The sequence below is a fragment of the Erinaceus europaeus genome, chromosome 15, assembly GCF_950295315.1.
Source record: "Erinaceus europaeus chromosome 15, mEriEur2.1, whole genome shotgun sequence".
Lineage (NCBI taxonomy): Eukaryota > Metazoa > Chordata > Mammalia > Eulipotyphla > Erinaceidae > Erinaceus > Erinaceus europaeus.
Window position 1 is genome coordinate 19,420,570 of NC_080176.1, and position 68,406 is coordinate 19,488,975.

The following is a 68,406-nucleotide window of genomic DNA, read 5'->3' on the forward strand; positions in this document are numbered from 1 at the left end:
TTCTAAACAGTGAAGTCCTCGCCACGCGGGGAAGGGAGGATGGGGGGGGCACTGTATACCCCTGGACCGCTCTTTCTCCCTGACCTGCATTGGTACCTACCGGTGACATAAATTCTCCCCTTTTCATTACCTAGCAAAGGAGTAGGACTACATTTCCCGGCAGGTCAATGGGAAAGTGGTGGCGAGGCAAGGGGAAAAGGATTCGGTTTCCGGCTGTTCTCAGTTTGGTGTGTCTGCGGTGATGCACATTTCACCAGCCCATGTCCTTTCTCTGATCTAAATTGGGGACTACACCTCCCAGCAGGCACTGCGGCAGAGCGAGAAAAAGGCCCACCATCTTTGTTGTAGTTCTTTACCCAGTTTCCGCAATGAGTAAACCAGGCACCTGGACTACAAATCCCAGGCAGCCATCGTCCCTTTCCTTGCCGCCATCTTGGTTTAGTAGTCCCCGCCCCTTTTCCCTTCCATTGTCTCGACCGAAGATAATAGGAGCCGGGAAGACTGCAACTCCCGTCGGGCTCTGCGCCACCGGGAAGGAGGGGGATTTTGATGTTACAGGCGGGTGAGATAGCCAAGGAGTTAGAATGAGGCGACGGGGAGCGCCTAGGTAGCCTGCCATCTTTATGGTAGTCTCCTTACCATCCTGGTTCCCCTATCCTTAAGGAACATGAGGAGGCTAGGAAACTACTGTTCCCATCGCACCTCATAAAATCGACTACTAGTCAGGTGTACGCCCCTCTTCCGCCATCTTGCTTGTAGTCCTCATTCCTTTTCACCTTTCCATTGTTCCTGGCAAGTAGAAATGGCAGCGGGAAGGCAGCAGATGGACTGCGACTCCCGTCAGGTACCACACACGCGGAGGGTTGTCAATAGGAGGGTGCGTGAGTGCCTGGGAAGGAGGCCAGGTCTCGGGAGAAGGCCGTCTTGCTTGTAGTCATCCTCCCCACTCCTCTGTGTCCAGCTACAGGGAGCCTCAGGGCAAAGAGACTATAACTCCCGGCAGTCCCGGCTCCCGACTGGGCACGCCCTTCGCCATCTTGTTTGTAGTCCCACCTGGGCCCAGCGTCCCGTTGGCCCCACAGTAGCGCCCTTATCCTCAGAACTACGATTCCCATGGTACACTGCGCGTGACTGTCCTGGAAGAGGGAGGTGGTGGGCAAGAGGAGGCAGGGGGCGGGGTTCCTCTGGGAGAAGGAGGGAGTAAGGAGGAGGAGGAGGGAAGGGAAGGAGGAGGGAGGGGTGGGGGAAGAGAGGAGGAAGGAGGAAGGAGCTCAGGAGGGATGAGAGAAGCGACGGGAGCCCCGGGCCGAAGCAGCGCAGGGCTGGGGGACCAGGGGGGCTGAGGCACCCCTATTGCCCCCTCCCCTCTCCCTGCCCCCCTCCATCCTTTCCTTCCACCCTCCTGCTTGAGGAAGGGGTCTTATTCAAATTTTATTTAAATCCCTATCTTTTGGAGGGTCTCGCGCTGGGGGAAGGGGCGAGGGCGGGGGTGCGCGCAGACTGGGGGGCGGGGCCGGAGCAGCTTCCTTCACCCCCCTCTGTTCGTCCCGCAGGCTTAGGGCAGGGGGCTGCAGTCCAGGGGCGGACCCAGGGGAGGGGGGCAGGTTACAGGGACCCCCCCCTCCCCGGGAATCGGCGGTGGGCGGGGCTTGAACCCCGGAAACGGTGGGGGGCCAGGGTCTGGTCCTGGACCCCTGGGCAGTGGGGGCCGGGAAGGGGCCAATTTAAGGTCCAGGGGGGCGCAGGGGGGAGCCTGGGTGGGGAGGGGGGAGGGGACCTGGGACCCCGGACTGAGTGGGGCCCGGGTTGAAGCTGAGCACCCTGCGCCCAAGGAGCCCCCGTTGGCCTGGGGGGGCTGAGGGATTGAGCCCCCCAGAGCAGGACCTCCCCCTGGAAGGGCCGCGCCGCAGCCCGTGGGAGGGCCTCGCCCCCGGCGCCCCCTATCTCCTCGCTCCGCCATCCCGGCCTCCACCGGAGGGAGGGGCCGAGCGCCCTCGGGGGGCCGTGGACCCCGGCGTTCTGAGCGTTCCGCGCCCCGCGCCGCCCGGCCCCCCCGCCGCCGATGGCCGCCGACCCGCCGGGAGCTGCCGAGAAGGGAGAGATGGCTCCCGGGACACGTGTGAGGTGGGTTCGTGCGGCTCCTCCTCACCCCGACCTGGGCAGCTCCCACTCCCATTCATCCTCCGCCGGCGCGCGCCCTTCCCCGCCCTTCCCCGCCCCCAGCCTCACCCTCTCGCTCCCCGCTCGCTCTCATCCTGTTACCTCTCACCCCTGGGGGACCAGCCTTCCTTCCGAGCCCCTGCTTCCCCCTGCAGACCCCCACCCCCGCCTGCCGTCGCCGCCCTCCGGGCCCCTCCCCTGGCGCGCCGGAGGGCCCCTGCCCCCTTTGGATGGGTCTGGAAGTCCCTGCAAAGGGGGAAGCTGGGGTAAGACTGTCCTAGGAAGAGACCCCTCCAGGCCCGCTGGGTCCGTGTGGGATCTTGGAGGATCTGGTTTCCATGGGAAGGGGAGCCCCAGGGAGTCGAGACAATTAGGGATGGAAGGCAGCCTGGGAAGCTGGGGGGGGGGGGGAAGGGGGCGGGCAAGCCCATCTTGAGTTCTGTCAGGCTGTCTTCTAGAATGCCCCGGGATCTGGGAGGTTGTTCAGGCTAACCTGGGGGGCGGGAAGGGTGACCTCGAGCAGAGGAGAAACAGAATAGCATCTAGGTGTGTGTGTGTGTGGGGGTTCCTCAAGTCTGTGAACTTGGGCAGCAGAAGGAATCTTGGAGGGGGGGGGGCGTGATCCCACAGCATCTGGTGGCGCTATGGCGGTTTTAGGGGGGAAGAGATGGGTGGTAGTGATGTGAATGAGAGGTGAGAGAAGGAGCTCAGAAAGATCTGGGAGCTCCCACCCAGAGTTCCCTGTGCATCTTTGAGATAGATCTGGTAGGAGCCTGTAGACCTTTTGGGGCACTGGGAAGAGCTGAGGTGTCACTAAGGTAACTTCACTGACAAGGAGCCCCTGACTTTCCAAGATGCTTTGGAGTGGGGATACTGGAGGGGTGAGAGCCCTGTCCCTTGGGATCATCCCTGGGGCTTGGGAAGGAGGCGCTGGGGAGATCTTAGAGGAAGCAAGTGGGTTTGGGAAGCCAGATCAGCTGCTTCAAGAGTCACCCCCCTCACCCCCTCACGGAAGGGTGACCTCCTGTCCCTTGTCCCCCTGAGGGAGGAGGGCAGTTTCTGGCTGCCCCAGGGTGGATTGGGCTGCCAAGACTTTCTCAGGCCAGGCCCCTGGGGGCCCACCTGACCTTGCCACCCTTCTCCCCTCACAGCCCTCGGCGTTGCTGACGCCCCCAATGTCGTCGAGCAGCCGGGGGCCGGGGGCCGGAGCGCGCCGACGCCGAACCCGCTGCCGCCGCTGCCGGGCCTGTGTACGAACTGAGTGCGGGGACTGTCACTTCTGCCGAGACATGAAGAAGTTCGGGGGGCCTGGGCGCATGAAGCAGTCATGCCTGCTCCGGCAGTGCACAGCTGTGAGTTCTGTCTCCCGCCCACTACGTTGGCCACCTCTGGGGTTCTGGGTCCCCCTGCCCTGGCTAGACCAGCGCCTTCCTAGGGAGGCCAAGTGGCTGCCTCCCAAGCCGCCCTGCGGTCAGCTCATACGTCCAGTCTTGGGGTGAGGGGTAGGGACAGCCAGTGGAAGCCAAGCTGCTTCCCACCTTCAGGCTTTCTCTATAGAAGAGGAGGCTCAGAAAAACCACAGCCCCCCCCCCTTCCAGAGGTGTCTGCATTGGGGACCCCCTAGAACTGGCCTCTTTGAGTAGGTCTCACTCTTCGTTGGCCTCTTCCTCACTTGTCAGAGTGGTCTCGGACTTGAGGCTGGGCTTCCCCTTTGCATGACCTTGAGCAAAGAACTATGAACATCAGGGAATCTCGTCCCTAAAAATGTTCCTGAGGTCCTGACAACTAAACAGTAGCAGAGTCACCAGCATGTCTGCTACGGTGCTCAGCACACAGTAGGTGTCTTGAGTTTCTTCTCAGCCTTAGCCTTCCTCATTGCCCTTGGAGCTTCTTCCCAGGATTACAGAAGGCTCTCCAGCTGCCTCCTGGGACTTGCCCCCTCCCACACTACCTATTCCCGGCTCCCTCCAGTCCTGCTTTCCCTACTGGGCTCTCCCTACCCCCATTTCCATTACCCCTTTCTTCTCTCTGCCTTTGTCCCCCTAACTCTTGCCTCATTTCCCTGCCCTTTCACTCCCTCTTTGACTCTGCACCCCAGAGGCACATTGGTTGAGACCAGTCAGCGAGTATCAGCACTCCCAGGGGTGGGCCCAGAGTAAATGGGGGGAGGGAGGCAAGCTGCTCCTGCCTCCCCTCCCATCCTGCCCTCTCTGGGTGTTATTGTCACATCTGTTTATAGTCTTTCTCCTTCCCCCAAACCAGCTAGGGTTTCAGGGTCACCCCTGCAGTAGGTCTAAGCTAGCTGTAACTATGTATCAAAATCATCTCTGAGCCATCAGCTCCTCCCCCAAGGCTGGGAGCCCTCCAACCTGCTTTCCATTTTAGAGGTGGTAAAACAGAGATGGGAAGCTGAACCCTTTGCCCTCAGTGCTGTGCTGCCCACAAGGAACCCATTCAGGATGTGGCCCACGGGGCCCATGGGATCTGCCCCTCATCCAGATGCGGGCCAGGGTCCCCAGCAGGGAGGGGCCTTCCCCCAGCTGTTGGTGTTGGGGGGGGTCCCTGACTCCCTTTTACCCCCTAACAGCCCGTGCTCCCACACACAGCCGTGTGCCTCTTGTGTGGGGAGGCTGGGAAGGAGGACACAGTGGAGGGAGAGGAAGAGAAATTTGCTTTGAGCCTCATGGAGTGTACAATTTGCAATGAGATCGTCCACCCCGGTTGCCTGAAGGTGATGGCCATGGAGGTCCTGGGCTGGGGGGGGGGGCCATGTCGGGGAGCACCAAGGCAGGGGACCCTGGAACCCCCCTCCAAACATCCCCGTCCTGTCGTCCTGTCACAGATGGGGAAGGCTGAGGGGGTCATCAACGCGGAGATCCCCAACTGCTGGGAGTGCCCTCGCTGCACACAGGAAGGCCGCACCAGCAAGGTAGGCGTACAGCCTGGACCCTGGTGCTTGGGGAACGGGCTGGTGGGGATGCCCTGGGCCTCACCCAGGGCATCCCCACTCTTTTGTCTCCCCAGGATTCAGGTGAGGGGCCAGGACGCCGTAGGGCTGACAATGGCGAGGAGGGCGCCAGCCTGGGGAGCGGATGGAAGCTGACGGAGGAGCCTCCGCTTCTTCCACCCCAGCCCAGGCGGAAGGGCCCCCTACCTGCTGGGACCCCCTCAGAGGACATGCCTGGGCCCCCCAAAAGAAAGGAGAGGGAGGCAGGGAATGAGCCCCCCACCCCAAGGAAAAAGGTGAGCCTGGGGAGCATGCTCACTGGGGGCAGCCTCAGGGATGCTGGGAGTTGTGGTTCCACTGGGTACAAGGGTAGTCTGGGCCTGAAAGGGAGTGCTCCCTGAGTGTACACCCCCCTCCACCCTCCCTCAGGCTTATTGGGGGGTGCAGCCCAAGGGCTGTTGGGGGTAGGCTGGAGCATGCTCAGGCAGAGGGCAGGTGCAGGTGAGCAGCCGTAGGCGCAGGGCTGAGTAGCTCTGGGAGCCCTGAGCGCTTTAGGGAGGAGGGAGAGAGCATGCTCGAGTTAGCTGCTCCCAAGGAGGGAGGAGGGGCTGAGAAGGGCCTGAGGGGAAAGAAAGAGAAGCTGGGAGCATGCTCAGTGAGCCAAAACACTGGTTGCAAGGTGAGCATGCTCAGAGTATGCCAGGGGATGGGGGCTTCTGGGACTTGTAGTCTAAGCAGGGTATGGCTCTCAGTGGCCCGGACACCGAGGGGCTAATGGGGTCTCCCTTCTCTTCCTTTGTCTCCCTCTTGCCCCGGCAGGTGAAAGGAGGCCGAGAGAGGCACCTGAAGAAGGTGGGTGGAGACGCCTGCCTCCTCCGAGGATCGGACCCAGGCGGCCCCGGCCTTCTGCCCCCCAGGGTTCTGAATCCAAGCCAGGCTTTCTCGTCCTGCCACCCTGAGCTCCCTCCCGAGAACTGGGAGGTGTGCCGGGGACCTCCTCCCTCCCCCTCCACCCCTCCTCGCCCCACCCTCCACCTGGGTGTCTGAGCTCTGGGCCTGCCTGCTCGCCCTGTCCTGCCCCAGCCCCACTGGACCACAAATGTTCCCAACCCCTGGGAGAAGTACAGGGGGAGAGTGGGAGGTTGCTTCGCCTTTGCAAATGAGGGGGATGCAACTGACCTCACATACTTGCCTAACTGCCTATTCCCACATAGCCTTGACCTCAGTTTCCTCATCCTTGGAATGGAGGTGCTAATACTCCACACCTCCCACAAAACTGCCTGGCATTCATGAATGTAAATAAACTCTGGCAGCCACAAGGGCCTACCTAAATCCAAGGAGAGCAGGGCCCAGAGAAGTGAAGAAGCTTGTCCTCGGTCAGACAGTGAAGCCAGACCTCCATTAAGTGCTGACATACTGAATGCAAGGGTCGGCCCAGCGGTCTTTGAGTGTTGCCTTAACCATGCGCCAGCCTGGAACCATGGGCAAACCCTGTCACACACCTCAGTCTCTATGTTTGGAAAGAGTGGCCCAAGTCACCATTAAAGAAAAAAAAAAATGACTAAATGAGAGAGGAGAGAAAGAACCAGAGCATCACTGGCACATGCGATGCCAGGGATGGAACTCCCGACCTCAGGCCTGAGTCTGAGCGTCCACGGCCCCTTCCAGGCCCATGTAGGTGACCATTTCATTGGAGCCCCCCTCCCATCTTGGTCTTGGTTAGTCACTTGCACTCCATCACCGGAATTTGAGGTGGCAGTCTTTTGTCCTCGATGGTGAGGCCTAAGGCCACAGAGTTGACATCTAGGCCAGTCCCTAATGCTTTTAATAGATTTCTGATTATTCTCTCTACTTCCTCTTTTGGAAACCCCCAAGCTATGGAGCCCTCAAAAGGGTTTTATGTGACAGACTCCCACAGAGGGGCATGACTTGGTTGAGGCCTCGCCTTGGAGGAGGGCAGAGCCAGGGCTAGAACCCGGGAAGTCCCCTGGGCTGCTCATCCCTGGGGTCTCCTGGGTGCAGGGGCAGGGGTGGGGAGGCTCCACCAAGCATTGGATCAGCTCCCCACCTGTGTCTCTGCAGAAACCAAAGCCGCCTTTGGCCTCAGCTGAGGGCCCCGCAGCACCCGCGCCGTCCCCGCAGAGGGAGAAGCTGGAGCGGTTCAAGCGGATGTGCCAGCTGCTGGAGCGGGTCCCTGATACCTCCTCGTCCTCCTCGGACTCGGACTCGGATTCCGACTCTTCCGGCACATCCCTGAGTGAGGACGAGGCGCCCGGGGAGGCCCGCAACGGGCGGCGGCCAGCCCGGGGCAGCTCGGGCGAGAAAGAGAACCGCGGGGGGCGGCGGGCCGTGCGCCCGGGTAGTGGGGGGCCCCTCCTCAGCTGGCCCCTGGGCCCCGCTCCGCCGCCCCGGCCCCCACAGCTGGAGCGCCACGTGGTGCGGCCGCCCCCTCGAAGCCCCGAGCCTGACACGCTGCCTTTGGCGGCCGGATCCGACCACCCCCTGCCCCGTGCCGCCTGGCTCCGAGTCTTCCAGCACCTCGGGCCCCGGGAGCTGTGTGTCTGCATGCGAGTCTGCCGGACATGGAGCCGCTGGTGAGTGACCCACACGGCCTGCGGTCCATCGTAACTATGTTATTTTAGTGAGAGAGAGACCAGAGCACTGCTCTGACTTAGGGTGATGCTGGAGATTGAACCTGGGACCTCAGAGCCTCAGGCATGAGAGTCTTTTGCAGAACCAGTATGCTGTCTTCCCCAGCTCTGCATTTTCTCGTTTGCTGTAAAACTTGATTTATCAAGGAGAGAGAGAACACCCAAGAGAGCATCATTCTGGCACATTCGATGCTGGGGTTGAACTCACGGCATAATGCTTCAGAGTCCCGTGCTGTATCCACTGTGCCACCTCCCGGCCACAATGCTTGCTTTCTGTCCGTGAACCCTTTTAGTTAGCCCTCATGGCACCTGTGTGAGGCCTGTGCTGTGATTCCCCTTACACAAAAACCTGAGCGTAAGGTCATGCATGGGGTGAGGAAACAGTAGAAGCAGGAATTTGAACCCAGGCTCTTTGGCACCAGAATCTTTCCCCCTGGGACTATTATTTATATGCATATTTGTTTTGCTTGTTTGTTTTAGATTTTGTTCACTTAATGAAAAAGATAGAAGGAACCAGGCATCGTTCTGGTCCATTAGCTGCCGGGGATTGAACTCAGGACCTCATGCTTGAGAGTCCAGTGCTTTTTATTTTTATTGTTTTCTATTATTGGATAGAGACAGAAATTGATAGGAGAGAGGGAGAGAGAGAGAGAGAGAGAGAGAGAGAGACACCTGCAGGCCTGCTTCAGCACTTGTGAAGCTTTGCCCCTGCAGGTAGGGACCAGGGGCTTGAACCTGCGTCCTGTGTACTGTAATGTGTGTGCTTAACCAAGTGTGCCACTGCCTGGCCTCTGAGAGTCCAGCGCTTTATCTACTGTGTGTGCCACCTCGGACCACTAACTGAGTGTTTAGTGTGGCCTCATATAGTGCTGATTGCTGGGTAGTGTCATTTCAGCTCCTTTTCTCACTCTTTCTTCCTGGATTTTTTTCCCCACTTGCAAGCCAGTGTCTCACACGTGCATTTTCACTGCCTCACTTTGCCTTCTCATCCAGAGAGACAGAGAGAGAGAAATACCACAGCACCTGAGCACCTCCCCTGTTGTGCTGGGGTTTGAACCTGGACCATTATACACAAAGCAGGGCATGAGCCCTACCCTCCTTGGACCCAGGACAGGTTGCTGATTGGTCACTGACATATAAGAAAACTATTGAGAAGTGACTCCTGCCCTCTGAAGGGAGCCCAGCTTGGGCCTCCTGACCCTTCTGATAATTTCTTCATGCCCTGGGGCTCTCACCAACACCTGCTTCCCAATCCTTGTATGTGAAGAAACACCCATTGTCCACCCAGACCCCTGGTCTTCCTCTCTTATCCTCCCCCAGTCAATCCAGGCCCATTCCCAGTAACCCCTGTGTACTCCGCAGCCCCCAAAGTACAGAGGCCTCCTGCCCACGGCCAAGTCTTCTCTCATTTGCTGGAGTTCCCCTTCCCACCAGTTGTGGGAAAAGCAGTTGCTACTGTGTCTATTTTATCTGCCTGTTCTCAGCATGGGAGGAGAGACAGCGAGGTACTAGGGACAGATTTGATTAGACTAACCCTTTCAGGCGCTTGGGAAACTGGGGGTGAGCCACAGTAAGCTGCTTTGTCCCTCCTGAAGGGGCAGCTCCAGGAGGGGAGGAGGGATTCCTGGAGTCACGGAGTACATTAGCGGCCGATGCCAAACTCCAGTCCTTTCGTTTCCAAGCAAGGTTGGGGCGCTGGCTCACGCCTCCCAGTCTGTGTGGACACTGTGACCTGAGTGGGGAGGCGGCTCTGGAGGGGTCTTGCCTGTGGGCCAGCTGACCTCTTGCTATGGTGGGCTGGGTGCGCTTGGGGTGCATTCTTACCGCCCAGCCTCAGTTTCCTCACCTGTAAAACCAGGAGATAACCAAATCAAATCACTTACTGCATGGTGTTCCCTATGTGAAGACTTACGTCGTTCTTCTGCTCTCTTTTCTTGGACTTATTTATTAACCAAGGGCTGGGGAGAGAGAAAATCAGAGCATCACTCTGGCACATGCAATGCCAGGGAACAGGCCACTCAGGACCTACCTCAGGCTTGAGAGTCCAATGCTTTATCTACTGCACCACATCCTCCTAGGCTACTGTCTTTTTTTTTTTTTTTTTTTCCTTCAGGGTTATCAGTGGGGCTCAGTGTCTTCGCTGCGAATCCACTGCTCCTGGCAGGCAGTTTTTCCTTTTTTTTGGTGGGGGGGCAGGACAAAGAGAAATTAAGAGAGGAGGATGGGGAGGGAGAGAGAGAAAGATAGGCTAGACACCTGCAAACCTGCTTCACTGCTTGTGAAGCGACCTCTGCAGAGGCTTCAACACAGGTCCTTATTTGTACATAGAGAATGAGAGAGACCATAACGTGAAAACTTCCTTCAGCTCATCGGAGGCAGGGCTTGAACCTGGGTCCTCTTCATGGCAAAGCAGTGTCCTCCCCCAGCTGAGCTATTTTGCCTGAGATGTTCTTTTATTTATAAGCTAGAGATAACCAGGTCATCACTCTGGTGATGTGATGTGAGGGATCAAACTTAGGACCTCACGCTTCTAAGCCCAGTGCTATAGACATTGGGGTACCTCCCAGGCCACTCAGAAATTTCTTTCTTTCTTTCTATCTATCTATTTATTTATTTATTTTCCATTGGCACCAGGGTTATAGCTGGGGTTTGATACGTACACGATGAATCCACTGTTATTTGTGGATTCGTTTTCATCCTTTTTTGTTTTGCTTGTTTTTTAGTATTACTTGAGAGGACACAGAAATTGAGAGGGGAGGAGGGATGACAGGGACAGAGAAAGAGAAACACCTATAGCACTGCTTCACCACTTGTGAAGCTTCCTCCCCACACAGGTGGGGACTGGGGGACTGAACCTGGGCCCTTGTACATGGTAGTGTGTTTGCTCCATTGGGTGTGTCCCAAGATTAGTTTCTTTCAATATTTTTTATTCTTATTTTTATTTATTTCATATTTATTTATTTACTCATTTCCCTTTTGTTGCCTTTGTTGCTTTATTGTTGTTGTTATTGCTGTCACTGTGATATAGGACAGAGAGAAATGGAGAGAGGAGGGGAAGACAGAGAGGGGAGAGAAAGATAGACACCTGCAGACCTGCTTCACTGTGAAGCGACCGACTCGCCTGCAGGTGGGGAGCCGGGGGCTCGAACCGGGATCCTTACACCAGTCCTTGTGCGTTGCGCCACGTGCGTTTAACCCGCTGCACTACTGCCTGACTCCCTATTTTTATTTTATTTACTTATTTTTTCAGATTTTAATTTATTTATGAGAGAGATAGGAGAGATAAAGAACAATCACTCTGATTGACATCAATCACTCTGGTACATGTGCTGCCAGGGATCGACCTCGCGATCTCATGCTTGAGAGTCCAAAGCATTACCACTATGCCACCTCCCGGACCACTATTTTTATTTTTATTTATTTTTATTTTTTAATTTATTTTTTCTATGTTTTTTTAAAAGACTTTTTAAATCATTTATTTACTTATTCATTAGAAAGATAGGAAGAGAGAGAGAGAGAAAGAACCAGGCATCACTCTGGTACATGTGCTGCTGGGGATTGAACCAAGGACCTCATGGTTGAGAATTTAATGCTTTATCCACTGTGCCACCTCCCGAACCACTTAATATTTTACTTTAATGAGAGAGAATCTCAGAGAGACTAGAGCACTGCTCAGCTCTGGCTTATGGTGGTGCGGGGGACTGAACCTGGGACTTCGGAGCCTCAGGCATGAGAGTGTCTTTGCATAACCACTATGCTATCTCCCTCGCCCTTTATTTATTTGTCGGATAGAGACAGCCAGAAATTGAGAGGAAGGGGATGCTTGAGAGGGAAAGAGACCTCTCTCTCTTTTTATTTTTTGGTATTATCTTTATTTATTGGATAGAGACAGCCAGAAATCAAGAGGGAAGGGGGTGATAGAGAGGGGGTAGACAGAGACACCTGCAGCCCTGTTTTACTACTCGTGAAGCTTTCCCCCTGCAGGTGGGGACTGGGGATTCAAACCCTGACCCTTGCACATTGTAACAACTAGATGCACCACCACCTGGCCCCAAGACCTACCTCCTCTCTATCTCCCCCTGCCTTCTCAGTTTCCACTCTGTCCTATCCAATAAAATGAGAAAAACTGTCCTCCAGAAGCAGTGGATTTGTAGCGCAGACACCAAACCCCAGCAATAACCCTGGAGGCAAAAAGAGAGAGAGAGAGAGAAACAGACACCTGCTACACTTTTTCACCACTCTGCAGGTGGGGACTGAGGACTTGAACTCTGGTCCTTGTGCATTGTAATGTGTGTTCTACCAGGTGTACCACCACCCAGCCCCAATGAAAGCAAGTTTCATTTCTTTGTTTTCTTGCCTCAGGGTTATGGCTTGCAGCTTGTTGCCTGCACAACTCCAATGTTTCTGATGACCGTTTCCCTTTCCTCTAGACTGAGAGAGAGAAAGAGAGAGACATGGGGAAAGAGAGACAGAAAGAGAGAGAGAGATGTATGTAAAGCAGATAAGAGTCAAAGAGGTGGGAGTCAGGCAGTGGCGTAGTGGGTTAAGCACAGGTGGCACAAAACGCAAGGACTGGCTTAAGGATCTCGGTTTGAGCCCCTGGCTTCCCACTTGCAGGGGAGTCACTTCACAAACAATGAAGCAAGTCTGTAGGTGTCTGTCTTTCTCTCCCCTTCTCTGCCTTCCCCTCCTCTCTCCATTTCTCTCTCTCCTATCCAACAATGATGACATCAATAATAAATACAACAGTAAAACAAGGACAACAAAAGGAAATAATTAAAAAAAAAAAAAGGAGTCAAAGAAGGGGACACGAGCACTGCCCAACTCCTCAGGAAGCTCCCCTCCAATGTGTTCCCATATGATGACCTGGGATTTGAACCTGGGTCCTTGTTCATGTTGGAGTTTTTTTTTTTTTTTTTTTTTTTACGATTTATTTGCCACAAGTACTATTTATTTTATTTATTGGATAGAGCCAGAGAAGATGAGAAGGGGAGAGGAAGAAAGATACCTGCAGTGCTCCTTCACTGCTCATGAAGCTTTCCCCAACAGATGGGGACCCAGGGCTGGAACCCAGGTCCTCGTGCATGACTACACATCCTCGCACATGGGTGACTAGGTGCCGCCGCCCAGCCCCAGATTTCTGTTCATGAAAGACAGGGAGGGAATGGGGAAGGGGGAGACCTGGAGCATCACCCTGACACTTGGGGTTCCAGGAATTTAACTCTTGATTTCCTGTTTGAGAGTCCAGTGCTGAGTCCACTGCATCACTGTGTGTTCTCTCCCGAGAGGACCCCCCACCACACCCCGCGCCGCCTTCAGGATGACCGTGAGGCCCCTTCACGGGGTCAGCCTGGCTCGTGGCTTCCTGGCCTGGAGAGAGCCCAACCTCTGCATCCGAGAGCAGATGGAGTGAAATCTATCATGCTCGCCCACTTCTGCCCTGGGGTCCGGCACTCCTGGTTGTCATCAGTTGTGGGGGGGGCACGCTTCAATAAGGTGTGAGTTCATACTCATCTAGTGATGATCCATCCAGTGAGGTGGTCCTTGCAAAATTCTTAGCACAGCACCAAAGGGTACTGAACACTGAGTAACATGATAGTCTGTGGTGGCAAGGACCAGACTGAAGGCAGAGCCCATGGGATGCACAGTGGGGCCAGTCAGGAGCAGGTGACTGTGAGGATGAGGTGGGACTCGAAGGTTTAAGGACTTTGCTAGAAGCCAGGTGGCCGAGACAGTGGCACAGTGGATAAAGCCTTGGAGTGTTTTTGTTTGTTTTTGTCACCAGGGTTATCTTTGGGGCTCAGTACCTGCGTGCAGACTCCAGCTCTTCCTCTGGTCATTTTAATTTTTTTTAATAGATAGGGTGTTTTTTTTTTTGCCCTTTTTTTTTAAAAAAAAAATTATTATTAGACAACCAGAAATTGAGATAGAGGAGAGAGACAGTCACCCGCAGCCCTGTTTCACCATTTGTGAAGCTTTCCTCCTGCAGGTGGGGATCAGGGCCTTGAACCCAGGTCCCTGTGCATTGTAACATGTACTCAACCAGGTGCACCAACCCCCATTGTACTTTTTTTAAAAATATTTTATTTTATTTTATTTATTTATTCCCTTTTGTTGCCCTTGTTGTTTTATTGTTGTAGTTATTATTGTTGTTGTCGTCGTCGTTGGATAGGACAGAGAGAAATGGAGCGAGGAGGGGAAGACAGAGAGGAGGAGAGAAAGATAGACACCTGCAGACCTGCTTCACCGCCTGTGAAGCGACTCCCCTGCAGGTGGGGAGCAGGGGGCTCAAACCGGGATCCTTATGCCGGTCCTTGTGCTTTGCGCCACCTGCGCTTAACCCGCTGCGCTACAGCCCGACTCCCCCCATTGTACTTTTTATTTCATAGAACAGAAAGAAATGAGGGGGGCAGGGGCCATAAGGAGAGACGCCTGCAGCCCTGCTTCACTATTTGTCAAGCACCCCCCACCTCCAGGTGGTGGTGTCTCCACAGAGGAGAGGAGAGGAGTTGTCTCCCATGAGCTGGGTCCTGAGTCACTACGGTCTGTAGGTTCTGAAAAGGAGCAAGTTGAACAAATGAAAGTGAGGAGATCAGGCTGGAGGGTGGAGCTGGAGAGACTGGGAGGCAGGCGAGCTGGCTTTCCTGTCTGGTGGCTTCTGGAAGTGGGAGGCGAGGATCTAGCCCAGTGAGAGCCCTGAGCGAGAAGGTGGGCAGAGGAGGTAGGTCTGTGGGCTGGGCACTCCATGTGGACAAGAGGGAGGAGCCGGCTCAGGCTCACAGTTCGGGCGCATCTGGGTCCTGAGAGGCCAATACAGGAGCGCTTGGGAGGTGGGTTTCTTCAGGTGAGGACTCAGATGTAGGTGGTTCCCAGCCAGCAGAAAGTGCCTGGGGTCAGTGAACTTGGACATGGCTCCGGCCTCCCTGGGGCGGGGCAGGTCTTGGCCTTAGAGCAGTTATTCCTGCCTCTGGCTTCAGATTGATCCTCAGCTTCAAAAACCTCTCCAGGGCCGGCACAACAGCTCACTGGGCTAGCTAGCCGCGTTGCCGCGTGACCACACAGGAAGCTTCGGTGGGTGCTGTGTCTTTCACACTCTCTCTGCCTCTATGTAAATCGAACAAATGCCACCACAGTTCCGCAGGATTGCAGGGGTGAATACACCCTCCTCCCAAGCCCGCAGGACCCCACCCCATAACCTGTCTCCCTTCATCCTTGAAACAAAACTTTAATGTAACTGCTTTTGGCGCCCCGTTTTCTCTGCCAGATCGGGCCCGGAGAGGGGAAGGGACTCCAGAGCTCAGGCTCTTCATCTTCACCAGCCCCCCAAGACGGGACACCCCCCCCATACACACACACACCTCTTCTGCAGCTCCACCCCAGCCCCTTCTCACCGTGACCACGCCATCTTGGTTTGAGCCCCTACTCCGCTCCCACTGTGGGCCTTTGCTTACATTTCTCTCTCTTTTTCATAATAGATTTTTATTTATTAAAAGAGACACCAGCACTGCTCAACTCTGGCTTATAGTGGTGCAGGGGATTGCACCTGGGACTTTGGAATTTCAGGCAGAAAAGTCTTTTTGCAGAACCATTACGCCACAGTGGGGGCCAGGTTAAGTGCACATGTCAGAACCATTATGCCATTTCCCCAGGCTCCCCCAGCCCCCACCCCTTTTTTAACCAGAGCACTGTTCAGCTCTGGCTGAGGTGGTGCAGGGGCTAGAACCTAGAACTTAGTCACTTCAGATATTTGCCTGTGTAACACCTTTAAATAAGAGCAGATAATGACAGTGGCTGCCTCCTCCGAATGCTGTGAGGTTAACTGCTTGGTGACTTGACTTGTAGAGGGCACACCGTAACCCTGCAGAAAGGCTGGGAATTAGCGTCCTCATCCTCATTCTGACTGTGTTCTCCTGCCCGGCTTCTCATAGCTCCCAGCTCTCTCTCTGACCTGGGTTTGACTACCCCTTGTGGGAATTTCTGCCGTCTTCCTTGAATTCGCAGGTCAGGCACTGTCCCTTGCGTTCGCTTGGGGACTCTGGTGGCCCTTTTCACCTGCCCCCCTTTTGACACATCTGTGTGGCCCTCTGTGTCTAGTGGAGGCTGGATACTTAGTTTGTTTGCTTTGGACAGAAGTAGAGAGGGAGTGGGAGAGAGAGAGAGATACCTGCAGCCCTGCTTTCACCTCTCATGAAGCTTCCTTCATCCAGGTGGAGAACCCAGGTCTTTGTGTATTGTTTTATCTTTTTTAATAGTTATTTTCCTTTTTGTTGCTCTTGTTTTTTTATTGTTGTTGTAGTTGTTGTTGATGTCGTCATTGTTGGATAGGACAGAGAGAAATGGAGAGAGGGAGGGGAAGACAGCGGGGAGAGAAAGACAGACACCTGCAGACCTGCTTCACCGCCTGTGAAGCGACTCCCCTGCAGGTGGGGATCCGGGGCTTGAACCGGGATCCTTATGCCGGTCCTTGCGCGTTGCACCACCTGTGCTTAACCCGCTGCGCTACAGCCTGACTGCCTATTTTTTTAATTTTTTATTTATTTATAAAAAGGATACACTGACAAAACCATAGGATAAGAGGGGTACAGCTCCACACAATTCCCACCACCAGAACTCCGTATCCCATCCCGTCCCCTGATAGCTTTCCTGTTCTTTAACCCTCTGGGAGCATGGACCCAGTATCATTATGGGGTGCAGAAGGTGGAAGGTCTGGCTTCTGTAATTGCTTCCCCACTGAACATGGGCGTTGACCAGTCGATCCATACTCCCAGCTTGTCCCTTTCTTTCCCTAGTGGGGCGGGGCTCCAAGACACATTGGTGGGGTCTTTGTGCATTGTAACCTATGTGCTCTACCGGATGCACCCCCATTCAGCCCGTATGGCTGGACACCCGGTGTCAGAAGAATGTTCAGTGGTTTGGCTGCTGCCCTGTAGTTTAAGCCAAGGGCCCTGGTCAAATGGGCTCGGGGACCAGATGGACCCTGGAGTGACCTGGGAGGTGGTGAGGGTGGTTAGAGCACTGCGCTTGTCACCTTTGAGGTTCCCAGTTTATCCCTGGCACTACTTATGCCAGAATGATGCTCTGGCCCCCTGTCTCTTATAAATAAATGAATGAATAAATAAATAAAATTCAGTGGCTGGCTGGGGAGATAGCATAATGGTTCTGCAAAAGACTTTCATGCCTGAGCCTCTGAGGACCCAAGTTCAATTCCTAGTACCACCATAAGGCAGAGCTGAGCAGTGCTCTGGTAAAAAAATAAATAAATAAGTATAGCACTTTAAAAAACTTAAAAATTCAGTGGTGCAAGAGACTGTATGTCAGACTTTACTATCATTTGTTTTTAGGTTATTTGTTTACTTAGTCTGTACAGAGATAAGTTGACTCTCGGGAGTCTGGTGGTAGCACAGACCTGCTTCACCACCTGTGAAGCGACTCCCCTGCAGGTGGGGAGCCGGGGGCTCGAACCGGGATCCCTTCGCCGGTCCTTGCGCTTTGCGCCACGTGCGCTTAACCCGCTGCGCTACCGCCCGACTCCCTCTTTTTTCTTTCTTTTTTTTTCATTAATTTTTTTTCAGTTGCCACCAGGGTTAACACTGGTGACAAGAGGGCCGGGAGATGGTGCTGTGGCTTGAGTCTTGGACCTAAGAACACTGGTGGCAAATCCAGCACTCCTGGTGCCCCTTTTTTCCTTTTTTAAATTGTTTTTATTTGATAGAACAGAGAAATTGGGGGGAGTTAAGAGGGAGAGACAGACAGAGAGAGGGGTACCTGCAGATCTGCTTCACCATTCATGAAGCTTATGGGGAGTGAGAACGTGAACCCAGATTTAACAATAATAACTACAACAACAACAACAACAACAAGACAACAAGGGCAAAAAAGGAAAGGAAAGGAAAGGAAAGAAAAGGTGATACAGAAAGGAAGAGTCATAGCTGCAGCACTGCTTCACTGCTCGTGAAACTTTCTTCCTGTTGGTGGGGACTGCAGGCTTGAACCCTGGTCCTTATGCATAGTTAGGTTGTGTATGTATTTAAACCAGTGTGCCACTGACAGTCCCTCTTTTTTTGTTTGTTTGTTTGCTCTTTCAATCTGAAAAAGTCAACCAAAAATAAATAAAACTAAAAGCCCAGGGATGCAGCTGGGGAGTTGGCCCAGTTGTGTAGCACAGAACTTGCATTCCTAGGGCCTCAAGTTCAATGAAATATTCCAGAGAGGAGAAAAGTCATGGGCGGCTTCCTGGAGGCAATCACTGGGACTGAGCCTTGAAGCAGTGGGTAGCCTTGTGTCTGAAGGTGGGCAGGCAGGTGCACTGGCCTGCCTCCTGTGGATTAAGAACCAGAAACACAACTGGACCCTGAGAATCTCCAGGGGATTTGATCCATCGAACCCTGGGTGGCCAAGCAAGCGTCCAGGTGACGGTGACAGGGCTGCATGAACCCCAGGGCAGAGCGAGAAAAGGACGAGCGCTGGGTTGAGGGGAGGGTTCTCCACCCCAGTGAGGGCAGGCAGAATGGCTCACTTGGATAGTCTGCTGATTCCAGATTCCATGACCCAGGTTCGAGCCTGGCCGCCACTGGACTGAAGGAAGCTTTGGTGCTGTGGTCTGTCTCTATCTAAAAATGCACAAACAGAACCAGAACTATTTTCTCATGTTCATTGGCTGAGCAAGGGAGCCAAGGGAGGCTAGTGGTGGCGATGGGGGCGAGGGGACAGGCAGAGATGGCCAGTGGAACACGGGTAGAAGTCACCAGGCCCCGAGCAGCCCCTAAAATGTCACATGGGGCTTCTAGATTGTTCCTGTTTGACAAGAGATTTTTTATTATTATTTGCTTTTGTTGCCCTTGTTGTTTTATTGTTGTAGTTATTATTGGCGTTGTTGGATAGGACAGAGAAAAATGGAGAGAGGAGGGGAAGACAGAGAGAGGGAGAGAAAGACAGACACCTGCAGACCTGCTTCACCGCCTGTGAAGCGACTCCCCTGCAGGTGGGGAGCCGGGGGCTCGAACCGGGATCCTTAACGCCAGTCCTTGCGCTTTGCGCCACCTGTGCTTAACCCACTGCGCTACCACCCGACTCCCTGATTTTGCTTGTTTTTCCTTTCTCTGGGGCTTTACTGCTTCAGGCTGACCGTTTCTATCTTTATTTATTGGATAGAGACTGTCAGAGATGAAGAGGGATGAGGGAGACAGACAGACGCCTGCAGCCCTGCTTCACCACTTGCAAAGCTTTCCCCCTGCAGGTGGGGACCGGGGGCTGGAACCAGGGTCCTTGCGCACAGTGACCTGCGCTCAACAAGTGCGTCACCACCCGCCTCCCCTTGTATGCAATTTTATCTGCCACACCCTCTGTTTGTTAAAAGATGTATTTATTAACAGAGAGACCGGGGAGAATCGAGCATTGCTCTAGCCACAGGCTTTGCCAGGGATTGAACTTGGAACTTCATTGTCCCAAGTCCAGGGCTTTTTGTGCTCTACTCCACCTCCTGCATGGCTAATAGTTATTCTTGCTGAGAAAAGACCAGTCTGCAGGCACAGTAACATCTGATACTGGGCGATGAGCCGTGTCAAACAGTCAAGGATGCAAACTCCGCAGTCCCAACAACTTGCCCTCCAAGAAAACTTGAGCTGGAGCAGGAATTTCCAGTCTTAACTCCTAGGTTACCTACTTATTATTATTTTAAGCTCAAGGTTTTTTTTTAAATTTTATTTATTTGTTAGATAGAGACAGAAATATTGAGGAGGGAAGGGAGATAGAGAGGGAGAGACAGACAGACACCCGCAGCCCTGCTTCACCACTCGTGAAGCCTTCCCCCTGCAGGTGGGGACCAGGGGTTTGAACCCGGATCCTTGTGCACTGTAATGTGTGCACTTAACCAGGTGCGCCACCACCTGGTCCCTACACACTTATTTTTGTATTTATTTATTTTATTTTTTATTTTTTTTTTTACCAAAGCACTGCTCAACTCTGGTTTATGGTGGTGTGGGGGATTGAATCTGGGACTTCAGAGCCTCAGGCATGAGAGGTTTTTATTATTATTATTTTTTTTCATATTTATTCCCTTTTGTTGCTCATGTTTTATTGTTGTAGTTGTTGTATAGGACAGAGAAAATGGAGAGGGGAGGGGAAGACAAAGAGAAGAGACCTGCTTCACCACTTGTGAAGCGCCCCCCTCCACCCCGCTGCAGGTGGGGAGCCAGGGGCTCGAACAGGGATCCTTACGCTGGTCCTTGTGCTTTGCGCCACCTGCATTTAACCCACTGCCCTACCGAATGACTCCGGAGAGTCTGTATAACCACTATGCTATCTGTCCCTGCCTCTAACTTAATCTTTAAACTGATCCCTTCTCTGTTCATTTATTTAATAACCAGAGCACTGCTCAGCTCTGGCTTCTGGTGGTGGTGGGGGTTTGGACTTGGCACTTTGGAGTCTCGGGTATGGAAGTCATTTTGCACAACCATTATGCTATCTCCCCACACACACACACACACACACCCTACCGCTCTCTGTTCTTAAGCAGTGAGAAAAATTTAAACCAGATCAGGGCCATTAAATTTTAGCCAGGTGTTATCTCTCCCTGGGATCCACGCAAGCTTCCATAAACAGACTGATTGAATGAACAGCAGTGTATTCCGCACAAACTTCAGGACTATTCATTCATGCAGCAGAGGTGGGTGGGGTTTGGGGCTGGTTACTGGGGATCTCTTCTGAACCCCAAGTTGTTAGGTTGTTGGAAAAGTCATGACATGTATTTTTGCATAGAAAAAATAAAGTTGGGAGTCGGGTGGTAGCGCAGTGGGTTAAGCGCATGTGGCGCAAAGCACAAGGACCTGGGTAAGGATCCCGGTTCGAGCCCCCGGCTCCCCACCTGCAGTGGGAGTCGCTTCACAGGCGGTGAAGCAGGTCTGCAGGTGTCTGTCTTTCTCTCCTCCTCTCTGTTTTCCCCTCCTCTCTCCATTTCTCTCTGTCCTATCCAACAACAACAACAACAATAATAACTACAACATTAAAAAAAACAAGGGCAACAAAACGGAATAAATAAATAAAATAAATAAAATTTTAAAAAATCTTTAAGAAAAAAGGAAAAAGAAAAGAAAAAATAAAGTTGCAGGGCCACGTGGTGGCGCACCTGATTGAGTGTACATGTTACAATGCACAAGGACCTGAGTTCGAGCCCCCAGTCCTCGCCTGCAGGGGGAAAGCTTTGCAAGTGATGAAGCAGTGCTGCAAGTGTCTCTCTGTCTCTCTCCCTCTCTGTCACCTTCCCTCTCAATTTCTGGCTGCCTTTATCCATTAATAAATAAAGGTAAAAAAAATTTTTTTTTGAAAAGAAAAAAAGTTGGCTTGACTTTTCTAGCCCCGTAGTTGATGGGACATGATGATCAAAGAGGAACAAAAAAAAAATGAGGGCAGGGCCATAAGTCAAGCCTTGGGCAGCTGAGCAGGACATGAGGAACCCAAGGGTGTGGGATCCCTTTGGTGTTCCGCCACATGCAGCCTGCAGGGCACTGGAGTGGGCGCGCTGCCTTGGGGCTGTAAGCCCTGCAGGCTCCACCTACCTCATTTGATCTTACAGTGGCTCATTATCTAAATGACTCCTCTGAAGCTGGGGAGAGGAATGGACTTGCCCAGGGTCTCCTGCATCCAGTTGGGAATGGAGTTACTGAGCCTCAAAGCCAGTGCTCTTGGCTTGGATCCAGGAGCTTCTTACCACCTTAGCTCCCCCATCCCACCCCCGCGCCCAGCCTTCCCTTTCTCCCCCATAAAGAAGCCTGACTGAAGTACAGAGTGAGGGGAAGGCTGTTGGCAGCCTGTGGCAGGACGCTGAGGTCTCTGTCTCCATCTTGTGGCCGGCAGGTGCTATGACAAGCGTTTGTGGCCCCGGATGGACCTGAGCCGGAGGAAGTCGCTGACCCCGCCCATGCTCAGCGGGGTGGTTCGCCGCCAGCCCCGGGCCCTGGACCTCAGCTGGACAGGTGTCTCCAAGAAGCAGCTCATGTGGCTTCTGAACCGACTACAAGGTAAGGGAGGGAGGCTGGGGGGAGCGGAGAGGCCCGCTGGGAGTGGAGCCGTCTTGACCCCTTGGCCCCGCAGGCCTGCAGGAGCTGGTGCTCTCCGGCTGCTCCTGGCTCTCCGTCTCTGCCCTGGGTTCTGCCCCACTGCCAGCCCTGCGACTCCTGGACCTCCGCTGGATCGAGGATGTCAAAGACTCCCAGCTCCGGGAACTGCTCCTCCCTCCCCCAGACACCAAACCAGGTGCGGCCCTTGTGACTTGCTTTTTTGGGGGTGGTGGTGGGGGTGGTGAGGTCTCTTCTGACTCAGACCTGGTGCAAGGTAACTGAGTTGAAAGGCCATTCTTCACCTGCTGTGCACTGACTCTGTAACCAGAGCCAAGGGGACAGGGCCAATGAGGATATGGCCCCTGCTCTCCCAGGGGAGAGAGAATTACCTGACAAAGCACAATAACAGGACAGGAGGGTGACAAGGGAATTCTGGGCAAGGGGACCAGGAGACGGTACCATGTTCAGAACCCCAGGCTGGGGAGCCCTGACACCACATGGGAACACCATGGCACTGAGCCTTCTCTGTGTCTGAAACAGAAAAGTGGAAAAGTCTGCCTAGGAAGAGTGAAACTACAGATACATGAGGCCCTGGAAAGAAAGAGAGAAAAAGGAAAGAATCTCGAGTTTGAGTGAGGTCACTGCATGTGACATCTCTGAGTGTGCTACTTCCTGGAGAAGCCCCTGGAAGTGGGGCCAAGGCAGGGTCAAGCCCAGCGTGTACAGGCAGGTTGGTTTGTCATGCGGAGCCATAAGGAACACTCTGTTCTTTTACTTAATGAATCAATTGACCAGAGCACAGCTCAGCTTTGGCTTATGGTGGTGCTGGGGATTGAACCTGGGACTTTTGGTGCCTCAGGTATGAAAATCTTTGCAGAACCACTATGCTATATCCTCAACCCATATTCTGATCTCTCTTCCTTTCTCTCTCTCTCTCTTTCTCCCCCTCTCCCCTTTCTTCTGAAACAGAGCACTGTTCAGGCATTGGGGATTGAAACTGGGAACTTCAGTCCCTCTGGTATTAAAGTCTCTTTGCATAGCCGTTATGCTGTCTCCCCAGCCTGCTTCAGTCATTTGTTTATGGTGTGCGGGGAGAGAATACGAACATCCCTAGCACATACAAAGCCAGGGATCAAACTTGGGACCTTCAGCTTGAGAATTTAATGTTTGATTCACTGCAACACTCTTGATTTCTGTCTCTATCCAATAAATAAAAAACAATTTAAAAAAAGATGCTGGGGTCAGGTGGTAGCGCAGGTGGCGCAAAGCGCAAGGACCGGTGTAAGGATCCCGGTTGCAGCCCCCGGCTCCCCACCTGCAGGGGAGTCGCTTCACAAGATGTGAAGCAGGTCTACAGGTGTCTGTCTTTCTCTCCCCCTCTCTTGTCTTCCCCTCCTCTCTCCATTTCTCTCTGTCCTATCTAGCAAGGACAACAACAATAGTAACTGCAACAATAAAATGACAAGGGCAACAAAAGGAAATAAATATTTTTTTAAAAAATGCTGAACTTGGTGCAGGACTTGAGGGAGTAGCGGTGAACCACCTGGCTCCAGCCAGAGTCCAGAGGAGGGAATCCTCTACAGATGCCAGATCTTGTGATTTCTCTTTTGTTGTTGTTTCTTTGTGGTGGTGGTCACACAGCTGGTGCCTCGTACATGTGTGATCTCACTTTCCTGAGCTGGTTTATTCATCTCTATACATACACAGAGAAGAAGGGTTACACAAACAGTGGGCCTTTCCCAGTGACACTACCAGGTGGCATCAGGCCCATGCACGGCAAGGCACATAGCCTTTCTTTTTTTAAAAAAAAGTTGTTGTTTTTTTTTCCAAAGCACAGCTCAGCTTGGGCTTATGGTGGTACGGGGGATTGAACCTGGGATTTGACGGAGCCTCAGTCTTGAGAGTCTTTGCATAACCATTGTGCTATCTACCCCCACCCGCACATAGCCTTTCTGTCTGGTTCCTTAATATGAAGATTTTTTTTCAAGGAAAGCTCTTTTTTTTTTTTTTTTTTTTTTTTGGAACCTCAAGCATGAGAGTCTCTTTGCATAACTATAATACTACCTACTATATACCCTTGCCTTCTGTCAAAATTTCTTTATAAACTATTTTGTTTTGTAGTATTACTCACTTAGGAAAACTTTTTTTTTTTTTTTTATGTACAGCCCTGGAAGTGGTGCAGTGAGCCAAACATTAAATTCTCAAGCTGAGGGAGTCGGGCGGTGGTGCAGCGGGTTAAGCATACATGGCGCAAAGTGCAAGGACTGGTGTAAGGATCCCAGTTCGAGCCCCCAGCTCCCCACCTGCAGGGGCAGGGGAGTTCCCTTCACAGGCGGTGAAGCAGGTCTATCTTTCTTTCCCCCGTCTGTCTTCCCGTCCTCTCTCCATTTCTCTCTATCCTATCCAACAACAATGACATCAAGAACAACAATAATAACTACAACAAGGGCAACAAAAGGGAAGATAAATAAATATATAAAAAAAAAAATTCTCAAGCTGAAGGTCCCAAGTTTGATCCCTGGCCTTGTATGTGCTAGGGATGTTCGTATTCTCTCCCCGCACACCATAAACAAATGACTGAAGCAGGCTGGGGAGACAGCATAACGGCTATGCAAAGAGACTTTAATACCAGAGGGACTGAAGTTCCCAGTTTCAATCCCCAATGCCTGAACAGTGCTCTGGTAAAATAAATAAATCTTTTTCTTTTTAATTAACTTATTTATTGGGTAAAGACAGAAGTGGAGCAGGAAGGGGGAGATAGAGGGAGAGAAACAGAGACACTGTTTCAGCATTCTCTCTCCTGCGGCTGAGGCCTGGGGTTTGAACTCAGGTCCTTGCAGGTTGTAACATATGTGCTTAAACTAGGTGCCACTGCCCGGCCTTCATAAAACCCTTGTGTTCCCCCCCTGCAGGGGAGTCGTTTCACAGGCAGGCGGTGAAGCAGGTCTGCAGGTGTCTATCTTTCTTTCCCCCTCTCTGTCTTCCCCTCCTCTCTCCATTTCTCCCTGTCCTATCCAACAACGACGACATCAATAATAACTACAACAATAAAACAACAAGGACAACAAAAGGGAATAAAGAAATACAAAAAAAGAAACAAAGAAACAAAATTAAATTGTAATACATACTTTTAAAAAAAAAAAGATTTTATTTATTTATTAATGAGAAAGACAGGAGGAGAGAGAGAAAGAATCAGACATCACTCTGGCACATGTGCTGCCGGGGATCGACCTCAGGACCTTATTGTGTGCAGAGGAGAGGAGCTCAGGCTGCTTGGGTGTGCAGGAGCAGAAAAAGGGAGTTCAGGGGCGCTGGCTGGTGGAGAGACAGCCCGCAGCACTGACCTTCCTGCCCACCGAGCAGGGCAAACCGAGAGCCGAGGCCGGCTGCAGGGGGTGGCGGAGCTGCGCCTGGCGGGCCTGGAGCTGACCGATGCCTCCCTGCGCCTCCTGCTGCGCCACGCCCCCCAGCTCAGCGCCCTGGACCTCAGCCACTGCGCACATGTCGGGGACCCCAGCGTCCACCTCCTCACGGCCCCTACGTCCCCGCTGCGAGAGACCCTCGTCCACCTCAACCTTGCAGGTAAGTCCTGCCCATGGCCGGCCTGTGCCAACCCCCCTCCCCCGCACCCCGTGCCCCGCAGGCCTCAGCCCCCTACGCCCCTGCCCCCAGGTTGCCACCGCCTCACGGACCACTGCCTCCCGCTGTTCCGCCGCTGCCCGCGCCTCCGCCGCCTCGACCTGCGCTCCTGCCGCCAGCTCTCCCCCGAAGCCTGTGCCCGCCTGGCCGCTGCTGGGCCCCCCGGCCCCTTTCGCTGCCCTGAGGAGAAGCTCCTTCTCAAGGACAGCTAGTGGGGCGCCCCCCACCGTCCCCCAGGACTCCTCGGGAGCCCGGGCCTCCTCGGGAGCCCGGGCCTCCTCCCACTGCACCCTAGCCAGGAGCCCAGGTTCCCCCACCACCACCTCGTGACTCGAGTTTCAGGACTTGGGACTCCCCCCCCCCACTCCACCCCCTGCACTGATCTCTCTGGGGGTCCCCCTTTCCCACCCCTTCGCCCCTTCCACCTGTTTCATCTTCCATCCCCTGGGGGGAGTGGGTCAGAGGTATTGGGTGCTGAGCCAAAGGGATGGTGGGAGGGGGGGAAGGTGCCCTTTGGAGTGAGGGAGACTGGAGGCCACTGGGGAGCCTGGGGCGCTGGGGGAGGTGGCGGGGCGGGAGGGACAGGAGCAGACCACCAGGATTCAGGGAATCAAACCCACATATTTGGAGTTGGGGAGGGTGGGGGGTGGGGTCCAAAAGGGAAACCAGAGGAGACATTAGGATCCAGGTATCAGAGATGGGGGACAGGGGAGCCAGAGAGAAGCCAGGACCTACTGGGAGTTGGCGGGGCCAGAGCAAGTTGGGGGGGGGCAGTAAGACCTTCTGAGGGGGGTCTCCCCTCTCCTTCCCTTCACAGATTCTGCCCCTTCCCCCCAAACCCTGATTCCTTGAACGTCACTGACTATGGCAGCTATTGCTAGGAGTGCGGGCCTGGCCCAGGGGGGCGGAGACGGGCACCCCAGCCCCTCCCCGTGCCCCCGCACAATACTTGAACATTCATCTGTACTGAAGTGTTACTTGAACCAGGGGAGCCTCGGACCTCGGGAGCCGGACTGAGGGGGCTAGCGATGGGACTAGTGTGGACTGAGGCCGGCCCAGTGGACACCCCAGTGGGGCGCCCCCCCCACTCCACCCCCGCTCTGTGTGGCTTTACTGTACCGAGCGCCCCCACCCCTGCCGACCAGTGTGAGGGTGTGGGGGGCAGCCCGGGAACAGGGTCTTGGCCCCTTTCAGCTTCTTGGAAACTTGTATCCTATTTGCCCAGGGAACTGCCACTCCTGGTTGCCATGGAAATAGCAGCCAATGGACACCTCCCAAAGCCAGTGCTAAGGCTGGAAATGGCCCCTCTTAGTTGCCATGGGAACTTAGTTACAGACTCTGGGGCCTCCCAGGGGCGGGGTTTGTTCAGGCCCCGCCCCTCACTGGGCCTTGGCTGGGGGGGGGCCGGGTTGTACCATGTAGGGGAGGGGGGGTCTATCCACATACCTCAGGTAACAGGGAGGTGCTCGGGTGGGGGGAGGGACTGGGCGGACCAAAGGCCAGAGGGGAGGGGTCCTGGGGGGGCGCGGAAGATTGGAGGAGGGGCCCGTCTGAGGGAGGGGGAGGAGGGGCCCGGTGGGGGGAACAAATGAGGGGGACCCAGCCGGGCTGGGCCCCTAGGCCCCGGGTCTGTACAATACAGTTTGCTATAAAACTCAAAATCTTCCAGCTGGGGCCACTGAGTTCGCGTGTCTGTCTGGAGCGTCGGGTGGGCGGGGGTGACCTATGGGCAGCGGGGACAGGGAGCGAAGACCCCCAAGGCTTCCAGAGCAGAGTACAGCGGGCCCACCAATCAGACGGCTTGCTGCCCCTGGCTCCCTAAGGGGGTGCAAAGCTGCATTCTGGGGGCGTCCAGTTGCACGTGGCTGCGAGCTGCAGCCGGTCCCGGGATGTTGTCCTGGGAAGCCTGGCGTGGCCACCCCTTCCCCCCCCCCCCCCCCCCCGCGCTCCACCCCATCATGTGGCCGTGGGCCCCGCCTCCGCCCCAGTTCCTGTTTCGGCCCACCGGGCTCCCGCAGACTTCCTACTCCGCGAGGGCCACCGCCTCCAGGCCGACCACTTACCTGCACACCCGCCCACGGGGCATGGGGCCTCCCCCCGGCCTGCGCCGGCCCTCCTTCGGGGGTCCTCTAAGCCACTCGGCCCCACCGTAGCCACCCTGCCTGCCCGAAGCCCCGGCCCCCAGGATGAAGGGCAGCGAGGGGGACGCGGGTGAGCAGGCCCCGCTGAACCCCGAGGCGGACACCCCCGCCGGCTCGGCCACGTACCGCGACTTCGTGCATCGCGGCTACCTGGACCTCATGGGGGCCAGCCAGCACTCCCTGCGGGCGCTCAGCTGGCGCCGCCTCTACCTCAGCCGGGCCAAGCTCAAGGCCTCCAGCCGCACGTCCGCCCTGCTGTCAGGTTTCGCCATGGTGAGGGGGGTGCAGGGGTCGCAGGGTGGGGGCTTTGGAAGGTCCCGGCAGTAAGGAAGTCGCCTGCGCCCCTGGAGCAGCCGGAAGGGGTTCGAAAGCAGGGTCCCCTGGGGTCATGATGCTGAGTGTGTATGTAAACAGACCCCAGGCACAAACTGGGTCATGGGGTAAACAAGTCCCCAAGGTGTCACTTCCCCGGGCATGTAAGTCACCAGTTGGGAGACAAGTGTAAGGACGGGGCACAGAAGCCTAGAAGGGGATGCAGACCAGGTGGGAATAACCCCAGGAGCGGTTCAAAGACGCCCCCAAGAGTCTGTACAGAACTAGAGGGATTCACCCACCCCAAGGTGGACCCAGCCCGAGCTGGTGTGATGTGATGGCTGTAGCCCTGGGGCCAGCGCAGACAGGAGGAAGAGCCGCCAGGAGGAAGCGGATGCCAGATCCCAGCCGATAGATAGGTAAGGTGTGGGAGGATGCTGTTGGCTAACGGTCCTGTGGGGAGGCCCAGCTCAGACAGCAGGAGCGAGCGAGGAATCCGGAGGTTCCAGGCCTGCCTCTTCCCTACCGGCAGCCAGCAGCTATGTGACCCCAGGCAGACACCCCCCGCCCCAGCCCAGTAGAGGAGGTGCTGAGCTCTGGCAGGGTGCTCCCTCTAAGCCCCATCACCCGCCCTGGAGGAACTGTGATTCTTGGCGTGTCCCAGCAGGACACAGTAGAGCAAACCCAGCCCCCCACCCTCTGTGCTCCAAGCACAGGCGTGGCAGCCTGACCCCCGTGTGGGACAGGGACTCTGCCTAGAGCACTCAGCAGGTGCAGGGTACAGAATGGACTAGAACCAGGGATTTCCCCAGTGTCATGACAGCAAGGAGCAGAAAGCAGGTAGGAGGTTGCCTGTGGCAGCCCTGAAGGGCAGTTTAGGACTGTGGCTTCCCACTCAAGGACTTCACAGCCCAGCCCAATCCGTCTTCTCAGCCACAGTGCCCTGTCCCCTGTGCAGAGTGATCAGAAAGGGAGCGACTGACCCCAGCCCCACTCTGCAGGTCTAGCCTGTACCCTAGAGGGCAATCCAGCCTTCTGCTGGACTAGCAGGTTGCTGTGGTGCCTGCTTAAGGGGCAGGGCGTTCTCTGCAGGACAGAAAGGCCAGACAGGACGGCCCCAGGTCCTCCAGGGATCTGTGTTATGGGATGCAGGCTGAGTCAGAAGCAGGAGAAGGGAGGGCCGGGCTTGGCCCAGATGCTTGACTGTGGAGGACACTTGCTCACAGCACCGTGGCCCAATTTCCTAAAATACTCAGCCTTTCTCCCTACCACCATGCTCCAGGCTCGGCTCCCTCCCTGTCCCCAGAGCCAGTTTAGAGATCCAGCCACGAGTGACGATCCAGACTGGAATCCTGGCAGTCTATGGCAGAATATCGTCACTCACACAGTACTGGGCTGTCACTCTCAGCCCCTGCACTCTGTAATTAGCCTACACTCCATCCTAATATGACCATTTTACAGATGGGTAAAAGAAGAACCAGAGGGCTTGGGCAGTGGTGCACCCAGTAAGTGCACACATTATCATGCTCAAGGACCCAGGTTCGAGCCCCTGCCCCTCCCACACACACACAGGGAGGATACTTCCTGAACAGTAAAGCAGGTCTGCAGGCGTTTTTCTCCCTCTTTTTTTTTTTTTTTTTTTTAATATTTTACTATTAATGAGGAATACAGGAGGAGGAGAAAGAGAAAGAACCAGACAGCACTCTGGTATATGTGCGGCCGGGAATTGAATTCAGTACCTTATGCTTGAGAGTCCAATGCTTTATCCATTGCGCCACCTCCTGTATCACTCTTTCTCCCTTTCTATCTCCCTCTCCCCTCTTAATTTCTCTCCATCATAACTAATAAAACTTGAAAGAAAATATAAATTGGCCACCAGGAACAGTGTGTGTTCATAGTACTGATACCTAGCCCCAGCTATAACCCTTGTGGAAACAGAAAGAAAGAGGACCAGAGGGGGCTGCACGGTAGCGCAGTTGGTTAAGTGCACATGATTCGAAGCACAAGGACTAGTGCAAGCATCCCGGTTCGAGCCCCCAGCTCCCCATGTGCAAGGGGATCACTCACAAGTGGTGACGCAGGTCTGCAGGTGTCTATCTTTCTCTTCTCCTATCTTCTCTTCTTCTCTCAATTTCTCTCTGTCCTATCCAACAGCAACAATGTCTATAATAACAATAACCACAACAAGGGCAACAAAATGGGAAAAATAGCCTCCAGGAGCAGTGGAATCATACGGTTGGCACCAAGCCCCAGTGATTACCCTGGGGGGGGGGTAAGAAAAAGAGGACCAGATATTAAGATACTTGTCTGGTCTCAGCGAGTGGCAAGATTTGAACATGGGCAGGCACATTCTTGAGTGCAGATTTCTCCGAGCTCAAAACAGAATTATCACCTCAAATGTTTTATTTATCTGTTTTTAAATATTTATTTATTCATTCCCTTTTGTTGCCCTTGTTTTTATTGTTGTAGTTGTTATTATTGTTGTCACTGTTGGATAGGACAGAGAGAAATGGAGAGAGGAGGGGGAGAGAAAGACAGACACCTGCAGACCTGCTTCACCACTTGTTAAAGGACTCCCCTGCAGGTGGGGAGCCGGGGGCTTGAACCGGGATCTTTAGGCCAGTCCTTGCGCTTTGCACCACCTGCACTTAACCCGCTACACTAGCGCCTGACTCCCATTTTATTGATTTTGAAGAGAGACAGAAATTGAGAACAGAGGAGGTTATAGAGAGGGACACCTGTAGCATTGCTTCACTGCTTGTGAAGCTTCCCTGCTGCAGGTAGGGAGCAGGGGCTTGAACTTGGGTCTCTGTGCTCTGTAATGTATGTGCTCAACCAGATGTGCCACCATCTGGCCCGTATTTCTGGGCACTAGGGTTACTCTTGGGATTTGATGCCTGCACAGCCCCCCATCCCTCCCTTTTAGCTAGTGTGTGTGAGTGTGTGTGTATATGAGAGAGAGAGAGAGGAGAAATACTACAACACCACATCACCACTCATGGAGCCCCACCCCACCAAATCAATCTTCTATTTTTTTTTTTTCACTTTTTTTTTTTTAATAAAAAGGAAGCATTGACAAAACCACAGGCTAGGGAGTCGGGCAGTAGCACAGCGGGTTAAGCGAAGGTGGCACAGAGCGCAAGGATCCCCACCTGCCGGGGAGTCGCTTCACAGGTGGTGAAGCAGGTCTGCAGGTGTCTATCTCTCCCCCTCTCTTCCCCTTCTCTCTCCATTTCTCTCTGTCCTATCTAATAACGATGACATCAATTACAACAACAGTAAAAAAAAAAAAAGCAACAAAAGGGAAAATAAATATAAAAAAATGTTTAAAAAAACAATACCACAGGATAAAAGGGGTACAACTCCACACAGTTCCCACCACCAGATCTCCATATCTCATCCTCTCCCCTGATAGCTTTCCTATTCTTTATCCCTCTGGGAGTGTGGACCCAAGGTCATTGTGGGATGCAGAAGGTGGAAGGTCTGGCTTCTGTAATTGCTTCCCCACTGAACATGGGTGTTGACAGGCCGATCCATACTCCTAGCCTGCCTCTCTCTTTCCCTAGTAGGGCGGGGCTCTGGGGAAGCGGAGCTCCAGGACACATTGGTGGGGTTATCTGTCCAGGGATCTTTTTTTTTTTTAAGTTTTTTATTTATTTTTGCCTCCAGGGTTATTGCTGGGGCTTGGTGCCTGCACGATGAATCCACTGCTCCTGGAGGCCATTTTTTCCCCCATTTTGTTGCCCTTGTTGTCATTATTGTTGCCACTGATGTTGTTGTTGAATAGGACAGAAAGAAATCGAGAGAGGAGAGACAGAGGGGGAGAGTAAGACAGACACCTGCAGAGACCCAGCAATAACCCTGGAGGAAAGAAAAAAAAGTATGCCTGCCATCCAGCCCACTCTGTAGTGAGGTGAAACACAAAAGAGCCTTGTGAAGACTGCCCTCACTCACGAGGACTGGGAAGTGATTTGTTACTGAACAGGAAGATGAGAGAGAGGAGAGAGAGAATGAACCAGAGCATCACTCTGGCACATGTAATACCGGGATGGAACTCAGGGCTTCACGCTTGAGAGTCTAAGGCTTTATCTGCTGCACCACCTATCAGGTTACACTCAACTGCATGTTTCTGTCAGGCACTGTTCTAGATCTTAGAGCTACTTCTGGGATGTGTGTGAGCAGGCACAGAACCTTTCTACCAGGGGCCAAGGGAGTGTGGCAGCCCAGGAGTTAAGTACTATGGGCAAAGCATTGGACTCTAAGCATGAGATCTTGAATTCGATCCTTGGCATTGCATGTGTCAGAGTGATGCTCTGGTTCTCTCTCCCCCTCTCTTTCTCATTAATAAATAATAATAATAATAATAATACTGTACTGCTCTGCCATGTGTGTAACCCAGGTTGGAACTGGGGAACTTGGGGAACACTTCAGTGCTGTGATCTCTCCCCTCCATCCTGTCTCTTTGTCCTAAAAAAAACAAATCAGCAGGGGCAGGTGGTGGCACACCTGATTGTGCATACACATTGTAGTGCACAAAGTCCCAGGTTCAAGCCCAGGTTCCCCACCTGCAGGGGGAAAGAAGCTTGACAAGAGGTGAAGAAGGGCTTCAGGTGTCTACTCCTTCCTCTCTCCAGCTTCCCTCTCAATTTCTCTCTGCCTCTATCCTAAAGAAATAAAACAAAAACATTAAACCATAGAGGGACTTAAGTAATTAAAATGTCTGTTAAAAAATAAAATAAGGGGAGTCGGGCGGTAGCGCAACAGGTTAAACGCATGTGGCGCAAGGCGCAAGGATCGGTGAAAGGATCCCAGTTCAAGCCCTGGCTCCCCACCTGCAGGGGAGTCACTCCACAGGCGGTGAAGCAGGTCTGCAGGTGTCTGTCCTTCTCTCCCCCTCTCTGTCTTCCTCGCCTCTCTCCATTTCTCTCTGTCCTATCCAACAATGACATCAATAACAATAATAACTACAACAACAATAAAGAGACAACAAGAGCAACAAAAAGGAAAAATAAATAAATTAAATTTAAAAATGAAATAAAATAAGGGAGTCAGGCAGTAACGCAGCAGGTTAAGCATAGGTGGCACAAAGCACAAAGACTGGCGTAAGCATCCTGATTCAAGCCCCCGGCTCCCAACCTGCAGGGGAGTCGCTTCACAGACAGTGAAGCAGGTCTGCAGGTGTCTGTCTTTCTCTCCCGCGTTTCCCCTTCTCTTTCCATTTCTCTCTGTTCTATCCAACAATGATGACATCAATAACAACAATAATAACTACATAAAACAAGTGAAACAAAAGGGAATAAAATTTTTTAAATAAAATAAATATATTGTTACATATTAAAATTCACAGGGACCCCTGTTCAGACCCCCCAGTGCCCATCTGCAGGGGGGAAGCATGATGACTGAAGCAGGACTGCAGATGTCTCTCCATCTCCTCCTCCCCTCTTGATTCCTTCTGTCCCTAGCAAATAAATTAAAATATATTTTTAAAAAGAGTGGGAGAGAGAGCATAATGGTCATACAAAAGTATATATTAAAGTGTGTGCGTGTGCATGTGCGTGTGTGTATGTGACCAGGTGTTGGCACACTCAGTTGAGTGCATGTTACTATGGGCAAGGACCCAGGTTCAAGTCCCAAGTTCCTACCTGCAGGGGGGAAGCTTCATGAATAGTGAAGCAGTGCTGCAGGTGTCTGTCTCTCCCTTTGCTTAGTTTCTCTGTCTATCCAATAAATCAATAAAGAAAAACTACTAGAAGTAAAAAATTAAATATATTTTATTTTATTTAGTTATTTTTTTGGCCTCCAGGATTACTGCTGGGGCTTGGTGCCTGCACTATGAATCCACCGCTCCTGGAGGCCATTTTTCCCATTTTGTTGTCCTTGTTGCGCTTGTAGTTGTTATTGTGGTAGTTGTTGTTGGCTAGGACACAGAGAAATAGAAAGAGGAGGGGAAGGCAGAAAGGAGGAGAGAGACACCTGCAGACCTGCTTCACCGCCGGTGAAGTGACCCTTCCCTGCAGGTGGTGAGCTGGAGGCTCGAACCCGGATCCTTACGCTGGTCCTTGTGCTTTGCGCCATGTGTGCTTAACCCACTGCACTACCACCCAGCTCTCTAAATATATCTATTTTTAAAGGGTATGGCTCTGTGCTAGAGTTCATGTTTCACAAAATGTTTGAGACCCTTCCTGGGCCCCCTGTCCGGCACCGCGAAATGAAAACCTCCCCTGCTGAGGCGGTCATGGCGGGTCAGCCGGTGCCCCGTTGTCCCCGCAGGTGGCCATGGTGGAGGTCCAGCTGGAGAGGAACCACGAATACCCGCCAGGCCTGCTGGTGGCCTTCAGCGCCTGCACCACCGTGCTGGTGGCCGTGCACCTGTTCGCGCTTATGGTCTCCACGTGCCTGCTGCCCCACATTGAAGCTGTTAGCAACATCCACAACCTCAACTCCGTGCACCAGTCCCCCCACCAGCGGCTCCACCGCTACGTGGAGCTGGCCTGGGGCTTCTCCACGGCCTTGGGCACCTTCCTCTTCCTCGCGGAAGTAGTCCTGGTCGGCTGGGTCAAGTTTGTGCCCATTGGGGCCCCTGCCTTAGGTACGCCAGCCCCCCAGGCCCCAGAGACTCAGCTGCCCTTGGCCACCTCCCTCAGCCCGGCGGCCGGGCCTTCACCCACCTCCGCCCCCTCGGGGGCTCCACCGTCGGAGGCCTGCCCACCCCGGCTGCTGTGTGGCTCCGTGGCAGCCCATGGGCCCGGCTGGCAAGCGGCCATGGCCTCCACGGCCATCATGGTCCCTGTGGGGCTGGTGTTCGTGGCCTTTGCTCTGCATTTCTACCGCTCCCTGGTGGCTCACAAGACCGACCGCCACAAGCAGGAACTGGAGGAGCTGAGCCGCCTGCAGGGGGAGCTGCAGGCCGTGTGAGGCCGCGCTCTGTGCCTGGGGGTCGGGGAGCCCCGCCTGCCCCCCTCCCCCCAGGGCCCAGGGTTGCCTGGGCTGGGCTCCTCTGTTCCTTCCAGATCGCTGGATTTGGGAAGTTGCACTCTGCACACCCGGACTGTGAAGGGGAGGGGTGGTGGGAGGTCCAGCTCGGGTTCAAGTCCAAGCTCAGATCCAGAAGGGCAGCGGGGAGGCCCGGGAGAGACCTTGGCAGCCTGGCTGAAAGGGATGGGGCAGTCTGGAAGGAGGCAGCCAAGACTTGCTTCATTCTCACACATCTACTTGATGATTGGCATTTGGGGATGGCTCCCCCCGCCCCATTGATGGACTCCACACTCTTTTGCTTTCTTTCCTCCACAGAGGGATGGGGTGTTGCCACCCCTGGCGCTGGGGGAGGGTTAATGCACGCCCCACTAGCTTGGGCTCCACACTTCCATTTCTGTATCTGGTTCTCACTGTTGGGGGGCAGAGCTTGGGTCTTTGGAAGCTGGGTCTGCTCATCCCACCTGACTCCCCTAGCCTGCTTTAGAATGAGCTGGTGTTTTTTTTTTTTTTTTTTTTTTTTTAAGGGAGAAAGTCGCCCCCAGAGCCCTGGGATAATAGAGCTGTCTGACACTGAAGTTTTGATGCACCTTCTTTTGTATGATAAAAATGTTTCACAGATGTTGCTTTGGCTGTCACTGGGGGGGGGGGACCTTTTGGGGGGTCCTGATGACCCAAATTCAATCACCAGCACTACCATTAGCCAGAGCTGAACAAAAGCCAGAAACACAAACAGGCAAACCAGGGGAGGTAAACGTCCCTGCAGGTGATATGGGAGGTCCCAGGGGTGCCCCCCACACTCCTGGTGCTGACTGGGGTTGGGGAGTAGCTCCTGAATGAGGAGACACTGATTCTAGGGTTTGGGGACACTTGGTTTGTTTGCACAGGTTAGTATGAGTTTCAGTTTGAAGGTGTTTTTTTTTTTTTTAATTTTAAAGATGATATTTTATCTCTTTCTTTTTCGATAGAGAGACAGAAGGCAGAGAGGGTGAAAGAGACCACAGCGCCAAAGCTTCCTTCAGTGTGGTGGAGGCCAGGCTCAAACCTGGGTTGCGCACATGGCAAAGCAGTGCACTATCTAAATGTGCAATTTCTTCCCTCTACCAGGATTATCACTGGGGCTCAGTGCCTGCACGTCACATCCACTGCTCCCTGAGCTTGTTGCAGCAACAGAGGAGAAGGGGAAGAGGAAGAGAGAGACTTGCAGTACTGCTCCACTTCAAGTGAAGCTTCTCTCCTGCAGCTGGGGAGGAGGGGGAGGGGTCTAGGGCTTGAACCCAGGTCCTTGCACATGCACTCTGATGTTTTTTCTGGAGTAACTACTATATACTGGGAGGGGGGGGGCATTATAGTTCATCTTTTTAAAAATATTTATTTATTCCCCTTTTTGTTGCCCTTGTTTTTATTGTTGTAGTTATTACTGTTGTTATTGATGTCATTGTTGGATAGGATAGAGAGAAATGGAGAGAGGAGGGGAGACAGGGGGGAGATAAAGATAGACACCTACAGACCTGCTTGTGAAGCGACTCCCCTGCAGGCGGGGAGCCGGGGGCTCGAACCTGGATCCTTACGCTGGTCCTTGCACTTTGCACTATGTGTGCTTAACCCGCTGCTCTACTGCCCAGCTCTCATAGTTCATATATATAATTTTTTTTACCAGAACACTGCTCAGTTCTGGCTTATGGTGGTGCTGTTGATTGAACCTGGAACCTCTGAGCCTCAGGCTTGAAAGGCTTTATTTATTCTTTTTTTTCCTCCAGGCTTATTGCTGGGCTCGGTGCCTGCACCATGAATCCACCGCTCCTGGAGGCCATTTTTCCCCCTTTTGTTGCCCTTGTTGTTGTAGCCTCGTGGTTATTACTATTGCCATTGTTGATGCTGTTCGTTGTTGGATAGGACAGAGAGAAATGGAGAGAGGAGGGGAAGACAGAGAGGGGGAGAGAAAGACAGACACCTGCAGACCTGCCTCACCGCCCTTGAAGCGACTCCCCTGCAGGTGGGGAGCCAGGGGCTCAAACCGGGATCCCTACGCCGGTCCTTGCGCTTTGCAGGCTTGAAAGGCTTTTACAGAACCATTATGCTGTCTCCCAGTCCTAGTTCATCTTTTTCAATTTTTGTCATAGAAATCCATTTAAAGTGTGCTGTTCAAACTTTCAAATACAACACATGGGCAAGGCAACAGTAGTTAATACATAGTTGCACAGCTCTGTCTTTGAGCTGCTACTCTGCATTTTATGACCAGCTACAGTTTCAATTTCTTGCATTTATTTTAGTTTTTCCCCACAAGCACACCTGTGCTTCTTCCACTGCTGGGGTGGTTTCCTAATGAGGCTCCAATCCAGATCTGAGAGCATGGCAAAGGGTTTACTTTACTGTGTGAATTATCTCATTCTTTTACTTATTTATTTATTTTGACATAGACCCAAAACATCACTAGCACATACAATGCCAGAGACTGAACTCAGGACCTCATATCTAAGAGTCCAATACTTTATCCACTGCACCACCTCTTGGGCTGCATTCATAGTAGTTTTTAAAAAGCAACTTTTTGGAAGTTGGGCGGTAGTGCAGCGGGTTAAGTGCACATGGCGCAAAGGGCCAAGGACCAGCATAAGGATCCCCAGTTCGAGCCCCTGACTCCCCACCTGCAGGGGAGTCGCTTCACAAGTGGTGAAGCAGGTCTGCAGGTGTCTATCTTTCTCTCCCCTTCTCTGTCTTCCCCTCCTCTCTCCATTTCTCTGTCCTATCCAGCAATGATGACATCAATGACAAGAATAATAACTACAACAATAAAACAGGTGCAACAAAAGGGAATAAATAAATATTAAAAACAATTATTATTGGAGGGGGCCCGGTGGTGGCACACCTGATTAAGTGCTCACATTACAGTGCACAAGGACCTGGTTCAAGCCCCTGACCCTCACCTACAAGGGGAAAGCTTCACAAGTGGTGAAGCAGGGCTACAGGTGTCTCTCTTCCTCTCTATCTTCCCTTCCTCTCTCAATTTCTCTCTGTCTCTATATATACAATAATAAAAAAATTATTATTGGATAGAGACAGAAATTGAGAGAGGGTGATAGAGGAGAGAGACAGAGACATCTGCATCTCTACACCACTTGCGAAGCTTTCCTCCTACAGGTGGGGACCAGGAGCTTGAACATGGATCCCTGTGCACTGCAGTGTGTGTGTGTGGTTAACCAGGTATGCCATTGCGCATCTATTTTTTTTTTAATTTATTTATTGGTGCAGGCTGTAGCTCACTTGGTAGAGCACACATATTCCCATGTTCAAGGACTTGGCTTCGAGTTCTTGGTCTCTACCTTTAGGAGGAAAACTTCACAAATGGTGGAGCAATGCTGTAGGTGTCTCTTTTTTCTCTGCCCTCCCCCCCCCCCCCACTGCTCCATCTCCTGGACATCTTTCTCTCTCACCTTCTATCAAAATAAAATTTTTTTTTGCCTCCAGGGTTATTGCTGGGGCTCGGTGCCTGCACCACGAATCCACTGCTCCTGGAGGCTATTTTTTCCCCTTTTTGTTGCCCTTTTTTTTTAATCGTTTTTTTAAAATTATTATTATTGTTGTTGTTGATGGATAGGACAGAGAGAAATGGAGAGAAGAGGGGAAGACAGAGTGGGAGGGAAAGACACTTGTAGACCTGCCTCACCACTTGTGAAGCGACCTTCCTGCAGGTGGGGGGCCGGGGGCTTGAACCGGGATCCTTATGTCTTTGCACTTTGTGCCATGTACACAATAATTTTTTTTAAAATTAACAATAGAGGGATGAGAACCAGACCAACACTCTGACATGTACAATTCCAGGTCTCAAACTGATTCTGAGACTTCATGTTTGTAAATCCAAGTTTCTCACCACTGCGCCACCTCCTGGACTGCTAGCAACATAACAACATATTACTACAACACTGCTGAGTGGTATGGTATTCAGTGCTTAAGGCTATCTTAATCTTTACAACCATCTCCAGACAAATCTTTTTGCAGTGCCATTTCAGATATAGGAAAGCTGAGGCCACAAATCTCATAGGTAGTCAGTGAAATCTGGAATATCTTTCCCATCATATAGAACATCTTTGTAATTTGAGAAAAGGAACCAGCATCTTCCAACTGGAATAAGAGATAGAAATCTGATGCTGGGAGTCGGGAGGTAGCGCTGTGGGTTAGGCGCACGTGGCACAAAGAGCAAGGACCGGCACAAGGATCCCGGTTTGAGCCTCCAGCTCACCTGTAAGGGTGTCGCTTCACAGGTGGTGAAACAGGTCTGCAGGTGTCTATCTTTCTCTCCCCCTCTCTGCCTTCCCCTCCTCTCTCCATTTCTCTGTCCTATCTACCAACGATGACATCAATAACAGCAATGATCATAACTATAACAATAAAAAACAAGGGTAACAAAAGGGAAGATAAATATTAAAACATTAAAAAATATTTAAAACATATATATTTTATTTTAATGAGAGAAATTACAGTGAGAAAAACACCAACTCAGCTCTGATTTATAGTGGTACTGGGGATTGAATCTGGGACCTTGAAGCCTCAGGCATGAAAGTCTTTTTTTTATTTTTTATTTTTATTAGATAGAGACAGAGAAATTGAGGGGAAGGGAAGATATAGAGAGAGACAAAGAGACACCTGCTGTCCTGCTACACCACTCATGAAGCTTTCCCCCTGCAGGTGGAGACCAGGGGCTTGATTCCTGGGTCCTTGTGCACTGTAGTGTGTGCGCTTAACCAAGGTGTGCCACCGCTTGGCCCCTAGTCTTTTTTTTTTTTTTTTTTAATATCTTTTCCCTTTTGTTGCCCTTGTTGTTTTATTGTTGATCCCGGGGCTTGAACCGGGATCCTTACAGCGGTCCTTGCACTTTGTGCTACCTGGCTTAACCCTCTGTGCTACCACCTGACTCCCTTGAAAGTCTTTTTTTTACAGAACCATTATGTTCTCTCTACAGGCCAGTCCTCTCTTTCTTCTCTCTCTCTCTCTTCTTTACTTATTTATCAGATAGACACAGGCAGAAATTGAGAGGAAAGGGGGAGATAGAGGAGAGACAGAGAGACACTTGCAGCTCTGCTTCACCACTCGCAAAAAGATTTTCCCCTGCAGGTGGGGACTGGGGGCTTGAACCCAGGTCCTTGTGCACTATAATTTGTGCACTCAACCAGATGCGTCACCACCCAGCCTCCTTCTCTCTCTTTCTGAGAGGAGAGAGACCACAGCACCAAAATTTCCCTTAATTCAGTGGGAGCCTGGCTTGAACCTGGGTCATGAATATAACAAAGCAGCTCACTAGCCAGGTGAACTGTTTCACCACCCTTTCCTTTTTGATCATTAAAAAAATATTTATTCCCTTTTGTTGCCCTTGTTGTTTTATTGTTGTAGTTATTATTGTTGTCATCGTTGTTGGATAGGACAGAGAGAAATAGAGAGAGGAGGGGAAGACAGAGAGGGGGAGAGAAAGATAGACACCTGCAGACTTGCTTCACCGCTTATGAGGTGGGGAGCCGGGGACTCAAACTGGGATCCTTACGCCAGTCCTTGCACTTTGCACCATTGCTGCAACCGCTCGACTCCCTTTTTTTTTTTTTTTTTATTTTATTTACCTATTAAGGAGGCAGAAAGAGAGCATGCACTTGAAGGAGAGCATCACTGGCATTTACAGTGCTGGGGATCAAGCTCATACTTTGAGTCCTACTATTCATCACACACCACCACAGCTGTTCTAATTTGTTCTTCTTTTTTTAAAAAAATTTATTCCCTTTTGTTGCCCTAGTTGTTTTATTGTTGTAGTTATTATTGATGTCATCGTTGTTGGATAGGACAGAGAGAAATGGAGAGAGAAGGGGAAGACAGAGGGGGGAGAGAAAGAGAGACACCTGCAGACCTGCTTTACCACCTGTGAAGCGACTCCCCTGCAGGTGGGGAGCTGGGGGTTGGAACTGGGATCCTTATGCTGGTTCTTGTGCTTTGCACCACATGTGATTAACCTGCTGCGCTACCACCCAACTCCCGTTTTTGTTTTTTAAAGAATTTATTTATTTATGAGAAAGACAGGAGGAGAGAGAGAAAGAACCAGACATCTCACTGGTACATGCGCTGCAGGGGATTGAACTCAGGACCTTATGCGGGGAGACAGTGGTTATGATTTTCATGCTTGGGATTGAACTTGAGAAAAGCCTCGGGCATGAAAATCATAATCACTGTCTCCCCGCCCAACCTAGGGCATTTTTTACAGGACCCTTCAAGGCTCATTACAGAACCTTGACGGTGCCCGGGATTTAATTAACAACGGAGGGCCCAGTAAAGGTCCAAGGCAGCGCCCTCAGTCCCCCCATCTGTCAAATGGGCATCGTGAGCAGCGGGCGGCCTGGGGGGGACCGAGGGAGGAAAACGCCCCCGACACACTCAGAGGGGAGCCAGATAAACACTGAGTCACCGCGGATGGTGGTACTTTTCCAGCTCGGGCGCCCCTCCCCGCCGGGCTCTCGGTGGGTCCTCCGGGAAGCGCCCCGCGCTGGCCCCGCCCCCGGCCGCCTCGCCCCGCCCCCGGGGGTCGCAGATTCGCCAGGCCCGCGCGTTAGAGCCCCTCGGCCCCCTCTCCGCGCCGTGGAAAATCCTCAGCAGACTCCGAGGGACGCTTTCGGTCACGCCATTCCCCCTGGGCCAGAACCGCGCAGTCCCCTGTGCTAGTAAGAAAGACCCAGAAAGCGTGGCTGGCTCTGCCCTGGGGCTCGGCTAGCTGGGCATTATTTTCTTGACTCGGCCAAGGCGGGTGAAGGCAGTGACAGCTGAGGCCGAGCCCCGTGGCGAATCTGCAGCCTCGCAGACATCTGGCCGTGCCAGGAAGGGGCCGAGGAGCGCGCATCCTGTGCACCGATTCGCCCCGCCCGCCTGGCGAATCTGCGCCGGCCAACGCGCCACTCGGTCTCCCGGCTCTGGCAGGCCGCCTCCCCTCCGCCCCGCCCCCTTTTCCTCTGGGACTAGTCGCCGCTTTCGCCGCCGCCGATTCGCCAAGGACCCCAGGCCGGAGCCGCTGGATACTCGCCGTGAAACCCAGTCTCCGGGGGATGCGGCCCCTCTCCAGGCTCCCGGGGACACAGCTCTCGAGCCTTGCAGGGCGCCGACCGCGGAGAAGCTGTTCTCGGCCCCGCGGGTCTCCTGGTGGCGCCCATGGCGAAAGTGCGAATGTAGACGCCGTGCCCGCTGGGCCTCGCGCAGGTGGCGGTGGTGTTTGGTGCGCGCGCCGGGGAGGTGGTGGTGGGGGGGCGCCGCCGCCGCCACCGCTGCGGGGCCGGGTCTCGCGCTGCCGCCGCCGCCGCCTCGCGCCGCGGAGGTGCCGCGCGGGGTGGGGGGAGGGGGCGCCGCTCGCCGAGAGCGGGTGAGTGGGGCCTTGCCGCGCGTGCGCGGGGATGGGGGGCCCGCGCGCGCCGGGGCGGGAGAGGGCAGCGGCGCGCGGGGCCCCCACCCCCCGCCCCGATTCGGGGCCGGAGCCGGGTCTCGGGCTCGGTCTCGCGGTGTTTCCAACGCCCCGCAGCGGTGCCACCTCTCGGCCGGGGGATCGGGGCGCGGGGACGGGAGCGGGTGTGTGGGAGCGGGAGCCGGGCTCGGCCCGGGCCGCTGGCCGGTGAGGGGGCGGGCGGGGGCGGGGCCTGCCGGGGCGGGGGAGGGGTCTCGCTGGGGGCCGAGTGGGGCGCGAGCCCGGAGGGCGGGAAGGTGAGGGGGCGCGAGCCGGGCCCGGGGGCGGAGGGGACAGTCGGGAGCTGGAGGGAGAATGGGGTGTTGGGGTGGTCGAGGGTCCAAGGGCGACCCGGGGCGCTTGGGCTCGGGGTGGGGGGGGGCTTGCGGAAACCGGGGTGATGAGCGAGCCCCGGGCTGGGGCGGGGGGGGGGGGGTCCGCTCGCGAGGGGAGTGGAGCCCAAGCCTGAGCCCCTGGGCCCTGCTCCCTCCCACCAGGGTAAATGAGCAGCGATGGATCAAGAAGGTGGGGGCGATGGGCAGAAGGCCCCGAGCTTCCAGTGGCGGAACTACAAGCTCATCGTGGATCCTGCCTTGGACCCTGCCCTGCGCAGGCCCTCGCAGAAGGTGTACCGCTACGACGGAGTCCACTTCAGCGTCAACGTGGGTGCCGCCCGCCGGCGGGGTCTCGCAGTGGACTCGGTGTCCAGCCGCCTTCCCCCGGCGCTTACCCCTCTACCCCTGCTTTCCTTCCTAGGACTCGAAGTATATACCCGTCGAAGACCTTCAAGACCCCCGCTGCCATGTCAGGACTAAAAACAGAGACTTCTCCCTCCCTGTCCCCAAGTTTAAGGTATGTGTGTCTGCTGGTGTCCAGGTGGGGCAGGCCTTGCAGGGTGTGGAGGCTGCAGGCTGTGCGGGGAGCACAGCCAAGTGACAGGCGGGGCCGCCCGGTTGGGTTGTCGTGAGTGTCAAGATGGATTTTTCTATGCCAAAAGGCACCCCGACTTTCCCCTTAACCCTACAGAAAGGGGTGCAAGTGTGTGTGTGTGTGTGTGTGTGTGGATGAGCAGTTGAAAGATGCAGCAGGGCCAAGTTCTGTTTCGTGACCTCTCACAGTGCACCCCGTGGTGCTGACCTGGTGCGGCACCCCAGCTTCTCAACAGTTGCGGGGGAATGACACAGCCAGGGGCTCCAGCCTGGGGCCCTCAGAGCCTTACGCTCGGCTTTGGCCTTTGGGTATTGGTTAGGTCTTGACTCCTCCGAGCAGTTCTGTTCCCCTGTTTAGGGAAAAAGCAGGTGATTCCTTCACCATTTTTAGTCTTAATTCTTTCTTTCCAAGTTAACTGTTTGCAAGGTGCCCACACGGCTATTTTTTCACTTGGTGCACTTTGCCTGGACAGTGTCTTTCTCACCTGTGAGCCACCTCGATGACTTCCAGATCTCTCACTTCCAGCCCACATCAGTCTCTTGAACTCAGGATTTCTATATCTGAGGGAGGAACCCGATCTACTGGGAGACATTGCCGGCCTCATAAATACAAGAGATAGAAAGGAAATCGTACTTACGTCTTAATTCTCTTCTCTTTCCACTGATGAATGATAGCCCTTCTGAACATGCTGGAAACCTGGGAGTCAGCCTCTGATTCTCCTTTATCTCTGACGTAATGTTGTGAAATCCTGCTGACGTCTTTCTCTAAATGTGTTTTAATCTTTCTGTTTCTGTTGCTATCTCTAGTGCAGACTGTTGTATTCCTTTTATTTCTTTGGTTCTGCTCTTACTTTATAGTACACACTGTCATCACTGGTCTGGGGGTTTTAACTGTTACTTTATTTCTGTCATCAGATCCTGGTCTTGTGTGTTAGCACATGGAAGTGTTACCCTGGCCAATCCTCTCTTCTTCCTTAGTACTGCACACCTGCGTCCTATGCTGCTATACTCTTTAGTTCCTAGAAACATGTTGCGTCCTTGTCATTTTTGTAAACTCCCGTTTTTCTGAAGAGCCCACCACAGGTGACGTCTTTGTGAATTCTGCCCTGCTTTCTGAAGAAGGGTTTCCTCCTCCAGGCTCCCTAACACCCCGTCTACACCTCTGCTGACTCTTGAGCCACTATTGTGATTGTGTCTGTCTGCTTGGCGTCCCATTCTGGGCAGGAATCTTTCCTCCCTACCTTTGTCCTAGTGCCCTGTCCATGGTAGTCACTTGAGAAGAGTTGCAGTAATGAATTATCTTTTACTAGTTCCTTCTGTGTACGCTTAGTCCTCAGTTTATACAGTTCTTTTGTGATTTGTTAGAGCTATCCCATGGGGAGGAGATGTTTTGGGAAGTGGAGGGCTGACATTGATAGGTCCCTCCTTGGGACTCCTTTTACCATTCCCGTGACCTTCCCAGCCATTCAAGTGTCCCTGGGTGCACATGGTCAGTGCTGAGACCCTGTTAACGCCTGTCTTCTCTACATCTCCCCAGCTGGATGAATTCTATATCGGACAGATCCCCCTCAAGGAAGTGACTTTTGCAAGACTGAATGACAACGTGCGGGAGACCTTCCTGAAGGACATGTGCCGGAAGTATGGTGAGGTGGAGGAGGTCGAGATCCTCCTGCACCCGCGTACGCGCAAGCACCTGGGCCTGGCCCGCGTGCTCTTTACCAGCACCCGGGGAGCCAAAGAAACGGTCAAAAACCTCCATCTTACCTCCGTCATGGGCAACATCATACACGCTCAGCTGGACATCAAAGGTGAGGTCTCTCTTGCCTGCTGTCCAGGGTCAGGCCCCAGCAGGAAAAAAAAAGTGCTTGCAAAGGTCCTTTGGGTCCGCACAGGTGATTCCTGCTGGAACTCTTGAAGCCAGATGTATTTCTGAAATCAGGATTCGGAAAGAGATGTATTTCATATGAGGAGAGAGAAAGTTCCACATTCAAAAGAGAGAAGCCAGGGCACCACTGTGGTACATGAGCCACTGAGGGTTGAACCAGCAGCCTCGGGCATAGTCGGTCGCTCTACCAGCAGAGAGCTAGTTAGTTCTCCAGCTGCTGAAGCCAGCATTTTACAGAGGATTTTGTGTTTTCTTCAGCAGGGTGGAAGCAGTGCCCTGTAGTTGAGTACCTGGGTGTATTTGTAAGACAACAGGAATAAAGATGATAGTAAGTAGCCCAAGCTCAGGCTGGGCTTCCTTATTAAGGAGCGATAGTAAGCAGTGGAGACTGTGTCCTGCTGTGCAGAGGCCTTTAAAGGAAGCAGCTGTTGGTTCCCATTAGCCTGTTTGCAGGTGCAATTGAGGACTAGTAACCTAATAACCTGTTGTATCTCTTTGTTTATTTACTCATCGGCACCAGGTTTATCATTGTAGCTCAGTGCCTGCACAACGATTCCATCGTTCCTGGTGACCATATATTTATTTTTTATTTCTTTTCTGATAGAGACAGAGAAATTGGAAGGAGAGAGACACCTGCAGCCCTGCTTCACTGCTCGTAAAACTTCCCACCTGCAGGTGGGGAGCGGGGGCTTGAACCGGGGTTCTTGTACACTGTCACACGTGTGCTCTACTGAATGTGCCACCACCCCTGCCCCTCAATCTCATGGTTCTTAAACTTTGCATTCCCTTCCTCTCCCATCATTTGTTTTATTTATTTTTATTTTGACTGTACCACTCAGTTCTGGCTGCTGGGTCTCAAACCTGGCACTTTTCACAGGCCAGCAAATTCTGTGCTGTACTATTTTGACATCTCCCTCACTCCAGTTTTTGAGAGGTTAGGTAACAGGCATAAAATTCAACTGTGGGCTGGGTTTTTGGGACTTTCAAGTTGCTATGTTGTCACCTTCCACTTCTAGGGTGAAGAGCACGTCGGGCTCTTGTACTCCTGTACGCCTGGGTCTGAATTCAACTTTGCCACTAACTCTGACTTTGTGCATATCGGTTTTCCTTAAGTCTCTACAATCAGGGTACTGAGGCTTCACTCGCTTGGTGATTGTCCAGTGTAAAGACACACATAGGTGTTTTTCTAAACAGAAATGTCACACAGTATGTTGCCCGTGGTTGTTTTGGGTAGGTACGCAGTATGAGGTTTGAAAGTAGTGCAACAACCAGGGTATAAACCCCCAGTTTGCCATCAGTGCAGTAGTGCTGCAGGTGTCTCTCTCTCTCTCTCTCTCTCCCTTTTTCTCGATCCTCCCTCAAAATTGTCTCTTTCTGTCCAGTAAAAAAAAAAAATACATATATATATATATATATATATATTTAAATATATAAACTTTCCAAATAAGGGCTCGAAAAAATAGTAGGAGACGTGACACCCGAGAAAGACACAGGAAAGAGTAGCACTTCAGGACAGATTTGCTTCGTTCACCTGACTGTTGGCTTCCTCTCCTCCCCCCAGGACAGCAACGAATGAAATACTACGAGCTGATAGTCAATGGTTCCTACACCCCTCAGACGGTGCCCACGGGGGGAAAGGCCCTGAGTGAGAAGTTCCAGGGTGCAGCTGCCGAGACGGTAAGCGCCTGTGGTTGCCACTGCCCTGCAACGTGCCCTCCTGCTTGGAGCAATTCTGATTTCACAGCAAACTGCAGGTAGAGCTGCTGAGAGATGCCTGGACACTGTCAAAAGTCAGGGGGCTGGGGCTCTTGGTTCAGGCCATGGCAGGCTGTCACACATGCCATTGGTCCTTGAGCTCTCTTCCTCTCTGCCCGCAGACTGAATCCCGCCGCCGCTCCTCCTCTGACACGGCTGCCTACTCGACTGGCAGTGCTGTCGCGGGCACTCCTGGCAATGGCACCCCCTGCTCCCAGGACACAAGCTTCTCTGGCAGCCGACAGGATACCCCATCTTCCTTTGGCCAGTTCACCCCTCAGTCATCCCAAGGAACCCCCTATACTTCTCGGGGCAGCACCCCCTACTCTCAGGACTCTGCCTACTCCAGCAGGTGCAAAGTAAACACCCTCTGGATCCCCCCAGATTCTGGGGGTGGCCCCTGGGAAGGAAGAACAGCCCTGTAAGAGGGATCAGCTTCACTGCTCTGTGCCTTTGGCCATCAGACTCCTGTCCTCGGCTTCCTCTGTGTCTGGGAACCCCTTCAGCCCTTAACTACTCTGTCCGGGTCTCCCCTTGGGGCTGTGTGGAGGAGCTTTGGGTGTTGAGAATCCAGACTCCGGGGTCTGGGGTAGGCAGAGACTGAGCCCAGCTAACGCCATCTGCGCTTTCTCTTCAGCACCACCTCAACCTCTTTCAAGCCCCGACGGTCAGAGAACAGCTACCAGGATTCCTTCTCCCGCCACCATTTTTCTGCATCTTCAGCCCCCACGACCACGTCTGCAGCCATCCCTGTCACCACCGCAGTCACCGCCGCGTCCTCTTCCTCCTCCTCGTCCTCCTCGTTGTCTTCGTCATCCTCCTCCTCCTCCTCGTCTTCATCTTCGTCCTCTCATTTTCGTGGTTCCGACTCTAACTACCCTGCATATTATGAAAGCTGGAACCGCTACCAACGCCATGCTTCCTACCCACCCCGCCGGGCCACCCGAGAGGAGCCCCCGGGCGCCACCTTTGCTGAAAACCCAGCCGAGCGCTTCCCGCCGTCCTACACCTCCTACCTGCCCCCTGAGCCTGGCCGGCCCGCCGACCAGGACTACCGGCCTCCTGCCTCAGAGGCCCCACCACCAGAGCCCCCAGAACCTGGTGGAGGTGGAGGCGGTGGGGGGCCCAGCCCTGAGAGGGAAGAAGCTCGGACCTCCCCTCACCCGCCCTCACCTGCCCGCTCAGGCTCCCCAGCCCCTGAGACCACCAACGAGAGCGTGCCCTTCGCTCAGCACAGCAGTCTGGACTCCCGCATCGAGATGCTGCTGAAGGAACAGCGCTCCAAGTTCTCCTTCCTGGCCTCAGACACCGAGGAGGAGGAAGAGAACAGCAGTGCGGGCCCCGGGACTCGGGACTCAGGGAGCGAGGTGCCTTCCGGCTCAGGTCATGGACCCTGCACGCCCCCTCCGGCACCGGCGAGTTTTGAGGATGTCGTACCTGCGGGGAGTGGGGAACCGGGGGCTGCCCGCGAGTCTCCAAAGGCCAACGGACAGAACCAGGTGAGGTAGGGGTGGGGGGCAGGTAGACGGGGCTAGATGGGAGTGTGGGGACTTGAGGATAAGCCCTGGGACAGGCTGGTGCTCTCTTTAACCCCCCCCCCTCCGGGCTCCCCCCCACAGGGTTCTCCATGCTCTTCAGGAGAGGACATGGAGATCTCGGATGATGACAGGGGCGGCTCGCCCCCACCGGCTCCCACACCCCCCCAGCAGCCTCCGCCGCCTCCCCCACCGCCCCCGCCGCCCCCTCCCTACCTCGCTTCCCTGCCCCTCGGCTACCCTCCACACCAGCCTGCCTACCTCCTCCCGCCCCGACCTGATGGGCCGCCGCCACCCGAGTACCCGCCGCCCCCGCCGCCGCCACCCCCCCATATCTACGACTTCGTGAACTCCTTGGAGCTCATGGATCGGCTTGGGGCTCAGTGGGGGGGCATGCCCATGTCCTTCCAGATGCAGACCCAAATGTTGACTCGGCTCCACCAGCTGCGGCAGGGCAAGGGCTTGACTGCCGCCTCCACTGGCCTCCCTGGAGGGGCCTTCGGGGAGGCCTTCCTCCCCTTCCCGCCCCACCAAGAGACACCCTATGGCTTACCCTATGCTCTGTACTCCCAAGGGCAAGAAGGCCGAGGGGCATACTCTCGGGAGGCCTACCACCTGCCCTTGCCCATAGCAGCCGAGCCCCTGCCCTCCTCCTCCGTCTCAGGAGAGGAGGCCCGGCTGCCTACCAGGGAGGAGGCTGAGCTGGCAGAGCACAAGGCCCTGCCGTCGGCTGGCACTGTGGGCCGAGTGCTGGCCACCCTCGTCCAGGAGATGAAGAGCATCATGCAGCGTGACCTCAACCGCAAGATGGTGGAGAATGTGGCCTTCGGAGCTTTTGACCAGTGGTGGGAGAGCAAGGAGGAGAAGGCCAAGGTGAGGGCGTTGCCCGGGGCTCCACTGGGGGAATCTGGCCTCTGGCTTCTCCAGGCCACACAGCTCGGCCTAGACCTGAGCAGCAGGAGGCAGCAGTGGGGCAGGGAGCCGGGAGCACACGGAGTGGTGGGAAGGCCCGGGCCTGGCAGCCAGTAGAGCATGGTCTGGGCGCTGCTGCACACTCACCTGCTGTGGAAAAGGGCTCTGAGTCTCTCTGGGCTTCAGTTCCTCCTTCTGAGAACAGGGAGCAGTAATAGCTGGCCCGAAGTGTTTGAAGTGAGTGAGCAGGTCTCTGAGCTCAGTGGGTGTGAGGGGCTCGGCGGGGGAGGCGTGGCGTAGACGTGCGTCCAAACCGGAGTGAGTAGATGCATTTTTCTATTCCTGGGGCCTGGGGGTAGTTCTCAGGCAGGAGGCAGGAGGGAGCACCTGGGTTCTGGGGCTTAGTCCCCCTGCTGCCTGCAGCCATTCCAGAACGCAGCCAAACAGCAAGCCAAGGAGGAGGATAAAGAGAAGACAAAGCTCAAGGAGCCAGGCCTAGTGTCCCTCGTCGACTGGGCCAAGAGCGGGGGAACCACGGGCATCGAGGCCTTCACCTTTGGGTCTGGGCTCCGAGGTGCCCTGCGGCTGCCTTCTTTCAAGGTACACTCTGGTCTTGCTTGGCAAGGTGGGGAGAAGGTGAAGGGCTGTCTGGGAACTGGCAGTGTTTGCCCTCTGCACAGACCGTTTCTCCCCACGCCTCAGGTAAAGCGAAAAGAGCCATCAGAGATTTCAGAGGCCAGCGAAGAGAAGAGGCCCCGACCTTCCACTCCTGCCGAGGAAGACGAAGATGGTGAGTGAAGGTGGAAAGCTGCTGAGAGCCTGCCAGGGAGGCAAGAGGCAGGGAGAGAGGGCTGAGGATGTCTTCAAGGCAAGTTTGCCCGGTAGAGATTTTGGCCCAGGGTTAACACAGGCAGTTTTGGGAGGTCTGACTGGGTCAGACAGGGTTGGAGTTGTGATGATCCCATCCCCCCCTCCAAAAAAAAAAAAATTGGTTGTCTTTGGGGCTTTATCTCTTTAGGCTGACTTTTTCAGAAAGAGACAGAGGTAGAGAGAGAGTGAAAGAAACCACAGCATGAACCGAAGCTTCATTCACTTTAGGAGGTGGGGCCTAGACTCGAATCTGAGCAAAGCAGTACTGTATCCAAGTGAGCAATTTTTTGCTGTCCTCCTCCGTTTTCTTTATTTTTTATGGGCCCAGCACACCTCTGCTGCCCAACTCTGCTTCTTTGTTTTACTTATTTATATATTTTAAAAGATTTATTTGTTTATTCCCTTTTGTTGCCCTTGTTGTTTTATTATTGTAGTTATTGTTGTTATTGATGTTGTTGGATAGGACAGAGAGAAATGGAGAGAGGAGGGGAAGACGGGGAGAGAAAGAGAGACACCCGCAGACCTGCTTCACCGCCTGTGAAGCGACTTGAACGGGGACCCTTAATGCCGGTTCTTGGGCTTTGCGCCACGTGTGCTTAACCCGCTGCACTACCACCCGACTCCCTATTTTTTAAGATTTGTTTATTTATTTATTTTTTTATTCCCTTTTGTTGCCCTCGTTGTTTTATTGTTGTAGTTATTATTGTTGTTGTTGTTGTTGTTGTTGTTGGATTGGACAGAGAGAAATGGAGAGAGATGGGGAAGACAGGGGGAAGAAAAAGATAGACACCTGCAGACCTGATTCACCGCTTGTGAAGCGACTCCCCTGTAGGTGGGGAGCTGAGGGCTTGAACTGGGATCCTTACGCCAGTCTTTGTGCTTTGCGCCACCTGCGCTTAACCTGCGCCACTGCCGGCCTCCTGATTTGTTTACTTACTATGAGAGACCAGAACACTGCTCAGCTCTGGCATACGACAGTGCTGGGAATTGAACCTGTGTATCCTCAGATGTCTGAAGCATGGAAGTCGTGCTTTTTTTAAAATTATTATTATATTTACATATTCACTTTTGTTGCCCTTGTTGTTTTGTTGTTGTTATTGATGTCGTCATTGTTGGATAGGACAGAGAGAAATGGAGAGAGGAGGGGAAGACAGAGGGGGAGAGAAAGACAGACACCTGCAGACCTGCTTCACCGCCTGTGAAGCGATTCCCCTGCAGGTGGGGAGACGGGTTCTCGAACTGGGATCCTTACGCCGGTCCTCACACTTTGCACCACATCTGCTTAACCCACTGCACTGCTGCCCGACTCCCTGTTCTTATTCATGTACACCAGTTTCCATTTTTTGTTTTATGTTGTGCACCGATTCAATGATGGTTGGTAACTTCAGCATCTCTAATAGAATCCCAGAGTTTCAAGGTTAAACGGGTCGCCTGTCCACGTTTGCTATTGAGTGCACAAGATCCTGCTCTGACCTTCTGGCCCGTTTGTCTGAGCCCACACCCTGGGTCCACAGCTTACATGGCTGAGACACTTCCTTGTTGACTCAGATCATCACCCTACAGCCTCGCTGGTTTTAGTATTGTTTTCCTGGACCAGGCCTGGCCAGTTAGCTCTCTCTCCCACTCCAGAATGGTGACAGAGGAAATGGGTGTGATGAATTTCATACCATGTAAGATAGGAAGTAACAGGGGTTTCTGCGTTTCTCTGCCGAGCCGCTCCTCCTGTCTGTGAGTGAGCTCTGTCTTGGGAGGCTGTCGGGCAGATGAGCAGTGGTGAAGGCAGAATTCTTGTCACAGCGGGCTGGTGCTGACTGTCATGTTGATGGTACACTGCCCTAACTCACTGTGTCTAGACCCTGAGCGCGAGAAGGAGGCGGGAGAGCCAGGACGCCCGGGGACCAAGCCCCCAAAGCGAGACGAAGAGCGAGGCAAAACCCAGGGCAAGCACCGCAAGTCCTTTGCTCTAGACAGCGAGGGGGAGGAGGCGTCCCAGGAGTCCTCCTCGGAGAAGGTGAGGGCCGGAAGCCTGCTGCTGCCCACGTTCCTCCTCCCCACCCCCAGCCCTCCTCCTGTGAGTCCCCACTTGCCACTTTCCTTAAGGATGAGGAGGACGAGGAAGAAGATGACGAGGACGAAGACCGTGATGAAGCCATGGACACTGCGAAAAAGGAGACGGAGGTGTCAGACGGTGAGCAGAGGCAGAGCAGGGCGCAATTCCAGCGTGGCGGGGCACGGGGATTCAGCCACCTCTCCTGCCCTGTCCGGAGCCACACTCTCCTGACCTTATCCGCCACCTGTGTCTCCCCAGAGCGCTGTCTCATTCACACCCTTTAGCACCCTCAGCCCAGGCAAGCAGGGGCTCCCACACCCAGACCCTTTGTCCTGTCTCCCTCCGCTGCTGATGTGTGTGGCTCTCCTCTGAAGACACCCAGCAGAGCTTCCTTTCTTTCTTTCTTTCTTTCTTTCTTTTTTTTTTTTTTGCGTGAGCACTACTCAGTTCTGGCTTATGACGGTGTGCGGTGTGAGGGATTGAACCTAGGACCTGGGAGCCTTGGGCATGAGAGTCTGTTTGGATAACCATTATACTATCTCCTCCAGCCACAGAGCTTTCTTATTTCTCCAAATCATGAGAACAGGAGCCTGTGTCTTGCCGGTTGTGGATATTGCCAGACTGAGCTCCCCTTCCCTCCCCCTCTCCTCCCCTCCCCTTCCCTTCCACTCTCTCTCTCTCTCTCTCTTAATATTTTGTTTATTTGTTTATTAATGAGAGGGATAGGAGGAGAGAAAAAAGCAGACATCACTCTGGCACATGTGCTGCCAGAGACTGAACTCAGGACCTCCTGCTTGAGAGTCCGATACTTGATCCATTGTGCCACCTCCCAGACCACCCTTCTCTCTTCCCTCCCCCTGCCCGCCTCCTTCTCCCAGAGCAATGCTTTAGTTCTGGCTTATGGTGGTACGGGGAATTGAACCTGGGACTTTGGAACCTCAGGCTTGAAAGTTTTCTTGCGGAGCCACCATGCCGTCCCTCCGCTGCCCCAGATGGGGCCTTTTCTTGGCGCGCTGGTCAGCCTTTAAAGTCCAGCCACTGAGCGGTGCCTCCAGTTCCCCTCCACAGCTACTGTCACCAGACAGTTCTGTTCATTGAAGCGTGTTTTTTTTTAATTCTATTTATTATTGAAATCGAGGGGGTAGGGGAAAGAGAGGCAGAGAGACACCTGCAGCCCTGCTTCACCACTCGTGAGGATTTCCCTCTGCAGGAGGCCGCCAAGGGGCTTAAACCTGGGTCCCTGCACATCTTAACGTGCACTCAGCCAGGTGTGCCCCCACCTGGCCCTTCTTTAAGGTCTTGTGTACATAGTGTAGTCTTTCATTTCACCCGCTTGTTCAGAGATGTATAGTGAGCTTCCACTTAGCGCCGGGTAGCGTTTGGAGCTGTTGGGGAGATACGTGTGCGCAGAGCCGCTGTGGTTCTGTGATCACGTGGAGGGAGTGGAGATTTGACAAACAGTGAGTAGTACCCTAGATAGAGATGCAGCCTCTAAAGAGGAAAAACTAGGTTAATGGGGCAGCGTGGGGGCAACTGGGGAAAGACGAGCTCTTCTATGTGATGGTCAGGGCACCGCGCTGAGGCTGGAATGCTGAGCACAGTGATCTGGGGGCCTGAAGCAGAGGGCAGGACCACCTGCTGAGGAGGAGGGAGGGTGTAAAGCCCTGCACACCCGCTGCTCAACAACTTTTATTATTTTTTAATTGTCTTTTTTATTTATTGGAGAAAGACAGCCAGGAATTGAGATGAGGGGGGAGATAGAGAGGGAGAGAAGCAGAGAGACAGGGAGTCGGGCTGTAGCGCAGCGGGTTAAGCGCAGGTGGCGCAAAGCACAAGGACCGGCATAAGGATCCGGGTTTGAACCCCGGCTCACCACCTGCAGGGGAGTCGCTTCACAGGCAGTGAAGCAGGTCTGCAGGTGTCTATCTTTCTCTCTTCCTCTCTGTCTTCCCTCCTCTCTCCATTTCTCTCTGTCCTATCCAACAACAATAATAACTACAACAATAAAACAACAAGGGCAACAAAAGGGAATAAATAAATAAAATAAAAAATATATAAAAAAAAAGAAAGTTATTAAAAAAAAAAAAGAAGCAGAGAGACACCTGTAGCCCTGCTTCACCACTTGCGAAGCTTCTCCCCCCCTGCAATTGGAGACTGGGGGTTTGAACCCTGGTCCTTGTGAATTGTAACGTGTGCTCAGTTAGATGCACCGCCATCCGGCCCCTCAGCAACTCTCTCTCTTTTTTTAGATTTTGTTTATTTAATAATGAAAAAGGAGAGTGAGAACCAGACATCATTCTGGTACATGTGCTGCTGGGGATCGAACTCAGGACCTCATTCTTGAGAGTCCAGTGATTTATCCACTGTGCCACCTCCCAGATCACCTTCAGCAAGTCTCTCTCTTTTTTTTTCTTTAATATTTATTTATTCCCTTTTGTTGCCCTTGTTGTTTTATTGATGTCGTCTTTATTCATGTCGTCATTATTGGATAGGACAGAGGGGGGAGACAGACACCGGCAGACCTGCTTCACCGCCTGTGAAGCGACTCCCCTGCAGGTGGGGAGCCGGGGGCTCGAACCGGAATCCTTATGCCGGTCCTTGCGCTTTGCGCCACGTGCATTGAACCCGCTGCAATACCGCCTGACTCCCAAGGAAGTCTCTTTTATCATCGACAACTCCATGGCCAGGGAGGTAGCATGGTGTCTATGCAGCAAGACCTTCATGCCCGCCGTGCTCTCATCCTAGGTTGAGTTTTTTTCCCCACCTGAATGTTTCTTGAATTTGCCAACAAACTTTCTGTTTCTACAAATCCTGCCTTTCTCCTAAAGAGAGGGAGAGGGGAGGGGAAGAGAGACACCTGCAGACTTACTTCACCACTCATGAAGCCTGTGCAGGTGGGGAGTGGGGGCTCAAACTGGGTCTGCGGGCATGGTAACTTTGAGTGCTCAGCTGAGTGAACCCCCCCCCATTTTCTTAGTCCTTTAGCTGCTTTACCTGTGAGTGCCTCGCATTAGCCGCTGCGGCGCTGGCGCTACACTTTAGAAGTTTTACCGTCTGCAGACGCACACACAACGCACTGTGTCATCGGCTTTTTTTTTTTTTTTTATTTGTTCCCTTTTGTTGCCCTTGTTGTTTTATTGTTGTAGTTATGATTGTTGTTGTTATTGATGTCATCGTTGCTGGAGAGGACAGAGAGAAATGGAGAGAGGAGGGGAAGATAGGGGAAGAGAAAGGTAGAAGCGACTCCCCTGCAAGTGAGGAGCCCGGGGCTCGAACCGGGATCCTTAGGACAGTTCTTGCGCTTTGCGCCACGTGCACTACACCCGCTGCACTACCGCCCGACTCCCTAATATTTTTAAATATTTATTTATTCCCTTTTATTTGTTGTTGCTCTTGTTGTTTTGTTGTTGTTGTTGGATAGGACAGAGAGAAATGGAGAGAGGAGGGGAAGACAGAGAAGGGGAGAGAAAGACAGACACCTGCAGACCTGCTTCACTGCTTGTGAAGCGACTCCACTACAGGTGGGGAGCTGGGGATTCGAACCCAGATCCTTATGCCGGTCCTTGTGCTTTGCCCCACCTGCACTTAACCCACTGCGCTACCGCCCGACTCCCCACACAGTGTCCTCTAAGCTTTTACCCCGAGTGTGTCCTCCAGGCTGAGTCTGTGAGACTTTGGGGAAGGGTACAGTACCTGGAGCAGGTTCCTGCCCCTCTCCAGCTGTACCCTGTTCTCCTCACTTTGGTGCCCATGGCCCGTGTCTGCTGTGTGGGATCCCACTTGTCCTTCCGGTTTCCCTGCCCCAGTGCTCCAGGCAGAAGCCAGGCCTTCCGGCTCCCTACTCCTCCCTCCTGAGGGTTAGCATCCTGTGAACTAGTCAGGTGCATTTCTAACTCCTTGAGAGTAGGACTTACTGGCTCTTAGAACGGAGCCCAAGATGTCCCTAGCAGTCAGCGTGACAAAGTGAGGGGTCTTTGCCTGATTTGCCTGATTGCCCCCTCTGGATTTCCAGGAGAGGATGAGGAAAGCGATTCGTCCTCCAAATGTTCTCTGTATGCCGACTCAGATGGTGAAAATGACAGCACATCAGACTCCGAGAGCAGCAGCTCGTCCAGCTCCTCCTCTTCCTCCTCCTCTTCATCATCGTCGTCCTCCTCCTCCTCAGAGTCTTCCTCTGAAGACGAGGAAGAGGAACAGCCAGTAGCTATCCCCTCAGCATCACCACCCCCCAAAGATGTCCCTGCACCCCTGCCCACACCTGTGGAGGAGCCTGCGCCAGAGAGGCCTGCGGGCTCCCCCGTCACACCACTCCCTGAACGAGAGAAGTCTCCACCGAGACCCACAGGTAAGTTGTAAGGAGATGATCTGATGTGTGTGTGTGTGTGTGTGTGTGTGTGTGTGAGAATCATGGAGTTAGTTGTATGCAACATTGTTGGGAAAATATACAAAGTTGCATAAAAGTCGCTAGCTCTTGTGTGCTGCTAGATCAGGCTGTGTGGCTGTTAAGGAGAATAGAAAGCTCTCTTCCCAAGGAGTTAGGCAGAAATTCCCAGTATAACAAATTCCTTCTGTTTATTTCATGAGGTCAGAGTGTTTCATACAAGAGAGAGGAAGAGAGAAAAGCCAGAGCACCACTCTGGTGCATTGAACCTTCAGCTTCAAGCAGGCAACTCCTGAGTTCTGTTCTCAAAGCTGAACTACCTTTTAATCATTTTATCAGAGAGTAAGAGACACAGGGAGACCAAAGCACTGCTTGGCTCTGATTTATGGTGGGGACTGAATCTGGGAGCTTAGAACATCAGTTGTGAGGTTCTTTTGCAGAACCATTATGCTGTCTTCCCAGCCCAAGCCCATTTCTTTCCTTTTTTTTTTTTTTTTAAGATTTTATTTATTTATGAGAAAGATAGGAGGAAAGAGAAGGAATCAGACGTCACTCTGGCACATGTGCTGCTGGGGATCGAACTCCTCATGATTGAGGTCCTCATGATTGAGAGTCCAAAGCTTTATCACTTCACCACCTCCTGGAACACTGTATTTTTTTTTTTTTTTAAAGATTTCATTTATTTATCAGTGAGAAAGATAGGAGGAGAGAGAGAAAGAACCAGACATCACTCTGGTACATGTTCTGCCGGGGATTGAACTCAAGACCTCATGCTTGAGAGTCCAGTGCTTTATCTGCTACACCACCTCCCGGACCACTTTTTTTTTTTTTAAGATTTTATTTATGTATGAGAAAGATAGATGGAGAGAGAAAGAACCAGACATCACTCTGGCACATGTGCTGCCAGGGATCGAACTCGGGACCTCATGCTTGAGAGTCCAAAGCCACCTCCTGGACCACTTTTTTTTTCTTTTTTAAAAGACTATTTATTCATGAGAAAGATAGGCAGAGAGAAGAGAAAGAACCAGAACCAGACATCACTGGTAGATTGTGCTGTTGGGGATTAAACTCTACCTCATTTTCGAGAATCCAAAACTTGATCCACTGTGCCACCTCCCAGACCACTTGATTTCTTTCTTTCTTTATAAATTTATTTCCTTTTTGTTGCCCTTATTTTTTATGGTTGTTGAGTTATTATTGCTGTTTCTGTCGTTGGATAGGACAGAGAGAAATGGAGAGAGGAGGGGAAGACAGAGAGGGGGAGAGAAAGACAGACACCTGCAGACCTGCTTCACTGCCTGTGAAGTGACTCTCCTGCAGGTCGGGAGCCAGGGGCTCGAACCGGGATCCTCACGCTGGTCCCTGCGCTTTGCATAACGTGCGCTTAACCTGCTGCGCTACTGCCCGACCCCCTTTCTCTTCTTTTTTCTTTTTTTCTTTTTTTTTGCCACTAGGATTTAGCTGGGGCTTCTCGTCTGCACAATTCCACTATTCTCCTGGGAGACTCCCCCTCCCCCTTATATGTAGAGAGTAAGAGACAGGAGACATACGGCACTGCTCCTTCTTACCATGTGTGAAACCTATACATGAAATTCCCACATGGTAGTGAAGTGGTCAAGGCCAGGTGTGCACTCTACCAGGTGAACTGTCTCCCAGCCCCAAACCTATTTCTCTCTTACTCACTCATTCATTCATAACACATTTGCCCGCAGAACCAGAGCATCCCTCTGGGGTCTCATGCTCACAGGCCAGGCGATTTACCTACTGAGCTACCTCCCAGGCTGTCCCAAGTCTATTTCTTTTTGTCATTTAAAAAAAATTTTTATTTACTAACAATAGAGAGAACCAGAGCATCACTCTGACACGTGGGATGCTTCCGAGTTCAGTGCCCTATTCACTGCACAGCCTCCTGGGCCCAAGCCTCTCCCTCCATTTATTTATTTATTTATTTATTTATTCCTTCCTTCCTTCCTTCCTCCTCTTTTTTTTTCTTTTTTTTTCTTTCTTTTCTTGATAGATAAAGACATTGAGAGGGAAGGAGAGGTAGAGAGAAAGGGAAACACCTTTAGCAGTGCTTCACCACTTATGGGGTGGGGCGGCTGCAGGTGGGGATTTCGGGCTTGAACCTGGGTACTTGCTCAGGAGCTGTGTGTGCGGTGCGTATGCCGCCACCCAGTGCCCCCAGCCCACTCCTTTCCTTCTTTTCTCTTCTCTTCACTTTCATTGTTACTTGCCACTAGAGCTAACATCGGGCATTGGTGCCTTGATAACAAATCCACCACTCCTGGTGGTGGTCACCCCCCTCCCCTTTTTTTTTAATGGGAGCAGAGGATAGAGAAGTAGAACGAGTAACACCTGCAGACCTGCCTTACCGCTTGTGAAGCATCCCTCCCGTAGGTGGGGGTGGGGAGGAGCAGGGGGTCGAGTTGGGGTCCTCACGCATAGTAACGTGTGCGCTTCACCGCGTGTGCCACTGCCCGGCCCCCTCAAGCTTTTTTTTTTTTTTTTAAGACAATTTAAATTTTTTATTTTATTTTTACTATCTTTATTTATTGGGTAGAGACAAGGCAGAAATCGAGAAGGGAAGGGGGGAGGGGGAGAGAGACAGAGACACCTAAAGCTCTGCTTCACCACTTGTGGAGCTTTCCCCCTGCAGGTGGGGCCAGGAACTCAAACCTGGGTCCCTGAGCATTGTCACATGTGCGCTCCACCAGGTACGCCACCAGCCGGCCCCTCAAACCTTTTTCTTAATGTATGACAGATATTTGCAGGTGATTAAATGGTCACATTGGTAGCAAAGGACTTTTTTGCTTAGAACTCAGTTTGATTTTTGCTTTTCCTTTGTACAACAATAATAACTACAATAACAAGGGCAACAAAAAGGAATGAATAAATATTTTTTTTAAAAAAAAGCTTCTGGTCTATAGAGAGAGACAGTTGAGTCCTAAGTGAGAATCTGTGATTAGGGGGTCAGGCGGCAGCACAGTGGGGTAAGCCTACATGGCGTGAAGTGCAAGAACCAGTGTAAGGATCCCAGTTTGAGTCCCCAGCTCCCCACCTGCAGTGGCATCACTCACTTCTCCAGCGGTGAAATAGGTCTGCAGGTGTCTTTCTCTTCCCCTGTCGTCTTCCCCCCTCAATTTCTCTCTGTCCTATCCAACAACAATAATAATAATGACAAGGATAAACAACAAGGGGAAAAATAGCCCCCAGGAGCAGTGGGTTAGTAGTGAAGGCACCGAGCCCCAGCAGTAACCCTGGAGGAAGAAAAAAAAACCAACCAATCTGTGATTACCAACTGATAAGCGAAAGAAAAGGACAGACAACACCAAGAACTTAAGGTGCACTGTGGATAGCCTCCCTCGAACTGGGCCTGAACTCGGGCAGAGCCCGCAGGCCGGAGTGGTAGATGTATGCAGCTGGGGAGGTGAGCGTGGGTCTGCTTACGCAGACTCAGTGGGCCATGGCCATAGAGATAGCTCACTTGGAGTGGTCCGGGAGGTGGCGCAGTGCTAAAGCTTTGGACTCTCAAGCACTAGGTCCTGAGTTCAATCCCTGGCAGCACATGTGCCAGAGTGATGTCTGTTTTTTTCTCTTTTCCTATCGTTCTTCATGAATAAATAAAATCTTTAAAAAAAAAAAAAAAGAAAAAAATGGGCACAGGGTAGATAGCATAACGGTTATGCAAACAGATTCTCATGCCAGAGGCTCCAGAGTCCCAGGTTCAGTCCCCCGCACCACCATAAGCCAGAGCTGAACAGTGCTCTGGTAAAAAAAAGAAAGGAAGAAAGAGAGAGCTCACTTGGCTAGTGCCATGCTCGAGACCCGGGTTCAAGCCTGGCCCCCATAGCATAAGAGGTAGTTTCAGTGTGTTATCTTTCCCTCTTTCTCCTCCTCTCTCTCTCTTTTTTAAGGTTTTTTTTTTTTTTCCCAGAGCACTGTTCAGCTCTGGTTTATGGTGGTGCAGGGGATTGAACCTGTGGCTTTGGAGCCTCAGGCACGAGAGTCACTTTGCATAACCATTATGCTATCTACCCTCTGCCCTTTTTTAAGTATTTTTTTCTTTTCCTTTTTTTGGAATTTATTTATTCATGAGAAAGCTAGGAGGAGAGAAAGAACCGGACATCACTCTGGTACATGAGCTGCCAGGGTTTGAACTCAGGACCTCATGCTTGAGAATCCAGTGCTTTATCCACTGCGCCACCTCCCGAACCACTCTCCCTCTCTTTTTTAAGGGAAATTGAGGGGTTAAGGGGAGTAGAGCTAGACACCTGGGGGACCGGGCAGTGGCACACCCGGGTAAGTGCATATAGTGTGAAGCGCAAGGGCCCACACAAGGATCCAGGTTCGAGCCCCCAGCTCCCCACCTGCAAGGGGGGAAGCTTCACGAGTGGTGAAGCAGGTCTGCAGGTAGCTATCTTTCTCTCTCTGTCCTATCCAATAAAAATGGGGAAAAAAATGGCTTCCAGAAGCAGTGGATTCATAGCGCCCTCATCAAGCCCCAGTGATAACCCTGGAGGCGGGAAGGAAAAAAGACACCTGGAGTTCCCCTTTACCGCCCCGGCTGATGAGGACCCGGGATTTAAACCCAGGTCCTTAGTACATTGTCGTGCAGGTGCCCTGCCCCTTTATCTCTCTCTGAAAAAGTTGATTCAAACAAGTGAAGCCTGGAGATGCCAAAAAGACAGTCAGGGCAGGGTAGGGATTTTCGGTCTCTATTTTGAAGGCAGAGGGCTGGCATCATGCTTGTTTTCTGAAGAAGTGGATGCCTGCAGGGAGGACTTGGAGAGGGGCCCCAGTTCCTGCAGGGAGAGTAAGAGGCCGCTGCAGTGGGCTGGCAGGATAGATAGCTCACCCAGACAGTGCCCTGGCTTTGTCACCAGCGTGACCCAGGTTCGAGCCTGGCTCTGCCACAGTGAAGGATGCTTCAGTGCTGTGGTATCTTTCTCTTAATCTTTTATCTCTGTTTTTATCTGGAGATGGGGGGCAGTCACCTAGAATTTGTGAAGCACCAGTAACGGGGGAAAAAAAGAGAGAGCCCTTTATGTATTCATGAAGAATGATAGGAGAGTGAAAGAAAAAGTCAGACATCACTGGCACATGTGCTGCCGGCGATAGAACTCAGGACCTCATGCTTGAGAGTCCAGTGCTTTTATCTACTACACCACCTCCTGGACCACTTTCTTTTCTTTCTCTTTTCCTTTTTTTTTTTAATATTTATTCCCTTTTTGTTGCCCTTGTTGTTTTTTTGTTGTAGTTGTTGTTGTTATTGATGTCGTCGTTGTTGGGTAGGACAGAGAGAAATGGAGAGAGGAGGGGAAGACAGAGAGGGGGAGAGAAAGACAGACACCTGCAGACCTGCTTCACCTCCTGTGAAGCGACTCCCCTGCAGGTGGGGAGCCGGGGCTAGAACCGGGATCCTTACACCGGTCCTTGGGCTTTGCGCCACATGCGCGTAACCCGCTGTGCTACTGCTTGACTCCCACGTTCTTTTCTTTTTAAGGCTTATTTATAAGAGAGAGAGAGAGAGAGAGAGAACCAGAACATCACTCTGGCACCTGTAATTCCAGGCATTGGGTTTGGGACCTCGGACTTGAGAGCCCGATGCTTTGCCCACTACACCACTGCCCAGGTTGCAGATCTCTTGCTCTAGGGCCTTACTAGACCTGATCTGAGGAGCAGAAGCCACACGAAGGCCTCCTAGAGCCACAGTGCTTAGTTCTGGCCCAGACCCCACCGCTGGGGCGGCTCCGTGCCATTTGGTTTCAGCCGCCTCTCCTGACCCCACCGGGTAGCAGAGGAGCCTGCAGGGTCACGGCACAGTCGGGGTGCTCTTGTTCTCAGAGCTGGAAGGCAGGGGACAAGATTGCCCCTCTGGAGAGTGTGCCTGCTTTGTTACGGGTACCACCCAGGTTCGAACCCACCCAGCCCCCAGCACACTGAAGGAAGCTTTGGTGCTTGGTTTCTTTCCTTTTGTGTATCCCGCCCCCAAACTACTCAAGTATTTTTTCACTAATCAGGAGAAAGAGGAGAGAGCCAGGGCGGGACTCTGCCATGTCTAATGCTGGAGATCAGACTCTCCGTCTCATGCTTGAGGCTCCAACACCTTGTCCACTACGCCACCTCCTGGGCTGCTATCTTGGTCTGCTGGAAAAGTCAGCCTGAGCAGAGGAGCTGCAGCGATGATCAGAGAGCCTCACAAGGAGGGCCGGGCTGAGGTGCACCTGGTTGGCGGCGCCTATTATCACGAGCAAGGACCTGGGTTGGAGCCACCACTCCCCACTTGTAGGGCAAACTGTTTTTTTTTTTTCCTCTTTGATTTTTTTTTTTTTTTAATTTTTATGTATAAAAAAGGAAACACTGACAAAAACCATAGGATAAGAGGGGTACAACTCCACACAATTTCTACTACTATGTATCCCATCCACTCCCCTGATAGTTTTACTATTCGTTTCTATTTTACTTTATTTGTTCCCTTTTGTTGCCCTTGTTGTTTTATTGTTGTAGTTATTATTGTTGGTGTTGTTAGATAGGACAGAGAAATGGAGAGAGGAGGGGAAGACAGAGACGGGGAGAGAAAGATAGACACCTGCAGACCTGCTTCACTGCTTGTGGAGTGACACTCCTGCAAGTGGGGAGCCGGGGGCTCGAACCGGGATCCTTAGGTGGTGCTTTGCACCACCTGCGTTTAACCTGCTGTGCTACAGCCCATCTCTCTTCTTCTCCTCCTCCTCCTCCTCCTCCTCCTCCTCCTCCTCCTTCTTCTTTTTAAATTTTATTTATTTATTATTGGATAGACACAGAGAGAAATTGAGAGGGGAGAGAGAGACACCTACAGCCTTACTTCACCACTCATGAAGCTTTCCACCTACAGGTGGGGACCAGGGGCTTGAACCTGGGTCCTTGCACACTGTAATGTGTGCACTTAACTAGGTACACCACCTCCTAGCCCCACTTCCCTATTCTTTATCCCTCTGGGAGTGTGGACCTACGGTCATTATGGGGTGCAGAAGGTGGAAGGTCTGGCTTCTGTAATTGCTTCCTCGATTAACATGGGCGTTGACTGGTCGGTCCGTACTCCCAGTCTGTCTCTCTCTTTCCCTGGTGGGGTGGGGTTCTGGAGAAGCAGGGCTCCAGGACACATTGGTGGGCTTGTCTGTCCAGGAAGGTCAGGTTGGCATCATGTCAGCATCTGGAACCTGGTGGCTGAAAAAAGAGTTAACATATAGAAGGACAAACCTTAAAAAAAAATCTTTTTATTTATTTATTATTGGATAGAGACAAAGAGTTTGAGAGGGCAGGGTAAGATACAGAGGGAGAGAGACACCCACAGCCCTGTTTTACCATTCTGAAGCTTTCCCCCTGCAAGTGGGGACCAGGGGCTTGAGCCAGGATCCATGAGCACTGTGATGCGCTTAACCAGGTGTGCACTTAACCGGGTGTGCACTTAATCAGGTGTGCCGCCGCCTGGTCCTGGGGCAAGCTTCATCAGCGGTGAAGCACATAGCAGGCGCTTCTCTGTCCTCTATATCTCGACTTTCACTCTCAATTTCTTTCTATCCTGTCAAATACTGGGGTGTTGGAAATGTTGTGTATTTTTTCTGTTTTTTGTTTGTTTGTGGGTTTTGTTTTGTTTTTTTTTGCCTCCAGGGTTATTGCTGGGGCTCAGTGCCTGCACTACAAAGCCACTGGTCCTGGAGGCTATTTATTGTTGTTATTGCTGTTGGATAGGACAGAGAGAAATCGAGAAAGGTGGGGAAGACAGCAGGAGAGAACGACATCTGCAGACCTGCTTCACCGCCTGTGAAGCAATCCCCCCCTGCAGGTGGGGAGCTGAGGGCTCGAACCAGGATCCTTAAGCCAGTCCTTGTTCTTTGAGCCATGTGCACTTAACCCACTGCGCTACCACCCAGCCCCCTTTTTTCTGTTTTTCTATGTAAAAATGTGTTGTGACTTTTCCAACAACCTAATAAAATAGAATTGGAGAGGATGGCCATTGGGAGCAGTAAATTTGGTATTAAAATTTTAAAAAAGAAACTAATTAGGCACTTGGTCAGAAATGTCTAAGACTCTCGAAAGAACTGCAGGTTGAAAAAGTGAGGAGATTTGAGAGGAGTGGAAGTGTGGATTTGGAGGACATTGGGTAAGAGAGAAGAGGCCCGAATGAGCCTTACAGTCTTTGAGCTGGGGATTTGGATCGGGCTGTCAGTGGCCCCAGCAAGATGGGAGGGATAGCAGGGAGGCTGACTGTCAGAAGGAGGGTGTGGTTCGTATCACCAGGACACAAAAGAGCTTGTGAGATAGGGAGGAAGTCTGTTGGGTCCGGCCATTGGGCGGGCATTGGTGGGGTGCACCAGCTTCAGTTAAGAACTGTGAGACCCAAGCCAAGTGGGGTGCTGAGGAGTGAGGGCAGGGGCAGAGATCTGGGCTTCTACAAGGATGGGCGGCCTCCAGGCTGTCAGATGCCATGCTAGGGAACAGTCACGGGACCCACTTCTGTGAGCCAGACGTGCCATGTTGCAAAGCCGTTTTCTCACCTGATTCTCTCAGTATCCTTAGTACTCCCGTTACACAAACGAAATGCCCGAGGTTACTCAGCTGGGACTGGAGGGCGAGCAAACACAAGAATGTGGGCTTGATGGACGGCTAGTTCTTCAGAGCAGGTGAGACTTGAGTGGGTTCATACGTTAGAGGGAAGAGCGAGCAGGAAGACGGATGAGGACGAGATTGAGAGAGAGAGAGAGAGAGAGAAGTCTTGCCACAGTGGGACCTGGAGATGTGGGGTATGCACCCTGCTCCTCACACAAACCTCTCCAGGAGCGGGGAGGCGGGAAATGGGCTTTCATGCCCACAGACCCTTTTCACTCTGCATTAGGAAGGCCGTTTTCTGTGTGTGAGGAGCTGAGCGGAGTCACTCCAGAGGTGACAAGGTCATGGCTGGGCTGGTGGGGGGCAAGGTACAGGGTGTGAAGGAGGTGACTGGAGGGGTGCGGATCTGGATAAACCGGTGGGCATCGGAGTCCCCTAGGTAGATGGCGAAGGGACGGAAGGTCTCGGACAATGGCTTCCTTGGTTTTTAGAGACTGATGGGGAAACCCCAAGGTTCCAAGGACACAGCTATACAGAAGGCTGTGTAGCCTGGTGGCAGGTGCCTGAGAGGGAATAGTATGTGGTGGAAGGAGCCCCATGACAGTTATCAGGTCCAGGGACCCGAACGCTCTTGGCACCTGCTTTTCTTGTGTCCACCTGTGTGTTGGATCCTTCTTTTCAGGGAAGTTTCTGGTTGGGCTGGCTTGGGGCAGGTAATCATCTGTTAATAGTGGCCAGGGGCAGGGGTGGGGGCATGTCATGCTGGAGAAGCAGTACCATCTGGGACTTGTGTTGACTGGGGCCAGTACCCCAGAAGTTGTCTCCCATGTGAAAGGGCCAGGTTTCCTTGAGGAAGATGTGTGAGAAGCTGAGCCAGGAGAGGAATTCTTTCTCAAGAGCCAGGCTGCACCAGACAGCAGAGAGTTCAGGTATTAGGACACAGGCTGGGCATGGATGCTGGCTTCCTAGTGTGGGTATCCTGAACCCTGTGGGACAGCAGGCTGGGGCACCAGATGGAGGCTGTGGACAGGCATGGGTCGCGGCTGTCTGCTCAGCACAGGCCTTGTGCCGGCGCCCTGCCCTCTGAGGCGGGAAACCCCAGAGTCCTGTTGGGAGACCTTTAGCGTGGCACAGGACAACAGAGAAAGACATGGACTCAAGGCTGCCCCGGTGTAGGTCTTCTGTCATCTTCTGCCAGTCACGGCACCTCGAATGACTGTTACTCCGTGTTTCAGATTCCTTATCTATAAGATGGGACTAGTAATAACTCCCACCTCATAGAGTTCTAAGGATCACATGAATTTTTCTGTATAAAAGGCACTCTCCCCCCACCCCCCACCCCAGGGTTATTGCTGGGGCTCAGTGCCTGCACCACGAATCCACTGTTCCTGGAGGCTATTTTTTCCCCTTTTGTTGCCCATGTTGTTGTTACTGTTGTCAGATAGGACAGAGAGAAATGGAGAGAGGAGGGGAAGACAGAGAGGGGGAGAGAAAGATAGACACCTGCAGACCTGCTTCACCACTTGTGAAGCGACCCCCCTGCAGGTGGGGAGCCGGCGGGCTCGAATCTGGGATCCCTACGCCAGTCCATATGCTACTACTGCCCAGCCCCCGCTCTGTTTTTCTTTTCAAGGTTTGTTTATTAATACAAACCAGGGCATCCGTTGTGGCTTATGCAGTGCAGGGGATGGAACTCAGGACATCATACACCCAAGTTCAGCACTCAGTTCATCTCCAGGGCCACTATGTAAACATTTTACCACAAAGATACAGCTTCCTACATTGTATCTCTTCCACCTCACTAAACAGAGTTTATTCTTTGTAGCTGAAATAATGGATACTTTCACTCAGGCCTGGCTGGTTGTCTCACTATAAAATGCAGCTAGGGAGACCCAAGTGGTATGGCACCTAGTTGAGCACACATGTCACAGTGCACAAGGACCTGGGTTCAAGCCCCTGGTCCCCACCTGCAAGGGGAAAGCTTTGTGAGTGGTGAAGCAGCGCTACAGGTGTCTCTCTGTCTCTTTCCCTATCACCCCCTTCCCTCTTGGCTGCCCCTATCTAACAAATAAAGATAATTAAAAATAAATAAAATGCAGCTGGCAGAAAGCTTGCTCAGTGCACCTGCTTGGTGGTGAGAGTTCTGTGAGGACTGGAGCTCGCCCCTCCCCCTAACTTTTGTCCTATGCCGTCGTTTCCACTGGGTGTAAGCACTGTGAGGGTATCGTGGTATGTCTGTTTCTGGCTCCCAGCAGAAGCAGTTCTCAGTAAATAATCTCGCATGTACAAAAGTCGCTACTCGAAGGACACCCAACTCTGGGTGAGGAAGAGGGGAGACAGGTTGGGTCTGCCAGCCGCTGAGAGTGCCACGGCATTGGGTTGCAGGTTTCTATGTGTGGGGAGACGGTCTCCTGCCCACAGCAAGCCTGGGTCTGCTGACAGACTCCTCTGCCCTGTGCTTCCTTTGCAGGCTTCGTAGAGGAACCCCCTCCCAGCGTTGCCCAGCCTCCTCCAGAACCCCCAGCCGGGCCCCCGGCCCCTGGCCCCCGACCTGATGAGCGCCCCTCCTCTCCCATCCCCCTCCTGCCCCCTCCCAAGAAACGACGGAAAACCGTGTCATTCTCAGCGGTGGAGGAAGCCCCAGCCCCAGAGCCGCCCCCTGCAGCCCCACCGCAGGTCAAGTCCCCTGGGCCTGTCTCCCGCAAAGCCTCACGGGGCCTGGAGCGGACCATTCGGAACCTGCCCCTGGACCATGCGTCTCTGGTCAAGAGCTGGCCTGAGGAGGCATCTCGAGGAGGCCGGGGCCGCTCTGTAGGCCGGGGCCGCTCTGTTGAGGAGGATGAGGCCGAGGCCGGGGCAGACGTGGACTTGGCGGTGCTGGCCAACCTGGCCCTGACGCCGGCCCGGCGCATCCTGCCCGCCCTGCCTGCCGGCGATGACTCCGAGGCCACAGAAACGTCGGATGAGGCCGACCGACCCGGCCCCCTGCTCAGCCACATCCTCCTGGAGCACAACTACGCACTGGCCATCAAACCGCCCCCCTCCATGCCCGCGCCTCGGCCCCTGGAGCCCACCCCCGCGCCCGCAGCCCTCTTCAGCTCCCCCGCGGATGAGGTCCTGGAGGCCCCCGAGGTGGTGGTGGCAGAGGCCGAGGAGCCCAAGCAG

At 53.0% G+C, this 68,406-nt stretch overlaps 3 protein-coding genes across 12 annotated transcripts in view; all 3 read left to right on the forward strand.

The window, feature by feature from the left end:
* Positions 1 to 1,196: 1,196 nt before the first annotated feature.
* Positions 1,197 to 26,417, forward strand: FBXL19 (F-box and leucine rich repeat protein 19). Of its 4 annotated transcripts, none has more exons than XM_060173098.1 (11): positions 1,197 to 2,124; positions 3,312 to 3,512; positions 4,748 to 4,891; positions 5,003 to 5,089; positions 5,185 to 5,403; positions 5,927 to 6,088; positions 7,190 to 7,701; positions 21,610 to 21,773; positions 21,847 to 22,008; positions 25,173 to 25,394; positions 25,485 to 26,417. In XM_060173098.1, exons 2-11 carry the CDS (start codon positions 3,336 to 3,338, stop codon positions 25,661 to 25,663), a joined length of 2,028 nt encoding a protein of 675 aa, XP_060029081.1. In that variant the 5' UTR covers positions 1,197 to 2,124; positions 3,312 to 3,335; the 3' UTR covers positions 25,664 to 26,417. The 4 variants fall into 4 exon arrangements, with proteins under 4 accessions (XP_060029081.1, XP_060029082.1, XP_016046769.1 ...); XM_060173099.1 differs by having other exon boundaries at positions 1,200 to 2,124; positions 5,927 to 5,959; XM_016191283.2 differs by having other exon boundaries at positions 1,202 to 2,124; positions 25,176 to 25,394.
* A 1,001-nt stretch (positions 26,418 to 27,418) lies between these two features.
* Positions 27,419 to 35,497, forward strand: ORAI3 (ORAI calcium release-activated calcium modulator 3). Its single transcript, XM_007530029.3, has 2 exons — positions 27,419 to 27,865; positions 34,175 to 35,497. The coding sequence occupies exons 1-2, from the start codon at positions 27,638 to 27,640 to the stop codon at positions 34,817 to 34,819; spliced, it is 873 nt and encodes a 290-aa protein (XP_007530091.2). The 5' UTR covers positions 27,419 to 27,637; the 3' UTR covers positions 34,820 to 35,497.
* Positions 35,498 to 41,919: 6,422 nt separating this feature from the next.
* The window catches only part of SETD1A (SET domain containing 1A, histone lysine methyltransferase), a 30,035-nt gene continuing 3,548 nt past the window's right edge, over positions 41,920 to 68,406 (forward strand). The window contains exons 1-14 of one of the 7 annotated variants that reach the window (XM_060173092.1): positions 41,920 to 42,058; positions 42,833 to 42,997; positions 43,092 to 43,187; positions 44,802 to 45,072; positions 46,711 to 46,826; positions 47,027 to 47,256; positions 47,542 to 48,403; positions 48,524 to 49,312; positions 49,775 to 49,951; positions 50,054 to 50,141; positions 52,075 to 52,232; positions 52,322 to 52,409; positions 56,284 to 56,616; positions 67,712 to 68,406. The exon at positions 67,712 to 68,406 is cut by the window's right edge and continues 337 nt beyond it. In XM_060173092.1, coding sequence (XP_060029075.1) covers positions 42,848 to 42,997; positions 43,092 to 43,187; positions 44,802 to 45,072; positions 46,711 to 46,826; positions 47,027 to 47,256; positions 47,542 to 48,403; positions 48,524 to 49,312; positions 49,775 to 49,951; positions 50,054 to 50,141; positions 52,075 to 52,232; positions 52,322 to 52,409; positions 56,284 to 56,616; positions 67,712 to 68,406 — 4,053 coding nt within the window. In that variant the 5' untranslated portion in view covers positions 41,920 to 42,058; positions 42,833 to 42,847. The other 6 variants (XM_016191277.2, XM_060173095.1, XM_060173093.1 and 3 more) reach the window with 6 other exon arrangements.

What these genes read in the sequence shown, in the direction of transcription:
- ORAI3 (XM_007530029.3), top strand. Translation starts at nt 27,638, where the DNA reads ATGAAGGGCAGCGAGGGGGACGCGGGTGAGCAGGCCCCGCTGAACCCC. An exon ending in TGCTGTCAGGTTTCGCCATG is followed by an intron (nt 27,866 to 34,174) that starts GTGAGGGGGGTG and finishes TTGTCCCCGCAG; the next exon opens with GTGGCCATGGTGGAGGTCCA.
- FBXL19 (XM_060173098.1), top strand. Translation starts at nt 3,336, where the DNA reads ATGTCGTCGAGCAGCCGGGGGCCGGGGGCCGGAGCGCGCCGACGCCGA. An exon ending in TCCACCCCGGTTGCCTGAAG is followed by an intron (nt 4,892 to 5,002) that starts GTGATGGCCATG and finishes GTCCTGTCACAG; the next exon opens with ATGGGGAAGGCTGAGGGGGT. An exon ending in TGCCGGACATGGAGCCGCTG is followed by an intron (nt 7,702 to 21,609) that starts GTGAGTGACCCA and finishes TGTGGCCGGCAG; the next exon opens with GTGCTATGACAAGCGTTTGT.